The 59,271-nt window shown below is 43.9% G+C and overlaps 1 protein-coding gene, 1 non-coding gene and 1 pseudogene across 3 annotated transcripts; all 3 read left to right on the top strand.

The window, feature by feature from the left end:
• The first annotated feature begins 17,794 nt into the window (after window positions 1-17,794).
• LOC148091618 (U6 spliceosomal RNA) lies at window positions 17,795-17,901 on the top strand. Its single transcript, XR_015715583.1, has one exon. It is a non-coding gene; the product is annotated as a U6 spliceosomal RNA (small nuclear RNA).
• Window positions 17,902-19,505: 1,604 nt separating this feature from the next.
• Window positions 19,506-19,816, top strand: LOC107539757 (ATP synthase F(0) complex subunit g, mitochondrial pseudogene; annotated as a pseudogene).
• A 10,791-nt stretch (window positions 19,817-30,607) lies between these two features.
• Window positions 30,608-58,746, top strand: KCNG3 (potassium voltage-gated channel modifier subfamily G member 3). 2 transcript variants are annotated; one of them, XM_087823834.1, is made up of 2 exons: window positions 30,608-31,233; window positions 57,379-58,746. In XM_087823834.1, the coding sequence occupies exons 1-2, from the start codon at window positions 30,608-30,610 to the stop codon at window positions 58,022-58,024; spliced, it is 1,272 nt and encodes a 423-aa protein (XP_087679960.1). In that variant the 3' UTR covers window positions 58,025-58,746. The 2 variants fall into 2 exon arrangements, with proteins under 2 accessions (XP_087679960.1, XP_087679959.1); XM_087823833.1 differs by having other exon boundaries at window positions 30,608-31,266.
• Window positions 58,747-59,271: the final 525 nt, after the last annotated feature.

The raw sequence follows: 59,271 nt of genomic DNA, 5'->3' as shown, positions 1-59,271 counted from the left end.
GCAAGTCTAGGAGCTTTGTGACATACTAAACTCACTACAGGAGCATGGGGGTTTAGAATGTAATTACAGTGATCTTAAACTCGATGCCGGGCTTTAGATAAAGGGACTATATCTTGCTTGTGTGTTCTATGATTTCTCTTTTTTTTTCTTTCACTAACTTATTTTGTCATTTAGTAAAATTCCTTTGGAAAAAAGCCTGTTGCAGCTATTCTAAGGAGGACCTGATTTTTAAAGGAGGATTTTGTCCCAGGAGGAAGGTATGTGACAGCAAGAATCAAAGCAAGGGAGCCCCTAATGGAAAGGAAACTGGAGTCTGGAGAAGCTTCTCCAATCATGGAGCTGCTTCTTCCATTGATCTCTGTGCTAAAAACAGGAAACCCAGGACCAATCCCAGAATTTCCTGCTTTTTAGAAATGTGTGTTTTAGGGTTCCATGGTTCCTTCATGCCCTCAAAGGGGAGCAAGCTCAGCTTTTTGGTTACATCCACAAGGATGTTCCTTCTTCAGTGACAACATTGTCTCTAGATAGTGGAGAAGGAACTGAAAGTCATAATGGTGCCATGGATGAGCGCCTAGAAGGTTATCCTAACTGACCTTAGCTCTTCCCTTTTTTAGCTTATGGAGAGCTGTGGATTTAAGTGAGAGATGGCTGGGCAGTATAGGGTGTGGGACAGGAAAAATAATCCTAATGGGCAATGGGAAGCATTGAAGCTATCAGGGAGCGTTTATAGAAATAACTCAGGCTGCAGCAAAGAGAGTGAGTGGAGATGAGGCAGGATAGGAAGAAGTAGGAAAATTCCTTGGCAAGTGGAAGGGGAAACAGACAGAGAGCTGGTTCAAACTGACCTCATCCAGCACTCTTGACTCACGGCCTCCTTCGCCCTTGCACGACCACTCCCTTAATCATTAAGCCCTCAGGACAATGAGGTTCTGATGAGCATCAAATAACCTTAGGAACAAAGCCTCGGGTCTGTTGACCACGGAGGCAGAGGGTTTTTTTGTTTCTTTTTTAAATATGTCTTTATTGATTTCAGAGAGAGGAAGGGAGAGGGAGAGAGATAGAAACATTAATGATGAGTCATTGATTGGCTTCCTCCTCCACACCCCCTAAAGGGGATTGAGCCCACAACCCAGGCATGTGCCCTGACTGGGAATTGAACCTCGATCTCCTGAATCCTAGGTCAATGCTCAACGGCTGAGCCACGCTGACTGGCCAAGGCAGAGTTTTGATCAAATTAGAGATAATATGTGGGCCTCAGTTGTGTTTCAGCTCCACGCCCAGAAAAGCAGCAAAAGCAGACAAAGCAATGTTACTGCTAGCATTAGGGCCAGATGCAATAACCAATGACTGCCGACCAACCAGTATAGATGACCCTGACCCCGTACGCTCATTTTGATGAATCAGCGTATTCAAGAATACACCTGGGAAAATGATGAGTATTCTATTGAGATCCTCCCCTGAGAACTCCCCTAAAATTTCTGACTTTAGAAAAGTTAAAAACCTTTAAAACAAAGGACCCAGTGGAGGCGCGCTCTCTCTCTAGAGCGCACCTCACACCTTCTTTCTTCGGGCATGTATCTTTGCTTTCTTTCTCCTAAGCTATAAGGGTCCCCACAAACCTTGCAACCAGGGGAGCAGCAGGCAGCAACAGCTCATTCTGGGCTAACCCCCTGAACCTGTTTCCAAGGGCCCTTCTTCTGCTTCTGTAACTTGTTTCCTGAGTCTATGCAGCCCAGCTGGCTCACTTCTCCTGCCTCTGTGACTTTTCTTTCTAAAAGGCCAAGGCAGCTTTCTGAGCAGCACCTCTTGAATCTTCTCTTCCAGTGTATTTTCACTTTATTGCTAAATAAACTTCTTCCTGTGCTAGAGTTCTTGGCTCTGAATTCTTTCTTTGCTGAACTCAAGAACTGAGAACCGACATCCCTGATAACAGAGAGCAGAGTCCAGGCCAGATCAGTTGGGAGGTTGATGAGAAGGGATGATGGCTTGACCTAGGATAGAGTCAGTGGGATGTGAGAGAAGTAAATGAGTTTGACAGAGATTTAAGAGGTAGGAGCTACAGAATCAGGTGACTTCTGGGAGGCATGGAATGAAAGGTTAATACCAAGTTATAAGCAACTGGGTGGCAAGAGGTGCAATTCAGTGAGTAGAGAATACAGGAAGGGAGGCAAGTTGGGGGAGAAGAAATAGTTGACAGGTTCAATGTTAAATTAGTTGTGTTCAAGATGTCTTTGAAAACATCCAGGTATATGTTTCCTCTTTAGGAAAGAGATGGGTGAACAGTCCTGAAGTTTAAGAGAGAGATCTGGGCTGGAAATATCCTCTTCTGTGTTACCATCAGCAAAGAGACCAGCCTATCTTGTCGAAGGAGTAAGCCAAACCCTGGCCCCAGGGAAAGAAGCAGGTTCCCTGAGTCCTTCAGCTTGGGTGAAAACAGGTTTAGCAGGTCCAGGTTCAAAAGATCAGAGTCCAGGCCCAAATGTGCAAACACGCAGGGCATGGACAGAGAGTCACACAAGTCACTGACCAAGACAGATGGTGAAGACAAGGGAGACTGCCCCAGGCTGACCATCCCACAAGGGCCAGCAGATTTCTCAGATAAAGAAGAGAATTCTGCTCCCAGCTCTAGAAAAGCAATGAGGGTAGGTTGGAGGAGGGAAGACAAAAAGAACAGGAGGAGCCCAGCTGGCATGGCTCAGGGATTGAACATTGACCTATGATCCAGGAGATCGAGGTTCGATTCCTGAAGGCACATGCCCGAGATGTAAACTCAATCCCCGGCAGGGGGCATGCAAGAGGAGGCCGATCAATGACTCTCTCATCATTGATGTTTCTCTCTCTCTCCTTTCCTTCCTCTCTCTGAAAAAAAATCAATAAAGACATAAAAAAAAAACAAAAAAACAACAGGAAGACAACAGAAGGGACACAGCCTAAAAAAGAAAAAAATATATATTTTCTACCTCTTTCTTTTGCCTCTAAGATTGTTAGTGGGTTGAATTGTGCCGCCCCACCCCCCCCAAAAGACATCCCACCTGGAGCCTGTGAATGTGACCTTATTTAGAAAAAAGGTATTTGCAGACAAAATTAAGGATCTAGATATAATCTCATCCTGGATTAGGGTAAGTCCTGAATCCAATGAGAAGTGTCCTTATAAGAGACAGAAAAAAAGATGCAGAGTGAAGAGGAGAAGGCCATGTGAAGGTGGAGGCAGAGATTGAAGTTATGAAGCAATAAGTCAAGGGCAGACAAAGGTCACAGCAAGCACCAGATATGGCAGAGAGGCATAGCATCCTCAGGGCTCCTCAGAAGGAACAACCCTGATTTCTGACACATTGATTTTTTACTTCTAGCCTTCAAAACTGTGACAGGCCCTAGCCAGTTTCGCTCAGTGATTGGAGTGTCAGCCCATGGACTAAAGGGTCCCAGGTTTTATTCCAGCCAAGGGCACCAACCTTGGTTGTAGGCTCAATCCTTGGCCCCTGGGGGGGGGGGGCATGGGAGGCAACCAATCAATGTGCCTCTCTCACACTGATGTTTCTCTCTCTCTCTCCTTTCCACTCTCTCTGAAAAAGCAATGGGAAAAATATTCTCAGGTGATTAAAACAACAACGACGAAAAAGTGTGACACAATAAATTTCTGTTGTTTGAAGTGACCTAATTTGTGATAATTTGTTACAGCAGCCCTAAGAAACTAATACAGATGGTATCTTCCACTCAATTTTAAGTAGACAGATTCAGCCAGAAAACTGAGCACTCTAGCAGAGACTAAGGGACACTGAAACAGAATAAGAGAGAGGCCCTGGCTGGGTAGCTCTCAGTTGATTAGAGCATCTGCCTAATACATAAGGTTGTAAGTTTTGATCCCCAGTCAGGGTACATACAGGAATCAACTGATGAATGCATAAATAAGTGGAACAACAAAAATTGATGTTTTTCCCCTCTCTCTCTTTCTCCCTTTCTCTCAAATCAATAAATTTAGAAAAAGTTTTTTTAACAAGGAAAAAAAAGAGATACACACAGGTAAAGATGGGGGCTCAGCACCACTCCATTCTCCATTTAAGTCTCACTCAAGCCCTGAGACAGATCTCATCTTAATTTGTCTCTCCTTCTGACATGGTTCACTTAGTGCTAACAAAAAGAACACCCAGATATTATCCCTCTGATGCTATGTCCCTCAGCCAAGGGCCAAAAGCAGCATGCTAAAGGATATCACACATCCCCATGAACAATAGATTATCAAATGTTGATGCACCAATTAACCCCTTAGTTTTTTTCCCCTCTGGAAGCACTATGGCTCCTCAGATCCCAATCCATGTTTCTATGGTGGGGGGGGTGGAGAGGGAGCTACCAAGAATATAAGGCTTGTCTTCAAAAATGCCCTTTTCATTCAACAAATATATATTGAGCACTGTCGAGGGCGTTGCGGATACACCAGTGAACAAGATAGCCAAAGTACCTGTCCTGGTGGAACTTGTATTCTGGTGGGGAAGACAGACTATGAGCAAGTAGATAAATTGATAGACAATCTAGGATAGAACGATAAATGTTCTAGAGAAAGTAAATCAGAATAAGGGAACAAAAAGTGACGATGATGGTCAGGGAAGACCTCTTGGTAAAACTAAGAACTTAAAAGAGACCTAAATGATGGGATGGAGTGAGTCACTGGAACATCTGGGGAGCAACATCACAGGAAAAGAAATAAGCTAGTATAAATTCCACAAACCAAGACTCAGCTTGACCTGATGATGACCTAGGACGGCCAGTGTGGGTAGGAAATGAGGTCAGGGAGGTGAGGCGGATCCGGATCATGTAGGGTCTGCTATGCCATGGAAGAGTTTAGATTTTATTCTAAGTATAATGAGTAGCATTTGGAAGGGTTTAGACATGGGAGTGGTAGTAATCTATGTTTTTGTTGTTGTTGTTTTTTAATTTTTACTTATTGATTTTAGAAAGAGGAAGGGAGGGAGGAACATCGATTTGTTGCTGCACTTATTTATGCACTCATTGATTCTTGTATGGGCCCTAAGCGGGGATTGAACCCACAATCTTGGTTTAGGGGGAAGATGCTCAGAAGCTTCCCCCTGAGCTATCTGGCCAGGGCAAGGTCTATGTTTTTAAAAGATCACTTGGAACATGGAGAACACAATATAGAAAGGGACCAGTCCTGACTTTCAGTTCAAAAACGCATGATTGTGTTCTCGGTGGCATCAAACACCCTTAGGACACTAGGAATTCAAAACTCACCAATCTGAAGTTTATGGTGATGGAAAACCCAACCTCCTGTGTTTCCTTTGCTATAATAGTGAAAGAGACCACTTCCAAATCCATCTGTGGTTCTGAGACCTGCATATAATGGCAATGAGAAAAATGGCAACATATAGGGTGGGGCAACAGTAGGTTTACAGTCGTGAGTACATGAAACGCAGAGTTCATTCTTGTATTATTTATTAATTATTGTATTATTTTCCATACTCACAACTGTAAACCTGTTTTTACCCCATCCTATATACTGGCCACCTTTTTAAGCCTTATAACAAATAGTATATGTAACACCTAATTATGTAGACCATTTTTCCCCCTCACCCCTAGTATTGTAATAGCTTTTCATGGCCCATTCACCTTTCTTTCAGGTAAACTGCATCTTGGTAATGGGGCACATGGTAAGACCAGTGAATTCCATGGGTATGAGCACTTTATTGCATTTTTTCATCTTAAGAAATGTTTCTTGGTTGTAAGTGATGCTATGTGTAATATCATGGCCTGAAATAAAGCCTTCTGAAAGTTAAAAACAACAACAACAATAAAAATCACAGGCTGCTGTGCAGAGGATGGAAACAGGGAGACTAGTTAGGAGGCTAACGTAGCTCAAGGAAGAGAGAAGTGACAAAGGTGTGAGTAGAATGGTAGCTGGCGTGGCCAGTGGAGACATATGTTGAAGAGAGAGCCAATAGCTCTGGCTGAAGAATTGGATGTAGGCGATGAGAGGGCAAATTCAGATGCTTCTAAATATCTCTTTGGAGACTGACCGTTGTCAGAGGGGAGGGGTATTCAGGGCTGGGTGAAAAAGGTAAAGAGATTAAGCAAAACAACAAAAAACTAATAGACACAGACAACAGTATGGAGATTCCCAGAGGGAAACGGGGTGCGTGGAGGGAGAAGGGGGAAAGGGGGGTAAATGGTGATGGAAGGAGACTTGACTTGGGGTGGGGAACACAATACAATATATGGATGATGAATTGTACAATTGTACATCTGAGACCTATATAATTTTATTAACCAATGTCACCAAAATAAGTTCAATAAAAAATTAAAATAAATAAATAAAGTTAAAAATAAATAAATGTCTGGCCCAGCCAGTGTGGCTTGGTTGGTTGAGAGTTGACCCATGAACCAGGAGTTCACTGGTTCGATTCCCAGTGGGACACATGCCCCAGTTGCGGGTTCAACAGCTGGTCCATGATGTTTCTCTCTATCCCTCTCCCTCCCTCCCTCTCTAAAGTCAATAAAAACGTATAAATAAGTAAATATCTGTTTGGAGGTGTTAAACAGGATCTGGGTTCTGGAGCTCAGTACAGAGGCCCAGGCTTAAAAAAAAAAATTGCAAATTTTGGAGTCAGCATTGTGTAAGCAGTCCATGAAGCTGGGGACTTATCAGATCACCAGGGAGATAGTATAGATGGAGAGAGAGCCAAAGCCTAAACCCTGAGACAAGCCGGCGTTGAGAGAAAAGGTTGGTTCTGCACCCTGACTGCACCAGAAGTGTTACAATACTGAGCCCCACCCTCAGAGATCCTGATTTAATTAGTGTGGAGTGGAAACTGATTCTCAGTTTTAAAAGAAAATCCTCAGGCGATTCTAATGTGCAGCCAAGATAAATAACTACTCATGTAGCCCGGCTGGGCATGGCTCAGCGGTTGAGCATCAACCTAGGATCCAGGCGATCAGGGTTCGATTCCCAGTCAGGGCACATGCCCGGGTTGTGGGCTCAATCCTTAGTGAGGGGCATGCAGGAGGTGGCTGATCAATGATTCTCTCTCATCATTGATGTTTCTCTCTCTCTCTCCTTTCCTCTCTCTGAAATCAATAAAGATATATTTAAAAAGAAAAGAACGACTCATGTAGTGACCAGAAAGAAGAGAGCCACAAAGGGGAAATGAGGGAACAATGAGAGAGAGAGGAGAAAAGCCGGAGGAATACAGGTCTCCGAAGCAAGCAAAACTGAGTGGTCCAGCTGTGACATACCAGAGCAACAATTCGACCAGGGGATTTGTCAAGGTGCCAGGCATTGGAGACCAACTCCCGTCATCTTTCCTTTGGGGGTTCCTGACTGCCCAGGTCCTAGGCAGCTCGAAACGAATTAATAGGGTTTTGGTGCTAGATATTCTATTGTGTAGACAACTCCAAGAGCAGGCAGGTGGGCTCATGACACCTCCGGAAGGAGGGCTGGAGACCAGAATTTGCTCCTTTCATCAGCTCCTTTTATCTCTATCTGTAGGTTTATAGCAGCTGTCCTTTCTAAAAGAGACTGAGAGGGAAGTTTATTTGCACTCTTGATTTCAAAAAGGACAGAAAATGTTGGAGGGCTCAAAGATAAACTTTGAACTCCTGGATAAATTTATTGTTGTTTCTGTTTCCTTTTATCTCTGCAAAGTTTTGGAAGAAAAAAGCATGAGTATTACAGAGCTGCCCCAAGGAGCTTCTTTTACAAAGCCAGGCCAGGCCCATATCATTAGTGGCAACCAACACAGTGTTTTCCATTTAATTGCACAGATCAGGGCGCTGAGGAACTTGCTCCAAGGAGAGAGCACCTGGAGGCAGTTTAACCTTTGCGAGGTTTTGGCAAAGGATACCCAGGACCTGTCCAGTCAAATCCCGTCACTGTTTCTCTTCTGTAAGAGGAGACAAAGTGTCCACCCCCTGGAAGCCCCAACTTTCCCCCCACCCCCCAGGCTTCTGGTGTAATGGGGTAAAATCTGAACGATGTTCTCATGCTAGGAGCTAGAATTCTGGGGGCAGAGTGAGACGAGAAGGTTCCAGCATTTCTTGGAGTCACCTTATTTCTCTGCCCTTGAACTCAGCTGCCTCCTATCTGGTGTCCTTGTCCTCTGCTCCACATTCACACAGAGTCTAGGTCAGACCTCTCTAGGTGCCCTATAGTCTCTCCACCAGGTCAGAGCAACTTTGAAGCCAGGGCTTAAACATTCTACGGCCTTGCTGTTCCTGCCTCTTCCCACTCTTCCCCAGCTACACATCCACCCCCCCCCCCCCAAGGCCCCTCAGATTTGGCTGGAGCGGGGACTGTTTGCCTATCACAGTGACTCCATCCAGGAGTGGCTTTGAGCAAAGCCTTCAAGGCTCAAGACTGACTTCTCTGTTTTAGTCCAGCTTCTCCCAGCGCAGCTGCAGCAGAGGGCAGGCCCCGAGACTTGAGGGATGGAGTGACTCCCAGCCGGTGGCATGTTGCTGAAATCGGATGCATTATTTATGATGCTGGTGTCAGCATGGCCCCCAGGCACCAGGGGAAATGGGAAAGGCACTTGGGCCTGTGCTGATTAAACTAAATATTTAAACAGGAATCAGGAATTGAGGCAAAATCCATTTTTCTTCAGTAAGGCAGAGAGCGCCACAAATGACTTCAAGGCTGGGAACTTGGTAAACACCATGCAGATCATAAGGAAAGGCTGGGAGCCTTGGCCTATGGCTCTCCTTCACCGTCAGGACCCACCCAGCTCCCTCTCAGGAGCAGATCGGAAAGGTTTGCAGGGGACTTGGGAGTCAGAATCAGGGAGGGGAGATGAGGAAGCAGAGGAAGCAGAGGTCTGAGCCACTGTGGGAATGAGATCAGGAGATACCAGAGCAAAGTCAGGTTGGGTTCATGCCTCTGGCTGTTTTTTCTTTTTCCAGTGACCTCCATTCCATTTCCTTGTCTTACAAGATCTGTTCTATTGCATTTGCCCACATAACCACCCTTACTTTTATTTTTTATTATTATTATTTTTTAAATATGTCTTTATTGACTTTAGAGAGAGGAAGGGAGAGGGAGAGAGACATAGAAACATCAGTGATGAGAGCGTCATTGATCGGCTGCACGCCCTCCACTGGGAATTGAGCCCACTACCCGGGCAATCGAACCTGGGCAATTGAACCCCGAATCGATCAGGAATCGAACCCTGATCTCCTGGGTCCTAGGTCAATGCTCAACCACTGAGCCACGCCTGGCCGGGCCTATTTGTTTTTTCAAAAAATATATGTTTTTATTGGTTTTATTGGTTTTAGAGAGAGAGGAAGGAAGGGGGAGAGAGAGAAAAACATCGATGAGAGGTAGAAACATCTACCAGCTGCCTGCCTTCTGCACGTCCCCTACTGGGGATCAAGCCCACAACTGAGCATGTGCCCTGACTGAGTCGAACTGGGGAACCCTCAGCGCATGGCTCGACGCTCAGCCAACTGAGCCACACCGGCCAGGGCTGTCTTGATTTTTCCTATTCCACCTGAGACAGGTCTCAATGAGGAATATAACCTCCACCCACTGCACACAAGCACAGAGAAGACCCTACACAGAGAGGACACAACAGAGCCCGGCCCTCCATTTACAGAGTCCAGAAATCCCCAGATTTGAGGGAAAATGAGATCTCAAAAGGAAATTTCCTGGTGGAAACAGTTGTCATTTGGTCTGGGTTTTCCAGCTGCATTTTTTCCCTCCCTGTGGGGTCCCTCACTTGTATTTCCACAGCAGTCACCTTCCCGGGCCCCCCAAGATGTGCTTTTTCTCAGTCCCAGCATGAACAAGAGCCCTTTCCCTCCTTTCCTCTAAAGACAGCTGAGACAGGCTGACATTTTCAAAATAATACAAATGGATAAGTTCAGTTCTACATTTGTGAGATTCTTGTACTTAGTCAATGTGCTGTACTCTGGGTTACCTTGATGGATGAAATAGTGTTCTTGTTCTCAAGGGATTCACTATCCAATGGAAGAGGTAGGCATGAGGATATATGACTTATAATCTAATAAGATAAGGGCCATAATGGCCTTGAATTGGGAGCAATTAATATAACCTGTTCTAGGGGCAGGGTTAGTCAGAGAAGGATTTGAGAAAAGGTAATATTTGATCTGGACCTTCAATTAAAATAAGGACTTTTTCTGGTAAAGAGTCATAAAGGACATTCCAAACAAAGGGAACAACATATAGGTAGTATATGCATGACATATGAGAACCAACAGCAAAGTTGGTTCAAGGACAGACTGTAAAGGCCTTGAATGCCAAGCTAAGGAGTTTGACCTAAACCTATAGTGCCTATAGGCAACGGGAGCCAAGATGATTATACAGGGTGTTCCCAAAAAATGTATACACACTTTGAATAATTATTAATTCCAAAGGGTTAAATCTGAAAAGAAAGTAACATCAGTTGAACTATCAGCTGTTCAAGTGTGAATACATTTTTTTGGGACACTCTTTTTGTATTTAAGAAATATAGTAGTGCCCTGGCTGGGTAGCTCAGTTGGTTAGAGTGTTGTCCAAATACGCCAAGGTTGTGGATTCGCTCTTCAGTCAGGGCACATACAAGAAGCAACCAATAAATGCATAAATAAGTGGAACAACAAAATGATGTTTCTCTCTCTGAAAATCAATCAATAAGTAAAAATTTTAAAAGTATAGTTGCCCTGGTTGGTGTGGCTCAGTTGGTTGAGTGTCATCCCATGTACCGAGAGGTCGAGGGCTTGATTCCCGGTCATAGCACATGCCTGGGGTTTGGACTCAATTCCCCCAGTAAGGGGCATACAGGAGGCAGCAGATTGATGTTTATCTCTCACTGATGTTTCTCTCCCTCTCCCTTTTTCTCTCTCTAAAATCAATACTAAAAAAAAGTAGTGGCTAAAGTGTAGTACATTGGCATTTTAATTTACGTAACAGTTTCCTGTGAGTTAGGTTGGCATAAATATATCATGTTTCTAGACCTGCAGAGCTGACAATATTGCATAGTTATTTGTCTACACGTCCCACCCAGCTTTCTGTCTCCACGTGTCCTCTCCTATCCAAATGTGAGCCCCTGAGTGCAGGAACTCCATCAGGTACCACCACAGATACCATGAACATGGATGCTTGGGGAAGATTTGCAACATGCTTAGGCATAAAAGCAGAAAAACTTAGGAACGTTACACTCTATTTAGAGGCTTTTAGTTCCTTGTTAGTTTGACTATGCAAAAAGATGATCTATGATCTGGTTGCCGAGTTGGATGGTAGGCGGCAGCCACCCCTAGATTTGATTATACACATTTTACTAAAAAACACAGAGCTCCCAGGGAGCGCAGGGTCTTGCTCCAGGTCACAAAGTCAAGTAGGGCAGAGGAAGACATCCTAATTCTGGGTCCAGGGCTGCCAGCGTCTGCACTGACATCTCACCCTACCAGGGACCGGCAACAAGCTCCTCTAATCCCCCTTCGGCCTTTGTTTGAGAGCAGCCGTTTCATTAGCATGTAACAAAGGACGCCCAAGGTGCCCTCCTGTTTTCCATTTACAATTTAAGTGTCCACAATCACCAGGGTTCTCCATTGTCATTGCTATTAGCTGAAGTTAATGGTTTTTTATTCAACTGTAAGGCCCTCCTTCCCCCACCCCACCAGGCTACCGACCGAATGAATTCCCTAATAGCTAATCACAGTTTCAGGATTGGCGTGATGTACCATTAAAATTGTGATTACCTTTCTTTCATTTCTGGGAATCTTTCTGGGGAGAAAAATTCAAGATTCCCAGTTTAAAAGAATTTCAACAACCAGAATTTCAAGCTGGAAGTTCTTACAACTGCCTCGAGGCATTGTGGAAGGCTACCCTCTCAGGTCAAAGGCCTGGTCTGGAATCTCAACTCCACCTCCCACTGACTTGAAGAGCTGGAACCCCTGGGCCTTGATTTTCACATCTGTAAGCTGTCTGCCCATGTATCCCACACTTCTGAGTATCATATTATGCAATATATTGAAAATGGTTTGTAAGCTTTAAACCCTCTTAAAAACCTGCCTTGCACCAGGCATAAAACTAGAGGCATCACACATTTTTTCTGGTGGGGTAGGCATTTTATTGTTAAAGAGAATATCGAGAATATCGCAGGCCCAAAATGGTGTTACTTACGCCTATGATACCAAACCTAGACTTAATGCTTCACTTAAATGCAGTTTCAACCCTCATCAGAAATGTAATCTTTTTTTTTATGTACCCAGTATTTATTAACACACTTGTTTTTCTCAACATTATATTGTAGCTAAGAAATGTAATCTTAATCAACCAGTCTGGAATTTTCTAGTCAACACTGATGAGGTAAGCCGTCATGTGGGCCCTGCCACCGCCCCCCATCCCACCCTCCTTTATGTGGAAGAGGCAATCTGCATAATAAAACCCGAGCTGTTGGCCCCACCACCACCTGGACTGAGAAATAATCTTCTGTTAACCCGACCTTGCCCCACCCTTCTGCCTAGAAAAACCTTCCAATTTGTACAGCCCCTTGAAGTGCCCATTTAGTTGCCTGAAGGGATGCTGCCCGATTCATGAACCGATTAACAAAATCAACTGGATCTTCAAATTTACTTGGTTGAATTTTGTTTTTTAAAATAAAGTCAGTGGCATGGATACATTGAACAGACTAACAAATGTCAGAGGGGAGAGGGGTGGGGGGAACTGGATAAAGAAAGGTGAAGGGATTAGCTAAATAAGATATGCATAGCCCGTGAACACAGACTACAGTGTGGAGGGGGCCAAGGGGGAAGGGAGAGGGAGCTGGGTGGAGGTGGGCAAAGGGGAGGGGGGAGACTAGGGGACATCTGCAATAGTGTCATTAAAAAAATTAAATAAAAAACAATATTCTATTCTTCTCTCACATATAGGTAACCAGATTCCCCTTTGACACCTCTCCCTGTGCAAGAGTACCCCTCCCCTCGTTTTGTATTAAATCCAACTCATTGATTCTCATTGATACTTTCCCCTCCACCCGGGTGTCCCAGGATCATGACCTTCATTGCCTTAGTGCATGTTCTCACCCAGAGCATTTCTCTCCTGAATTACTGATAAAGCTTTGCATTTTATTAGGTTCTCTCTACACTCCAGAAGGACCTCTTTGTCCTGCAAATCCCTTGAAGCAGCTCCCCTAATATCCTGCACTACCTCCTCTACAGTTCAGCGGGGCTGGAACTGCCAGTCCCCTGCCTCCCTCCCGCACCAGACTCCCTCTGCTACACCACAATAAATGCTAAACACTCTGAAAGCTGCTGCTGTGCTCCTTCCATCTCCTCACCTTTGTATCTGATGAGCCTTTCCCCTTTGATTCCACCTGGCAATTCCTGCTCAGGGCTTAGAAGTACCTCTTCCCCAAGCACTAGGTCGATGGGTGCTCCTCCTCTGGGCTCCCTTAGCACTTGCAGTAGCTCCATTAGGGAACATTACATTTCTGTTCATTGCCCTGGAATATACATTCTGGCATCTAGGTTGGAAAATGCTTGTTTCAGGAAGGGTGAGAAATTGACATTAATAGGGTGTAAAGAGGAGGTGAGGTGTAATGCCTGGCACATAATGGGGGATGCAGCTGGACAAGCAAAAGCTAGAAAAATCTTAAGAGCCTTGATTGCTAAGAAGCTTTGGGTTTTACTTTGTAGGTGATCAGGAGCTTTTTATGCAGAGAGCAACACTGGACGTATGTTTTTTAAAAATATGTTTTTATTGCTTTTAGAGAGAGAGAGGAAGGGAGAGGGAGAGAGAAACATCGATGGCATGCCCTCTACTGGGGATCAAGCTCAAAACTCAGCCATGTGCCCTGATCAGGAATCAAAACAGCGACCTTTTGGTGCACGGGATGATTCTCAACCAACTGAGCCACATCGGCCAGGGCCTGGACTTATGTTTTTTAATAAGATAATCTGATTCTAGAACAGAAAATTTATTGGAGGACAGAGAAAAAGTAAGAAAGTTAGGAGTCCATTGCAATTGTCCAGATAAGACATAAGAGTGCTTACCCAAAAGGGACAGATGGAGAGGAGGCAGGGAGGCGTCTAGCTTGGCAGTAGTTAGAAGGAAATGCCATTGAGCGCTTGTTTGGTAATGTGGTAAGAGCAAATTTGTGGGGAAAGATAGTTTTGTTTTGGTCGTAATGAATTTGGAATATTTATAGTAATACCCAGTGCAGTTGGAAATACATACGGAGCTGAGTGCAGAGGGGAGGCTACAGTGTAGACTTATGAGCCTGTTCTATAGGGATGGCAGTTAAAACCACAGACGTGGATAGGATCACTGAAGGGACAATTAGAGAGTGAGATAAGAATCTAGAATTTTTTTCACGTTTTTTCTTGTTATAATGTCACAAATCCATAAATCAAGTGACATTCGTTCATCTACTTGAGAATGCACTTTGAGGACAGCATTTTTGGGGATTAAAAATCTTGATGGTCTCATTCCCAAGCTGTTTTCTGCTTCTATCATCACCTGGATGCCAGTGCTAGAGGCTTCAATTCTCAGTGGGACCTAAACAAACCATTATGTTTATCTGTCAAAGAATGGGCTGTTCAAGGTCAGATTTAGTTGATTGTAAACTGCCAGCTGTTGCCAAGTAGGCAGGCAAGAAATAATACAGTGTGGTCCTTGCTGTTCAGTACCATGCTCTTCACATTTGGAGATCTGTAACAGGAAGTTCTCAGAAAGATTCTAACAACATAAACCCATGACCTACATTCTCTGAGAACTCAATGCCCTCCCCCTGCATAGAGCAGAGTCTAGGAGCATGTTTATCGTTTGGGACCCTGTTCCCCTAACCATAGCTGACTGGAATAGAAGAGCCCTTAGAAAAAAATGTTTTTAATAATAAAAAATAAACATTTTATGATTTTAAAAATATATTTAGTGAACCTAAAAAAACCAAACAAATAGGGGAAGACCCTTGACTCAAGTGGGTCAGTTACTCAAGCACCTGGGGATGGGACAGGCACCCGGGAGCCTGCGTACCTGACCTGGGAGTACTGCATGTACCCATTTCTGAATGGTGGGGGTGGAAGGCTGCTATCTTCCCCAGGAGCACAAAGAAAGCTACGCTGCAGAGAAAGTAGATTAAAGGAGGGAACATCAGAGTAGCCCCAGGCGGGGGGCGGGGGTGGGAGGGTGGGGGCGAGGAACACTGAAAAACTGAGAAAATGGCCACCTTGGTACTGTACAGTCTTTCATTTCCAGATTTCAATCTCTCCAGCACCTGTTTTTTTTGGACCCTATAGGTTCCGTCCTTCTTTTTGCCTAAACTGATCTAAGCAAACTTCTATTACTTACAAGCAAGGAGCCCTAACTAATTGGGAGTAACCATCTGGGTAAGGGCCCCAAGCGGAGGAGCGGTTAGGATAATATTACTGAGAGGACTCAGGAGACACCTAAATCCTAAGGACAGGCTGAAGTGTATCTTTAGGACTGAAACGGATTTAGCGAAAATTGTAACTTAATCAACTGTTACCATGACTGAAGGATACTGAAGGGCACCGGAGTCTAGTACAAAATGAGTGCTTTGCAGTGTTTCCTGAATGGCGAAAACTAAAATGCAAACATTAAATTGGGGGGAGTTCATGACAAAGTGAAAAACTTTTTCTACATATTTCCTTTTTTCTTTTCTTTTTTTAAAATATATCTTTATTGACTTCAGACAGAGGAAGGGAGAGGGAGAGAGAGAGAAACATCCATGATGAGAGTCATTGATCGGCTGCCTCCTGCACGCCCCCCACTGAGGATCGAGCCCGAAACCCAGGCATGTGCCCTGACCAGGAATCAAATCGTGGTCTCCTGGATCCTAGGTCGATGCCCAACCACTGAGCCACGCTGGCCAGGCTTTCTATGTATTTTCACCTCTCATTTTAGTAAAGGTTTCTACAAAGCTAACACCCACTATTAATTATAACAAGCATTATTTTGTCCATCCACAGTCAGGCCTCTCCTCCCCCTTAACCCCACTCTACCCGAGTGTCTGGACGGGATATGCGATGCACGCTGGACCAATCGGAGCCCCCCCTCCCCAGGCATTTTTAATTTCCAGCCAGAGAGAGGGAGGAAGGTGCAGCTCCTTTTTGGTGGTAGATGTGAGGCTGATTTGGCAAACAAATTCTCAGCTGAGCAGACGCCAGTCTGCAGCAGGAAGGAAAGTTACAGATGATTCAGGGAGATGGTGGCATTTGAGTGACTCCGTCCCTGAAGCCAGCTGCACCTGCATGAAAGGCAGTTTGGTTATATGAGCCAGTAAAGCCACCGATTGGAACACCTGTGAAATGTGGGGCACAAGGGATTACTACACACTCCTAATCACCCAATTGATAGAGAGGCAAGATTGCCTTAGAGATGGTCTTCAACCTGCCCCTGAGCACAGACTTGATTTGCTCTAGGCTCCCTTCATTTGTATGAGAGCCTGGGGGAGATCTTTGGAGGGTTAGTGCTCTAAGGCTTATCTTTTATCCACATGCCCATGCTGGAAGCTACAGAACCACTCTGTGGGTCCTTTCAGAGTGATATAGGTCACCAACATGTACCCAAGGGGTACAAATGTGTTGCTTACTGCAACATTCATTTTCCTCTTCCTTCTCAGGGAGAGAACTTTGATTTTATTCGAGGGATCAATTCATCTACCTAAAAGCCATTTTCCATTCTCTCTTGAAGCCAGGTGTACCATGGAACCAAGCTCTGGCCAATGAAATGCAAGTGGAGTGTTGTATGGTACTTCCAGGAGTCTCCTTAAAAGGAAGGGAAAGGTCTCATTCCCTCCTTTTCACTTTTATTCTGCCTGGAAAGTGGAACCAGGAGACAATAAATGAACGATAGCTCCTCTGTAATCCAGGACCCTAGCTCCTTCTATCTTGCGTCTCTGTCCTCATTAGCTCCTTTCTCATGGTCCAGGTTGGCTGTTAGAAATCCACGCATCACTTCTCATCAGGTTCAGCTGCATGTAATAGACTAAGTCTAAAAACCAGTAGCAAAGCAAGACCGAAGTTTATTTCCCTCAAATTTTTTTCTCCTTAGGAGAGAAGTAAAGTTCTGTCTTGTTTTATGCTACTGTTATTTTTGGGCTGTTGACCTTAAACAGACTGCCATATATTTCCCCAGGAAAATGTGTTTATTCTGAAACAACAGAGAATTACAATACTTGACATACAGGTCTAATGGCAAACCACACACAAGTCCAGAGAAACTGCTCTTTGGTGCGCTTGGGAGGAGTGAAACTGCTCTTTGCCAGGTACCTCTCTTCCTGCTGGGGTCAGTAGTGTGCGAGTCGCAGGTGCCTGAAAATTCTCTTCTAGAGGCCCTTCTCCCCCCCCCCCCCCCCCACCGCATTTAAATTGAGGGTTCTGTTCATTAGCTGTCACAGGGTTTTGTCTGTTAGGTGTAACTGAACCTGGTCATCCATCGGGTAACCTAGGGGAGGCACTGGAGTCTGCTGCAGTCGGTGATGGGGCCGGTTTCGGGCCCACTGCGGGTAAAGGGTTCTGCCCCCGGGAATCTGCCCCCACCTTCAGCATCCTCCCAAACTTGTTTGCACCTTCCGCCCAGCAAACTGGGTAGAGCGACTTCATCTGAGCTACTTCTGAGGGGAGGAAGGCTGAGAGGTCTGCTGCTCTTAACCGTTGCCTCTTTATCGAGGGTAAGGCTTCAGGTTCCAGCATGTCCCTGCTTCTTTGTTTCCTTGCCTCAGGACTTCTCTCTAGAGCCTAGCTGAGTCTAGACCACCACTGCCCAATAATGTGAGCCACACGTGCAATTTAACATTTTCTAGTAGCCACATTAAAAAAAGTAAAAAGAGTGCTCACTTAGGCAGCACATATACTAAAATTGGAAGGATACAGAGAAGATTAGCATGGCCCCTGTGCAAAGATGACATGCAAATCTGTGACGCATTCCATATTTTAAAATAAAAATAAATAAAAAGATAGGTGAAATTAATTTTAATAATACAGTTTACTTAACCCAAATATATAGAAAATATTGTCATTTTCAACATAATCAATACAAACTGAATCATTATAAATTAGATTGGATCAGACATAATCAATATAAAAATTATAAATGAGGTATTTTACATTCTTTTTTTGTTCCAAGTCTTTGACATCCAGTATATATTTTACACTCACAGTGTATCTCAGTAGGGCTGGCCACATTTGAAGTGTTCAATAGTTCCATGTGGCCAGAGGCATATTGGACCGAGCAAGTCTAGACTCTGCTGCTTTTCTCCTCCCAAGTCAGCCCGTCCATCTTCCTGTCTCTCACTGTAATCTCATTGTAAGGTTTTTGCCTCTCAGCCTGACTCTTGGATTGATGCATTTTTTTGGAGTGCTCTTCAATCTTTCAGATCTTTCTCTCCTGGTCAGCAGAGTCATGGACCAGCCCATCTCCATTCTCCGCCCAGCCTTGAGGAATCTAGTTGTCCGAAAGGAAAGTTCAGATGGGTGAAGCTCGTCTGGTGCTTCTCAAACACACGAATAATCCTTCACATAGGCAGTTTCATGCCACTGCTTCCCAGATGCAAAGAGTTAAGGTCTTGCGAAGGAAACAGAGAGTGGGAGGGACAATCACTTAATGAGTAAGGTTATTCTTGATTGCCAATCACTTGGGAAACTGGCAAGTCTTCAGGTTGGAAATGAAAACTGGGGTGCAGGGCAAAGGCAGGTACAGAAGGGCTTTCTCTGTTTTGGTTCTCAGTTTCCCAAACGGTAGGAGCTTGTCATATGCCATTGGCATCTAAAGAAATGTGAGGATCTGGAGCGTGAGGGATCAAGACTAGGGGCTGGTAAAGTTGTGCCAATTCCTGTGGGTAGAGAACAGTGATCTTCAAACAGTGCCCTGTGAAATTCCTAGCTTGTGGAGATCCTCTGGGGGCTGCCTGGAATACGATGCTGGGGGAGCAAAAGAGAGGCTAGTGGTAAAGCCAGGATTCAAGTGACCAGATATACTTCCTGAAGCTAAGCTCCTTTTACAAGAGAAATAGGTAATTCCCTTGGCTCCTGCAAAGACATGTGCTGCCTAGAGAGTCATGAGACCAAGGAGAGAGCTCATGGTATCTGATGGAAGGATGAATCTTTAAGGTGTAGTGATAATATCTGGGCGTAACGAACGCTCACTGAGAATGTGGCCCCAACAAGCAGAGGAAGTCTTAGGACTCCACAAAAGATTTTTGACATTTTTATTTATTAAGAAACAGCTCTTTGCCCTAGCTGGTTTTGCTCAGTGGTTAGAGCATCGGCCCAAGGACTGAAGGGTCTCGGGTTCTATTTTGGTCAAGGGCATGTACTTCAGTTGCAGGCTCAATCCCTGAGCTGGTGGCCGGGCGGAGGGTAGGGTGGGAGGCAACTAATCGATGTGTCTCTTTCACATCGATGTTTCTCTCTTTCCCCCTTCCACTCTTTCTGAAAAGCAATGGGGGAAAAAAATATCCTCAGGTGAGGATTAAAAAACCAAACAGCTCTTTGGACATTCATCTGGCCATCCAAGGCCACAGACTTTCCATCCTAGAACCATGGCCCAATTTGTCCATAACCTCATGGAGAAGGCACCCGCGCTGGTATATGCTGCTGTGACTTACTCAAAGCCTAGGTTAGCCACATTTGGCACTGTATCCCGGTTGAGCTGGTTCCTCCAGCCCCTGCTGAGATCCCTACAGCTATTCAGAGCTTGAAAAAAAAAGTCAGTAGTGCTCAAACTGGTAGCTTCCAACAGCTCACAGTTAAGGAAGCTCTGCAGAATGGTTTGGTGGCCACTGAGGTGTGGATGTGGTTTTATGTTCACAAGATCATAGGCAAGTGTGGCATCATTGGCCATAATGTTTGAAGACCAATCTTTTTTTTAAAATCTTTTTATTGATTTTAGAGAGAGAGGAAGGGAGAGGGAGAGAGAGAGAGAGAGAGAGAAACATCGATCAGCTGCCTCCTGCATGCCCTCTACTGGGGATCAAGTCTGAAACCCTGGGCATGTGCCCTGACTAGGAATCGAAACAGCAACTTTTTGGTGCATTGGATGATACCCAACCAACTGAGCCACACTGGCCAGGGTATATTTATGTTTTTTGTTTGTTTTTACCCTCACCCGAGGATATTTTTTTCATTGATTTTTCAGAGGGTGGAAGGGAGAAAGACAAACATTGATGTGCGAGAGACTCATCGATTAGTTGCCTCCTGCATGTGCCCCAACCAGGGCCGGGGATTGAGCCTGCAACCGAGATACATGCCCTTGGCCAGAATCAAACCTGGGACCCTTCAGTCCGTGGACCGACCCTAACCACTGAGCCAAACCGGCTAGGGCTATTTATGGTTTTTAAATAATTTATATCTGCTGCTGCCACACTGAAATCCAAGTATGGCCCCAAATTCCTCTCCTTTCAGTTTAACAAACACAGACTGACTTTCCATATAAAAAGCTTTTAAAATAAACACAAACATACACATGAAACTGTAAAACTATAGATTTTTTTTTACAAACAGCATAGAAATGGTGAGCTAATGAAGCAGCTTTCTTGTCCTAAAATAACCATGACTTGCCCAATTGTCATTATTGCAGACATGGGATTCTTCCTGCTCTCATTTCCATCTCTCACCCTGAGATAGAGGAGGGTCACCAGCATTGCTAGGTCTGATGGGATCCTTCCAGGGCCTTCCTGCGCATGAGGCCCCATTTGCTCCTCAAATTAGCCTGGAATGTGTAGCCACCCTTGTGGTTCTCTGGCCATCTCAGGTTGTCCTCAATTTCCACCTCACTGACTCCAGCACTCACCGTCTGGGCTTCAAGCCAGGTGTGTCTAATTTTCCAAACGTCCCTCCTGGTGTCCCTTTTTCTCTGCCCTGGAAGTCCTACCCTTTTCTCTGTCTTATCTATCCAAAGGAGATTTTTGAAGGTCTTGAAAAGCTTGGCTATACTCTTCCATGGAGCTGGACCTCTTGCTAGCTTTTGGTGTAGTGTCACCACTGAATGCCAGGTGGCCTCTGGAGGCCACTATCTTCTTAGCTTGGAGTCCATCACTTTTCTTGGGTACAGTCACTGCTCTTTCCTTCACATGCCTCCTAGTGGATCTCTCAGGAAGTTGTTTGGTTTTTTTTAGCCCCTGAAATGGTCACTTCTAAGGGTATTTGTTAAACCAAGAAGACTGACCAACTCAAGCTCAATGATGGCAAGATCCTTTCTCAGTCAAATTCTGAATAGGGACCAGTTATTCCAAGTAGTTCTCATTTTATCCCTTAAAATCCCTCTGACCCCAATTGGGTTTTGCACTATAAGTCACTAAAGTTTAACATCCAAAAAATACTTTGAACAAGGTGCTTGCTAAGGCAGAGATGAAATGGGGTAACAAATGCCAGCCTCTCCTACGGGTCTATTTGGTTATTTATAAAGTTAGAAGGGCAGAGTGAACATTCTTCTAGGAGGTCCCATGGTGACAAAATCAAATGAATTGGCACTATTATTTGTATATCTCACATCTTCACAGTATGAGAAAATTGATGGTTTTAAAATCGGAGTTTCCTTAATGGTCCTATAAGTAAAGGGAAGTCTCAGCAATGTTTAATTTATATAGACTACAAACATCACTCTTGAGGTGGTTACTATTGTGAAATCACAATAACTATAAACTGAAAGTCTTTACTAATGCTGATTCAATGGAAATTATATTCACCATGTCTCCCTTTCTGTAAGTATCTGTTGCTATTGAGATAGACCACTGGTATAGTCATTGAGTGTCTGCAAGCCCTTGACACTGTCTAAGTTAAATACATGCTGTATCTAGAGAAGAGAATGATTTGGCATCTTCAAAGGAAACTTGGTAAGCCTATTTTCTTTCTTTGGAGATTTACACTGACATTTGCTCTAAATTGTTCTTGCAGTTTCATCCATCACTATAGAAGCTAGTGAAAGGATCAGAAACTTCTCAGAGTTATTTTCTACAAAGATTTTTATTTGTGATTACTTTCCTCTGGAAAGGAAAATAAAATCCTACTTGGAAGACCTAAAGTACTAGCAAATGTGAAGCAAAGGGCAAGGTTCCATGAAGGCATTGGAAGGTCCTACCTGTGGACAGGATCTTATGTTTCTGGGTCACACAGCCACATGGAGTTACAATGGACACTCATTTCAGCATTTTTGTTGAGCCATTGGCTCTGTTCTTTGACCCAGGCCTGAGAAGACTTTTCACCAAACTAACGGCATCTGCTTCAAACCTTTAAAAACTGCAAATCTTCCAAATTGCTGTACCTCTCAGTTTTCTACTGAAAGAGTATTTTTTATTTTATTTTTTTCTAATCTGTAAGAACATGCGTCTCAGGAAAAACTGAGACAAATGCCTGGGGTTTTTGCCATAGAAGGGTAATGGGATCACACACACCACAATTAGATTATTTTATCTCCAGTTAAGGATGGGGGAAAAATGGTCTGTTTTAAATCCTGTACACCTTGGAGAAAAATGCAATTGCTGTTGAAGAGTGTATCAATTATTAAGTGTGGAGCCAGTGCTATTTTGGTTGTATCTACAACGAGAAGACCATTTCCAGGAATACCTAATGCTTCATTTCAGTCAACCCCAGCCCCAATCTTTCCTCAGGCAGAAATAACAGCTCTGGGCCTGGAGGAAGGGGGTGAGGGGGTGGGACTGTGGGTCAGGGAGATTGATTGTTATTGGGACAGAAGGGTGAGAACAGCAGGTGTTTTTGAAAGCTGACTCCTAAAGTAGTTAATTTTGGTTCACTGTATTGATAAAGGCAGCTGTCCTCTTTGCAGAATGGACAGAACAGAGTTGAAGCTTTCATCATTTAGAAAATGTCTTTGATTTTTCTTGTGAGTAGAGCTCTCTCTCAGGCTGTTTGAACATGCCCTGGACGTGACGAGGAGCAGAGTGGGGAATCCCTCTCTCTCTGCTCGGCTCTCCCACTGCCTTCCTGTTTGGGCTCAAGGCTTGCTCTGCTGGGAAGTTTCTCTCCTTGAGCTTGAGTACCCACTTAGGCAGTTGGGTCTCTGAGATGTCAATCTACCACCAGGACAACAGCCTTCTACATTTCTTTCCATATTTCCTGTAGTTCCTAAGATGCACAGAACCTCCTGGATCCACATCCAATCCTTTCTGGACAGTTTTATTCACTGTTATGGAAACAATTTTGAAGTGTTAGATTTAACGGTGGACAGTTCTTTCCTCGCAACTCCTGGTCTGTTCCCACGGTATCTCCTTCTTTCAGGGACAAGTAGGAGAGGATGATGGGACTCAGACACCACTGGAGCCGGTTCTAAAAACTCTTCTAACTAAAGCACCTGCTAGATAAGGAATAGAGGGGTACTCACTGATCCAGGGACGGGGTCCGCTATGTGAGCAGGGCTTCTGCAGTGCCTTTAAGTGCCAGGAGGCTGGCATATACTGCAGGTACAGAGGGAAAGCAGTGCCAAGGTCTCCTCTGCCACTATGCGAATCATTTAACAAAATCGAAGTGGTTTTCCAGAGAGAGCCTGGATTTCCCGAGCTGGTCAATTCCGGCCTCACTATACATATACAGTGACACTGTCGGTTCAGCACAGAGAACTTTGTTTCTTTTAAATCCTCACCTGAGGATATTTTTTTCTATTGCTCTTTCAGAGAGAGCAGAAGGGGGAGAGAGAAACATCGATGTGAGAGACAGACACATCCATTGGTTGCTTCCCACATGCACCCCCCCCAGGGCTGGGGATTGAGCCTGCAGCCGAGGTACGTGGCCTTGGCCGGAATCGAACCTGGGACCCTTTCATCCTCAGGCCGACGCTCTCACCGCTAAGCGAAACTGGCTAGGGCCAGAGAACTTTATTTTAATCAACAGCAATAGTCACTCATTCCTTAAGAAACAGTTATTGAGCTTCCCCAAGGAGCCTGGCACTGTTCCAGGAGCTGGGGACCCCACTGTGACCTAGACCCAGGGTCCCTGCTCTCAAATGGAGTGAGCAGAGTCTGGTGGGGAGAGAGGTGGTAAACAAGAAACAGGTGGATGAGTGAGATGATTTTTTTTATAGTGACAAGGGAATAAAAAAATATAGGTTATTATGCTAGGAGGAATGATCGGGGAAGGCCTCTCTGAGGAAGTGACATTTGAATTGAGACTTGACAGACAAGGAGTCAGCCACAAAATGCTCTGGGTCAGAGTGTTCCAGGCCGAGGGAGCAGCAGGTGCACAGCCCCGGATGTAACTGAGCCGAGAAGGAGGCAGGACATAGCAGGGATGGGCCAGAGGAAAGAGAGAAAGAGAACCTGGTAGGAGGATATGTGCTGCAAATTTCTTTTCTTTTTTTTTTAAACTATTTTTTTCTAAACTGAAAACATAATTCTTACATTTGGTAAAAAAAAAGTTTACAATAACCAGTAACAAATAGGCCTCGTATCTACTCCAACCTTCCCAGTCCAATGAGGAAACAACCACCCATAACTGTATTTTATGTATCCTTTCAGAAATCTTACATTTCTATATTTATGTTTATATTTATATATCTTTACTATGAAGGAATAATTTAGCCCACAGCTCAGGACCTAGGCTTTTTTTGTTATGTAGATTGGCTTAGAAATGGTTCTATATGAGGCTATGTGAACAATAGCACTAAGCCCGTGATATGCTATTATTTAAATAACCAGTCTCCTAATTATGGACATTTAGGTTGTTTGTAGACTTTTGCTATTGAAAACAATGCAATGATCCTTAAATGTACATCTTTGTGGAATATATATCTGTAGGGTAAATCCCTGGTGTTAAAATTGCTGGATCACTATTTAATATGTGCATACTATTAAATTTTAATAGCCATGGTCAAATGTGTGCTGACGGCCCTGATTGGGCGGCTTGATTGGTTGGAGTGTTGTCCTGTACACCAAACGGTGGCGGGTTCGATCCCCAGTCGGGGTGCATACCGGAGGCAGTTGATAGATGTCTCTCTCTCACATCGATGTTTTCTTTCTCTCTTCTTTTGTCTCTCTCTAAAGATCAGTAAATGTAGTTGGGTGAGGATTTTTTAAAAAATGTGCTGCTCTGTTTATACTCTGGAGGAACTCTGGAGGGACTCCTCATTACAGATATGGTAAAAGAGTGCATTTTGGTCTCGTCTGGAGGAGTAACTGTCAGCATTCAGAAACAGGCTTAAATGAAGCTCAAGGTTTGACATTTTAATTTTTGCCCTTTTATTATGGACAGTTTAAAGTAAATAAAAAGGGGAGGGATGACTGAGAATAATAAACCCTCATCACCCAGCTTCAACAATGTTCAACTCATGGCCAATTTTGTTTCTTCTATGTCTTCATTTGAAGCAAGTATCAGATATTATATCATCTCCTCAAATACTTCAGGATAGGACAGTGGCTCTTTGAAGTGTAGTTACAGTATTTTGTAGGGTGACGCACATTCGAGATTCGCCAGATTGCTTCCTCTGGTCTCTGGTATGACCTGACTCGTTCCTCCCCCGCCAGGGGTAGAGAGGAGAGTTGGCAGTGAGCCAGCATGGGAGGCGAGGGAGCCAGTGTGGACTTGGGGTGTGTTACTGGGTCCAACACTTACCAGGTGGCTGCGGGGCCTGGAGCAGGTCTAATCTCCTGAAGCCTCATTTCCTCATCCGGAAAATGGGGGTTATAACAAGATTGCTCTTGTGGAAAGCTGAGCTCATGCTACACATAGAAGGGGCTGTTAGTCACTGTAAGGAGCAAGGGACATGCAGTGGTGGAAAGAAGGGCCTTCTCAATCCAACAGAGCAGCAACACAGGAGTGAGGTTTGGGTAAAGATGACAAAGAGGGGCCACTCTGTAATGGCACCAAAAATGTTTGTGCTCTTAATGAGTGATGAAGGGCAGCAGAAGATGCCACCCCAAAACATGCCAATTTGGCAGGAGGAATTATTTGAGCTACAATCACTTACAAAAATTCCATCAGGTACCAGAAAGGTGTTCTGGTCCTTCCCTTTTTCTTCCTGAAAGCAGGAGGTAAAACCCTCATATGGAGGATGCCCTCCCTATGCCAGGAGGAAGTGGCATTCTCATCATCAAGGCCGGGAAGTTGAAGCAGAGAGCAAACCATACAAACACACCTTGTTAAAATATTTATCTTCCTTTAGCCTCCCCATCTATCATACTTTTCTACAATTGCCTCTCTTTCACCAACTTAGTATAAAAACATTTAGGTTTTGTCAGTTCTTTGGGTCTTCATTTCCTTAGGAGGGCTCCCATGTCACATAAAACTTATATTAAATAAATATTTTTGCTTTTCTTCTGCCACTTTGTTTTATTTCAACCTAATTGTTAGGCCCAGTAGAAAACCCTAAGAGGGTAGAAGTAAGATTTTGCCTCCCCTATAAGGAGTACACAGTGACCCTCTCAAAGCTGGAAATGTAAAGAAGACAGTGCTCCTTTTGCTTGAGTAGGAGCATAAAGTGTCCTGGAGTGGGATGGGGTGCCATGACCCTTTGGTGGTTTCTCACTTTTAAGAATGGGGTGCAGCTTGGCCAGGTGTGGCTCAGCGGTTGAGCATTGACCTAGGATCCAGGAGATCGAGGTTTGATTTCCAGTCAGGGCACATGCCTGGGTTGTGGGCTCCATCCCCAGTTGGGGCATGCAGGAAGCAGCTGATCAATGACTCTCTCATCATTGATGTCTCTCTCTCTCTTTCCCTCTCCTTTCCTCTCTCCGAAATCAATAAAGATATATTTATATATATATAAAAAGAATGGGGTCCATGTGATGGGGTGGTTCTAAGGGCAGTTTATTGAAAGTTACAAGTTTACCTTCTACAGGGGTAATTGTGGGTGATGTCAACAGTTTCATTTACATGAAAATAGAGATGTGTGAAGGCTACGTTTCCATTTAAAAAGCCAACTTTTTAAAGCATCCACTGGTTCTGCAGATGCTGAAAAATACACTGGTGTAAACGCGAAGACTTGGAAATATGAATTAACAGCAGAGTGAGGGTTTTCTAAAGCAGAGTTGGTAAGTAAGCTGCAATGAGCAGCAGTGCCCACAGGGTATTTAAATCTATAAAGCTTCCGGGCAGGGTGTTCAGAGTTTCTGACCACATCTAGTTGTGCAAAGCAAAGTGATGGAGGAATCTGTTTAATTCAGAGATCAGCAGTATAAGGGTCACCGCTTTACACTGAATTTTTGACGTTTCAGGTTACTTCTCTGCAGTTGGTCACATTTCTAGATGAATCAATTCACTTGTTCAATCTGTATTTATTTAGAACACAGTAATGGGAATGAGCATGGCCTATTTGGGCTTGTGGAAGCTACATGAAGTGAGATTTTTTCCTGTGTCAGGCACTGAGCTATAGCCCAGCCTCACATCATCTCACAGCTAGCGTTATGTCTGTTATATGGAGGAGAAAACAGAGGCTTAAGGAGGTTAAGGACTTCGATCCAGGTCACTTAGCAAGTAAGTTGTGCAGCCAGGATTTCAATCTAAGGAGGGCCCTAATAACCAGTTTGGACTTTATTGTACAGACAATAATGTTGTAATATTGTAATTCTGTAGATCTATAGACTTCTTTGGTTCTCGAACTAGGGAATGACTTGATTAAAATGGACAGAAGGAAGGGCTCTCTGGTGGCATAATACAGGATTCACAGAGGGAGGAAAGAACTGGAGGGCAGAGAGATCAGATAGAAGGTTGTGGCAGCAATGCAGGCCCTGGAGATGGAGTCACTAGAGCTTGGAACTAGAAAACCTGGTTCCAGCTTGTCTTTACCATGCTGCTGCTGACTGGGGAACCTCAGGCAAGTTACAGCCCTATCTCTGAAGCCTCCTCCCTCTTCCCTAATGGGTTGATAAATTGAGATGACAAAATCTCTTGGTTCTTTCAAATTCTAAAATTCTGCCTGATGCCTTTAAATTTTAATGCATTCTAAAGATTTATATATGAATAAATATCATCCAGAACCCAGAAAAGAATTTAGATGTCATAATTGTTAACACAGTCTTCTTTTCAAAGTACAAAAGGGTAGACTTGCTTTTAAGAATGCTTTGTAAACCAGACAAGCCAATTGTTTCTGCATCTTACTGTTTTCTTTGTTTAAGAAAATGGTTTGGGTATTGCTACTATAGCAATAGTTGATGAATCAAATAGGAGTATTACTCTTGAAACAAATGAAATGATTTAAACCCATCTCTAAGAAATTTTATGAAAATATACCTAGGAGGCACAAATTGTATTGCCATCATATTAATTTGTTTTCTGAACTCAAATTTAATTTAAAAGGTGATATTTCTTTAACTGGTTCAATCAACAGACTTCAAAGGGATTTTAGATAGAGAACACAGGAAATAAATACAGTAATATTGGAGCAAATAATCAACAAAATAGTTGGTCTGTGTTCTGTGGCTTGTGATGCTTCTAGAAAGTATTTTTAACAACTCTCTGAGGAATTGGCTCTTGTGGAGCCAGGCTCTTCTCTCAATTCACATCTGCAAACTTTTCTCCATTCTCATATCCTATAACAAATTAACTTCCAAGCTCTGCTGAGCCTTTGGCCTGTTTCCTTTCTCATCTACAAAGACTTGGGGGTGAGGTTCTCATTCCTGGGTTGCAGAAATGGACTTCTTAGAATAACCCAAAAGGCAAAGGCGGCTTTCTGAAAGAAAGCTTTCATCAAGCCATTTCTATTATTAAAACCTTCTGGGATCCCATTGCTTACAGGATGAAATCTAAATTCTGCAGTTGAGATCCCCATCCTTTCAGCCAAGTAAATGCGCTCATTCACTTTCCTTAGACGTTAATCCTTCACATCTGAGAGTTTTCACCTTGGAATGCTCTTTCTGTCGGCCAGTTCACGACCATCACCTCCTTCGATTCTATCCTGAAGCTCACTTCCTTCAGGATTTGGTAGCTACTTAGCAAATAAACAACTCCTGCTTTTGAGCTTTTAATCACATTAAATACTTTCAAGATAAATTTTTCAAGTCTAGGAGTAAACAACTTATAGATTTTCATTTTTTAAGAAACCACCCGCCAATAAACTCAAAAAGAAAAAAAAAAGAAAAAGAAAGAAACCACCCAATCAAACAAAATATAAATAGAATCATAGATACATAGAACAGGCTGACAGCTTTCAGAGGGGAGAAGTGTTGGAGGACTGGGTGAAAAAGGTGAGGAATTAAGAGGAAAACCCCCCAAAAAAGCCCCCAGACGCAAACAGTACGGTGGCTGCCGGAGGGAAAGGGGCACAGAGGGCCGTGGAAGCGGGCGACGGGGAGGGATGCACGGTGGTGGACAGAGACTTGACTTGATGGCGAGTGCAGGACGCAGCAGGCGGATGTGTTTGTTGAGTTGTGCACTTGAAACCTGTATGGTTTTATTAACCAATGTCATCCCAATTCAGCCAGTTTTTAAAAGAAAAAGGAAAGGACAGAAACCCCCCGGTGATTTTTTTTTACTTGGTGAGCGAGCCCTCCGATTTTCAGGCGTCTGCGTTTTCGCCGGGGATCCACACTCGACCTGCAGCAACACGGCCCTTTCTGGCGACCTCTAGTGGGCAGGAGGCAACCCTGCAACACCAGGAAGAGCGAGGGCGGAGGAGCAGCCCCCCAGGGCCCGGCCGGCTGCCGGGGGCCCGGGCCCCCCCGCCCCGCCCGCGGCTCTCCCCGCGGCGGGCGTCGCACGGGACCCCGCGGGCCCGGGACCCGCCGTTTCGCCTCCGGCCGCCCGGCCGCGGTGTCGGAGGTCGTGGCGCCGCCGGGGGCAGTTTAGCGCAGCCCCTGCCCCGCGGGGCCCGCTCGCCGCCCGGGCAGCGGCCAGCAGGGCCCGGGCCGTTCGCTGCGGAGCCTCGGGGCGCTTCCCGCGCCGCAGGCCGGCGCCGCGGGGGGCGCGGGGCGGTCGGGACTCTGGAAGGGTGCGGGCGAGCGGGCCGTCCCGCAGGCGGCGCGGGGCCCCACCCGGCCGGGGGCTCCTCCGCGGGGCCCCGAGCCGGGCCCGGGCGCGGTCTCCGCGCCGGGAGAGGAGGGGCGCGGCCGGCACGGAGGCAGCCGCGGGGCGTCCCCCCTGCGGGTCCGCGCGGCTCCGGAGTTTCTGGGAAAGGCTCCCGACCGCCGCCGCGTCTGCCCCTCACGTCCCGCACCCCGGTCCCCACCCCCAGCACGCTGCCGCCCCTTTGGGGCTATTGAGGCGCCCCAGTGGCCTGGCGCCCCACTCCCCCGGGCGCCGCGCTCCCCGCCTCCCGCCCCCTCCCGGCCGCCGCGGGAGCGGAGCGCGAGGGCGCGTCCCGGGGGGCGCCCGGGGCCGGGGCGGGGCGCCGGGGAATCCCCGCCCGAGGCCCGGAGGTGCGGGCGCGGCGGGCGGCGCGCTCGGCGGGCGGGGGGGCGCGCGGGAGGCCCCGCCCCGAGCCCGCTCCTCGCCGCCTCCCGGCCGCTCGCTGCGCTCCTCGCCTCTGGACGGCGGCGGCGGCTGCACACCCGGCCGGCGGGAGCGGGGGCCCGGAGCCACGCCGCCGCCCGTCCCGCCCGCGCCGCCGCGAGGAGGACGCCGGCCCGCGGCAGCCCCGGCTCGGCCCGAGGGCCCGGGCCCGGCGGGCGCGGCCGCGGAGGGAGGGTGCCGGAGCGACGCCGGGCGGCGGCCGGCTGAGGGGAGCCCGCCCGCGGCCCCGACGGCGCGCCCGGGCGGCAGCATGACCTTGGCGCGCGGCGCGGCCCGGGTGGTGCTGAACGTGGGCGGCGCCCGGTACTCGCTGTCGCGGGAGCGGCTGAAGGACTTCCCGCTGCGCCGCGTGAGCCGGCTGCACGCCTGCCGCTCGGAGCGCGACGTGCTCGAGGTGTGCGACGACTACGACCGCGAGCGCAACGAGTACTTCTTCGACCGGCACTCGGAGGCCTTCGGCTTCATCCTGCTGTACGCGCGCGGCCACGGCAAGCTGCGCTTCGCGCCGCGGATGTGCGAGCTCTCCTTCTACCACGAGATGCTCTACTGGGGCCTGGAGGGCGCGCACCTCGAGTTCTGCTGCCAGCGCCGCCTGGACGACCGCCTGGCCGACTCGCACCCCCGCGCGCCCGGCGAGCCCCAGCCCGAGCCCGAGCCCGGCCCGCGCGGCGAGCGGCGCGCGGCCGCCCCCCCGGGGCGCTGGCTGGAGCGCATGCGGCGCACCTTCGAGGAGCCCGCGTCGTCGCCCGCCGCGCAGGTGCTGGCCGGCGTGTCCGTGGCCTTCGTGATCGTGTCCATGGTGGTGCTGTGCGCCAGCACGCTGCCCGACTGGCGCGCCGCCGCGGCCGACAACCGCAGCCTGGAGGCCCGGAGCAGGTACCCCGCCGGCCCCGGGAGGGAGCCCTCCGGGTAGGACGCGCTGCCGCCTCGCCCGTCCGTCCCGTCCCGTCTGTCCGTCCCGTCCGCGGTCGCGTCTCTGTCCTGTCCGCGTCCGGGGTGGCCCTCGGCGCCCAGCCTGCGTCCCGGGCCGCGCGCCGGGCGCCCCTCGCTCGGGCGAACTGCGGGCAGGGCGGGCGCGGGGGCGGGCGCGGGGGCAGACAAGCCTCCCCGTGTGGTCTACTTTTGAGCAGTTAGCAGCCGGTTAATTAGGGTTCCTTAAACTTCCACTGGTAGTATTCAACAATCTAAAATTCAGCTAACAGCAGTTGAATTTATTTGCCAATTTTTGCTGGTGCTTGAAAAGATGAATTCTCGTTATCGTGAATGTGGCCTGCGCTACGCTGCCCACACATTCTATATGCTCTGCATAATATGTACTGGAATGGAATTTTTATACTATGAAGGCGATTAACTTAGCGATAGACCCTAAATAATGGGTGTCTGCGCTCTTTTCTCTCCTTCTTTCTTACAAAGTATGAAGTGAACAAAGCGCCTGCCGGCCTTTTGGTACCAAAGATTCACACTGTGACATTCAGGGGGATCTTTAGCATGGGGAGGGGAAAAAAAACACATTGCCTTGGGAGAGGAGGAAACTCTAAACTGCCCTAAATCCAGAAACAGTATTTGAGTAATTTCTTTTTCACTTTACTAGGCTGAAAGGGAAAGATTTAAGTCTTTCCTTAGATCATTCTTATCTAAGTAGAGTCGGACTTTCACAGGAGACTGCCTGTTTGGGCACAAATACAAAATTACATATTTTGTTTTACCTTTGACACTTGTTATTTATCTTTAATACTTGTTTTAAGAATCCCCTTCATTCATTATTAAAATTAGGTTGCACCAGTTAATCTTTTCCTGGTAGGCATGTGCATGTTTCTAATGGTGTTATTTATCTGCTTTGATGTTACAGTGGGTGTCTTCCACACAATATTCTTCCTTTGGAGAGTAAAGATTTTTAAAATAAATCTAAGAAGTAAATAAAATTGTCTAGTACCATGGAGTCCATTACTGATATGCCATCTTGGCATGAAATCCAAGATACTTGCTTTGGAAGGAAATTCATTAGAAAGCTAATTTTGTTTAATGTATTAGGTTCTGAGTTTCAATTTACCAATAAGAATTACTTACTTGGTACTATAACAGTACAATGAAATTAATTTAGATACCTAAATACGTAAGTGCCCTTGATTCTTTTAGAGGGCCATAGAAAAATGATTGGCCTTGAAATGATTCACTAGTAATTGTGGAATTCTAAGGTTGGTGAAGGTTTAATTAGCAAAGGAAGCAGGAGAATTGAGTTATTAGTGCAAATATTTAGGGAAGTTGGCTGAATCATTATATAAGCAAAATAGTCACATAGGCTGAATAATAATTTTGGGGGGATGGGGGAGTTTGGGGCAAAGGGGAGGGCAGTCTGGAGGTCCTTAATGTAAAGCATTTGGAAAGAAATAGGAGACAAGAATAATAATGAGAGAGAGGAAGAGGGGGAGAGACCAACGGAAAAGGGGAGAGACATGGAAAAGAGGAAGACTGCAGAAGAAGTGAAGGAGAAGAGAGTAATGCTTAATTTGTGTATGTGTATTTTATGTATGTATATAATTATTCAAGTCAGAACTGTTTCCTAGATACGCAGATATTTCAGGCAAAAGCATCCTTTCCTTGGCTTAATGGCCCAGTTTTAAGCTCCACTCTGATGGTAGGTATGTGAAAATTAATATCTGTAATCCCAAACAGATAAACTGAAGGATGACTGAGTGACTGAGGAGGCTGCACATTACAGAGGGAGCCTCCCATAGCTTCCTCCAACAGAGAGGGTCCTAAACTGGCACTCTGAGAATAACCTCTCAACCCTTACTTGATTATGGTTGCTGAAATTAGTCTTTCTAAAACATCGTTCTGATCATTGATTATATGTGGCATCTACCAAATAAAATGAAATCTTCTGTCTTAGCCTTCAAGGCTCTTTATGCCACAGTTTGCCTTTTTTTACTTAGCCTGTTGTAATTTGGAAGCATCTTTTGAATATCTGCTGTGTTCAAGGCACTGTTGGTGTTTCAAATACTGTAACTTTTTTTTTTTTTAAAGAAAAGGTGTCAGGTTGGTGATGTAGGAATCAGAGAACTAGTCAACAGTTGAGCTGAGTTGTTCTGAGAAGGCCTTCATGGTGTGAGGATGGAAACAAGTCATCTTTGGAAGGTTGTAGAGGTTGTACACTGCCCAACACTGGCAGGGGCTATTATTTATATAAACTACAGTGTTCGCAACCTGTACAACCATGTGTGTCCCACCTGGGAACAAAATAAGAATTTTACAGGTAAAAGAAACGGCATGAGCATGGGCTTGAAATTTGTGTATTATGTTTAGCTGCTGGGAATCCAGTGAGGGAATGAGAGGCGAATAGAGAGCAGATGTTATAAGGCCTGGAATGAGAGGGAGAATAGTTTTATTTTGCAAGCAATGGTTAGCCATTGATGGGCTTGGGGTGACTTGGTTATGAATATAAAGTAATGTCGTGAGTTTTGCACTGTGGATTGGAGATAGGGAAGATTGGAGGTGGGAAGATGAGTTTGGAGATCTGCCCAGAGGGAGGGAGAGCTTGAATTGCTTTGAGGTGGTGAGAATGCAGAAGAAATGAAAACTCGGGGAGATATTAGAAAGAATAAAAATTAATTGAAGGCATTGGAAGGATACAGGCTCAGGGACTGATTAAATAGACTTACAGGAGCTAGGAGCACTTCCGCCACCTGCAGGCTCCATTTGTCCAGACCAGCCTGCTCCCTTGTTCCCAAACCACCTCTTCCTGTGCATTCCCTTGCCTATTGAAACTGATTCATACATCAAGCCCAACTCAGATTCTATTTCTCTTTTGAAGCCTTTTCTGATTACCCTAGTAAATGTGATTTTCCTCCTGAATTTCTTGAGGGATTGCTTACTTGTGCTACTTATTTGGCATCTATAATATCCTCCCTGCCATGGTCATTATTTTTTCATATAAACATGTCCTAGCTCCTAAACTAGATGAGTTGAAGAGCCCTAGAAGGCAGCTAAATTCTCTTATACTATTTATTATGATAGCATCTTCTAGGAAAAAATGATTATTCCGGCACAATAAATATCTACTGTTTATATTACATTTCAGAATATAACCTTCCAGGAATATATCTTCTCTTGCAGAGATTGAAGATCTGTGTGGGGTAGGGCTGTGGTCTTCAGGTGGCTGAACTCTTAGTTGAGGAGGATGGGATCCTGTGCTAGAATGAGAAAAAGTCTGTTAAAATAATCAAGGAACAGTTATTTATGAAGTACTTATTGTGCAAAAGGAATAAATATAAGAATATGATTTCTCTTTAGTGACCTCTGAAATTTTGTAATGGCACACAATCTGGAATTTGGAAGAAATCTTGAGAGGTTTTTCAAATCAATAATTAAACATTTTTGTGTGTATGGATGGATATGATCTTTTAAATTGATTTGTTTTAGCCTGAGCCAGTTTGGTTCAGTGGTGAGAGCGTTGGCCCACAGACTGAAGGGTGCTGGGTTCGATTCCAGCCAAGGGCACATACCTCGGTTGCAGGCTTGCTCCTGGGCCCCGGTTGGGGTACTGGCAGGAGGCAACCAATTGATGTGTCTCTCTCACATTGATGTTTCTCTCTCCCCCCTCTTCCACATTCTCTGAAAAAGCAATGGAAAAATATCCTTGGGTGAGGATTAAAAAAATAAAAAATAAATAAAAACACTTCTTAAAAAAAAAAAAATTTCAGATAGTAAAAGAAAATGAGTCTAGAATGATAGGGTGTGAGGAGGTGACATGAGTTGAGAGTAGGATGCTGAGAAAGACCGGCCTTGGAAGAAGAAGGGAAGGATGTTCTAGACAGAGGGAACAGCAAATGCACAGGCTCTGAGATGGCAGTAAGCTCGGCTTCTCTACAGAACAGAAAAGCAGGGCCCATGTGGGCTAGCATTTAGTTCAAGGTCAGGAGAGGGGTAGGTGAGATTTGAAGGAGACAGGGACCTATCAGGCAGGGCCTACAAGCCCTGGGAAGGAGTTTGGATTCCCCCCCCAAGTGTGACAGCTAAGCCTTTGGAAGGTTTTAAAGCAGAAGGAAGATAGGATCTGATGTGTTTTAAAAACACCAGTGACCCCTGGGTAGATAATGCACTGAGGGGGCAAGACCTGGCAGGTGAGAGAATGCAGGACTTGATACGGGGGAGTAGCAGTGAAGATGGTGAGAAGTGATTTGATTTAGGTAAAAATGTGGATGTTACTAATGATGACTCATCTGCAAGTGCTGGGATAGTGTGTGAGGTATCATTTACTGACTGAAGTGGTGTTAGGACCCGCAGACATTGAGGTCCCTCTTGCTTGACTGCCTTGGCCCACATGTAGTGAGCTGGGAATCCAGTTCTTTTCTGTGTAGGGTCTGCTTCCCATTTGGGGTATTGTGAGGAGAAGGCACTAGAAGAGGGGTCTCCTGAGCATGGGTGGGAGAGAGGTCATGGACCATTTTTCTTCCTGTACAACCAAAAGCATCTCATTAAAAGGACTGCCCCTTCTGTTAAAGATCTTTGGTGAAGACATTCACGACTTCCCCTAATGAACAATTCTGGTAACTAATCTTAGAATGAAGATGCTGTTAATGTTATATCTGATTGATAAGGCAAACTAAAGATTTTTCAGGCAGTTTGCTTTCTAGTAACATTTGAGGATCATTTCAACACTGCCAAGGAGATTAGTGTTCTTTTGGTATTTGAACATATATAGTCATCTTTTAAAGTTACTAAGCATTGCTGCCTGCATCATAAAAAGATACTCTCTGCTAGTCGGAACTTTGAGAAAGAGGGTGAGATGTCAAGTAGTTGTCCTTTTTATTTTTTGGTCTTTTTTGTCCCTGAAATTCTGTCCCCTTAGTCAGTCTTAGCAGTGGTGTTTTCTTTTGAGTATTAAATCTCTGTAGCATGCAGGGTCTTGCTGTAATTTTAACCTGTTTTTTTAGAAATTATTTCCAACAGTTGGAACGTTGATCTTTAATTTGTATTGCTTTGTGTTGTGGTGAGAATGTGAAGAGATATAAAGATGTTAAAATTTCTTGTAGTGTTATTTTAAGCCCAAGTTTAAAAAATGAAATTATCACAATGAAAAGCCAGGTGATGGAAATTTAAAAACCGATTATATTATTTCTGTTGCCTTGTAGGCCAGAATTACATAAATCCAATAGGTTTTTAAGTACTTTAAAAATAAAAAGCAATACTTGAAACTGAAGATGGCAGTCTTAGTGATTTTACTTTGCCGATAAGGTGGATGTTTTCAGAAGCCAGTAATTAATAGATCTCTGATAGTATTGAACATAGCCCAGACCTCAGTTAAATTCTGTTCTTTCACAGTGGACTGTTTCTTTTACTAAGTGTATAGGGTTTTTCTATCTGCTGCTAATTTTAGAATTCAGTGGAAATTTTCTTTTGTCAATACCTTTTCTTTGATCAAGGTGCTTTTCTCCTCCCTTTTAGTAAGCAAGTCATTGTCAACATTTTTCTCTTAATTTTTTAAAAATGAAAACGTTGCCCAGCTAGGTGTGGCTCAGCGGTTGAGCATCGACTAGGATCCAGGAGACCGCAGTTTGATTCCTGGTCAGGGCACATGCCCAGTCAGGGTGTGCAGGAGGCAGCCAGTCAATGACTCTCTCATCATTGATGTTTTTATCCCTCTCTCCCTCTCCCTTCCTCTTTCTGAAATCAATAAAGATATATTAAAAAAAAAAAAAGGAAACTTTGCTCGTTGGAAAAAAGTCTGGTTCTCAGGATTATGAAGTGAAGAGTAAAAGTGCCCCTTTCTTCTCAATCCCATTATCCAGTTTCTGAATATTCTTCCAGAAATTTTCTGTGCACATAAAAACACACACTTTTTCACACATATATGCATATATAATTATATATACACATTATATAGATTTTAAAAAATTTATAACTGAGATGGTTCTATAATCTTGCTTAGCAATTTTCTTTTTTTCAATTAACATCTTGGAACTCTTTCTATATAAATTTGCATAAATCTTCCTCATTCTTTTAAAATCTGTATAGTATTCCATTGTGTGGATAGGTTACAACTCATTTAACAAATGTCTGTCCAGTCAATAATAGTAATGGCTTAATAGATACTACTTAACGAATACTTAACATATGCTAGTCAGTTGTTAACTTTCTACATGTATTTTGTCACCTAAGTCTCATAATAATCCTATAGAGTAGTACTGTTGTTATCCCCATTTTATGACTGAATTTAGATAGGTTAAGTAATATGTCCAAATTCACATAGTAAGTGGCAACCTGGTATTTGACACCCACGTTCCTGCTCTACTCTGCTGTGGAATGGTTAGTCTGACTCTGGTTTTTCAAAAATGCAAACAGTGGTGCACAACACAATTTTTTGAATAGATCTCTGCAAATTGATGTGTGTGTAAATGTTGGATAAATTCTAAAGGGGAAAAATGGCTGGGTCAAAAGGATGAATGAAATCCAGCACTACTCTTTATAATAATAGTAGCCATATAATAATGCAATGAATACTGAATAGAATACTAATATTACTCATATTTTTAAATATGTTTTTATTGATTTTTAGAGAGAGAAGAAGGGAGAGGAGATAGAAATAGAAACATCGATGAGAGAGAGACATTGATTGGCTGTCTCCTGCACGCCCCCTGCTGGGGATGGAGCCCGAAACCTAGGCATGTGCCCTGGCTGGGAATCCAACTGTGACCTCTTGGTTCCTGGGTTGATGCTCAACCACTTGGCCACACAGGCCAGGTTATTGCTAATATTTTTATAGCAAACATTTGGAAATAACCTCCTTTTAAAAATGTAACAGCTTTTTTGGGATATAGTTCACATATCATCGAACTCACCTTTTAAAGTGTACAATTCAGTGGCTCTTAGTATATTCATGGAGTTGTACAACCATTACCATCCATACTGTTTTAAGCATTATGGCTTGGTGGTGTATTTGAAGGAGTATAAAATGTGTATAAGGCTGGAGCCCGTGAATGGCTAAGAAAGGGATGCAGGCGTTTTGGCTGGGCAGATGTATCAGACAAAGCAACAAGCAAAACATTTGTGTTTGAATTCATCCATTCATTCATTCATTCATGAACCGGTTGGTTTTGTTGGAGTGTTTGGAATTGTTATGTGTATTTAATGATTTTCTTAGCTTGAGAGTAGCAAGGACTCCTCAACTTTTTCTTTACTGGCAAAGGGAAGTATGTAATCGAGGCAACCGTCTGACTTTATGAGGCAAAAGAAATGTCAAAAGGAAAAGGCTCTGGTGGAAAGAATCCAGAAATCGAAGTTAGGAGACTTCCCTGGACAGTTAATTCACTGCTCTGCTCTGGGCCTGTACCGTCACCTGTTAAGTGGGGATAGCACACAGAGGGTCAAATGAGAGAATGGGAAGCTAAACGTCCTTAGCTCTTTGTCTTTCCCTGTCATAGACCCCTTCTCACTCTATCTTTTCTTGAGGTTGCATGCGAGTATGTCTAGCTCCCTTTTAGTGTAGAAGTTTTTTGCGAACAGAAATTCTGTGCTTCACAACATGTAGTGCGATACCTTGCACATGGGCAGGCACTCAGTTTATATTTTTAAATAAATTATACATGTGAAAGACCCATGCAAATACAGCAGCATTTTCATTTTCTATAGGAGACAACTCATAAATTGTCTTCAACCTATGAGCAGGATATATTTTAAGAAATCAATTGCAAATTGGTTTTATGTCTCCTCAGTCATTTATTCATTAATTTCAACAAACATTTATTGAGTAACTAACTAAGTATCTGAGACTGTTTTAGGTGCTGGGGATCTGGCAGTGAACAAAATAGAATCCCTGCCCTCAAGAACCATCTCTTTTAATAAATATATCACAGGTGAAAATAAGTACCATGAAGAAATAAAGCAGAATAAGAGGTTTACAGAGTATGAGCCATGGTTAGGCAAGGCCTGTCCGATAAGATGATGGATGTTTGAATGAGGACCAGGAGGGATGCTGGAGGTACCCAGGAAGATATGTGGGCAAGAGAGTTACAAGCACAGAGCACAGTAAGTGCAATCCCCTGAGATTGGTGTGCCGTTGATGTATTGGAAGAATAGTAAAGAATTAGAGTGGTAGGGAATTGGGGGCCGAGGTGCAGGAAAGTAGATCTTATACAGCCTTAGAGGTGCACCAACTAAAAGGATTTATTTTTGATAGTCGTCTTTTTTAAAAGAGAAACGGTAAGGACTTCTGATTTGCATGTGAATGTGGGTTTTAAACAGAAGACATAATTTTACCTAATTTTAAAACATCACTGTGGCCCTAGCCAGTTTGGCTCAGTGGTTAGAGCATTGGCCCTCAGACCAAAGGGTCCTGGGTTCGATTCCAGCCAAAGGCTTGTACCTCAGTTGCAGGGTTAGAGCAGGAGGCAACCACTTGATGTGTCTCCTCATGTCAATATTTCTTTCTGTCTGTCTCTCCCTTCCACTCTCTCTGAAAAAGCAATGGGGGAAAAAATCCTCGGGTGAGGGGTAAAAAAAAAGATCACTGTGGCCCAGTGTGGAAGCAAGGGTGGAACCAGTGAGGCCGTTAGGACCACTGGTTCACTTTGACACTCTCAGGGCTGCCTCGAGTCCTGGGGGCAGGCAGCTAATGGCCACGTTGGTCCAGGTTGTGGTGGCAGCTTTTTTTTCTTTCCTTTTCTGGGTAAAGATACTGTTGTAATCGGCCAAGTTTGCCTCTGACGTCACTCTTTTTTTTCCTTTTTTTTCTGACATCATTCTATGACAAGGGTCCCTACTTGTCCCTCACACCTTGTTGCAGGACTGGTGGGTAGTCTGGAGACTATGGCCTGCAGGTGATCAGGTGCACTGCCTGTTTTGGTACAGCCCCTGAGCTAAGAATGTAAAAACCACTTTCAAATGGTGAAAAGAAAAAACCAAAACAAAAGAAGAATCCTGTTTTATGACTTGTGAAAATTATCTGACATTCAAATTTTAGTGTCCATAAATAGTTTTATTGGAGCATAGCCACGATAATTTATTTACATACTGTCTATGGCAGCTTTCCTGCTACTTCAACAGAGTTGAATAGTTGCAACAGAGACTGAATGGCCTGCATAGCTTAAAACATCTGGTTCTTTATAGGATAAATTTGTCACTCCCCTGGTCTAGAATGGCCTGTCACAAGACCTAGGCCTTCCCAGCTGTGCTGCCTCAGGCACATTCCTTTCTAAGCCTGAGTTTCCTCACTTGTAAAAGAAGGATGTCCATAGTACCTATGTTTTGGGAATTGAGGATCTAGGATTTGGTTACTGATTCTTTTTTTTTAAATGTTTTCAGAGAGAGGAAGGGAGGGGGAGAGAGAGAAACATCTACTGGTTGCTTCCTGCATGTCCCCTACTGGGAATCAAGACAGTAACCCTGTCATATGCCCTGACAGGGAATCAAACTGGCGACCTCCTGGTGCATGGGATGCCGATCAGCCAGCTGAGCCACCCCGGCTGGGCTGATTACTGATTCTTGTCTTCTAATCAGCCTGATGCCAAACTCTGCCCTTGGGTCTCAGTGAGGCCCATCCTGACCCACAGATTATTCTATTTTCCCAAAGAACTTACCTTAACCAGAGCATGCTGTTCAACCATGGGAGTTCTGGTGAGTGGGGGCTTCTTTAGTATTACTGGTTGGTGTGGGAATTCAAGTACTTGTAAGTTAGTGAGTGTATTGATTTCAGATTACAGATGTAGACTCACCAGTTTACTCTGAATTGGTAAATGTGGGAGGTGGTGGGAAGGGCTGGATGATCAAAACTGGGATCCACGAGATGGGTCTATTAAATCGGGGACTGTGCCTTTGTAACATGTCAAACGTTTATGATTTTATAGGAAATAAAATGGGAAGTACATTTCAGAAAAGGAAGTGAGTCGTATTTATTAATACACGGAATAACTCCGTTTCCCTGAGGCTTAACCAAGACAGCCCGTGCCCTCCTTGTCCAGCAGCTTCCTGTACGCGGGGGGAACAGGCAGAGTCATGAAGGAGAAGGCGAGACGGCGAGGCTGTAGGAGGGAGCACGGGTGGGGCAGAGCGGGGGCAGCCCTGGGCGTCATGAAGGGCTTACCGTGTAGCCTCATTGAAGTCTGCGCTGCATTCCCGCGTGCCAGGCACAAGAACACAGTGGCAGTGGCACCAAGCTGTGTTAGGAGTTGTCTTCTCCACCACCACATACAGTTAAAAAAAAAAAAAATCGCCTAAGAATGCCCTTGACAAAGCAATCAAAACTATTAATTGTATTACATCCTGACTTTTAAATATATATTTTAAAATCTTCTGTGTGATGAAATGGGAAGTTGCAGAAAGCACTTCTGCAGACTGATATTTCATGGCTGTCTCGAGGGAAAGTGCTGGTACAGTCGGGTGAGTTGCAAGCTGAACTAGCAGCTTGTTCAGGAAACACAATTTTTATTCTGAAGAATGACTGACAAACTGTGGTTATTTAGACCTGAGTATATAGCAGACATTTTCTCATAAGTGAAATAGGTGAGTCTGTCACTTCAAGGGAAACAACGGACAGTATTTGTTGCCAATGATAAAATTAGAGATTTCAAGTAAAAAACAGACATTCAGGAAACTTGAATCTGCCATTGCATGCTTGCCAGCTTCCCAATACTTAACAACTTTTCTGATGTGATTGGAGATGGTATTAATCAATGTGATTTGTAAAATATCATAGAATGAAATGTGTTAACATTGGGAGGTTTGCATCCATCATTCAGTAACCCATACATCCTGAATGACTAATACCTGATGTTACAAAACTATGTGAGGGCAAAAGATCCACTCTGAGTGTCAGAGGGACCCATGGATTTGAATGAAACCGAATACCAAAAGTTCAGTGACGTGATTTCAGTTTCCGCATTGCTGCTGACCTTTAAGAAACTACCACTTTATGAGTTTTGGTGTAGTATCAAAAAGTATATCCACATTTATCAGTAAAGGCTATTAAAGTGCTCCTCCCTTTTTCAACTGCCTGTTTTTGTGAGGCTAAATTCTGTTTCTATTCTTTAAAACATCATAGCAGAACATTTAATGTGGAAACAGGATAATTCAGCTGTCCTATATGAAACCAGACAGTAATGAGATTTGCAGGAAGGTTAAAAAGAAGACTCACTTTGCTCACTTTTTTTTTTTTGGTTTTGGAAAATATGCTTATTTTTCATAAAAATATGTCATGTGTATGTAATAGATCTGTTGTTTTAATGTGAATAAATATTTAAAAAAATTCCTAGTTTTACTATCTAGCATGGCAAATATTGCTAGAGATATATTGCTACATAAAACAAAAGCTCTTTGGGGACCTCAGTAATTTTTAAGTGTAAAGGCATCATCTTGAGAGCAAAAATTTTGAGAACCATGATTTTAGAGGCACAAGTTTCCAAACCCTCAACATCAGTACGTACACTTTCATTAAACAGTTGGCTTGAGAAACACGTCTGTGGTGAAAGCAATGTTCTTTGACAATTCCTTCTTCCATTTAAAAAAGCACTCCTCTTACCATCTTGAGTCGTCTTAAACAAGGTGCATTGTCTCAGGGTATAAACACCTATGGATTCTAGCCACTCAAAATATTTTTTCTTTGGCCTGGCCGGGCGTGGCTCAGTGGTTGAGTGTCGACCTAGGATCCAGGTGATCGGGGTTCGATTCCTGGTCAGGGCACATGCCAGGGTTGCGGGCTCGATCCCCAGTCGGAGGTGTGCAGGAGGCAGCCGATCAATGACTCTCTCATCATGGATGTTTCTCTCTCTCTCTGTCTCCTTTCTTCTCTCTGACATCAGTAAAGATCAGAGAGAGGAAAGGGGAGAGAGAGAGAGAGAGAGAGAGAGAGAGAGAGAGAGAGAAACATCCATGATGAGAGAGTCATTGATGGAGCCCACAACCCAGGCACGTGCCCTGATGGGGAATCGAACCCCGATCGCCTGGATCCTAGGTTGACGCCCAACGGCTGAGCCATGCCCAGCCGGGCTAAAAAAAATTTTTTTCCTTTGAATAATCCTGCCTTTGCCATTCCCTGAGAGTCATTTGACAGCAGAACAAAGAGGACATTGGTAAAAAACACCCAGAGAATCAGTGGCATCCGTGAGAAAGTTTCTAGAAGTACCTTATTCATCCAGGCTGCCGACTCGCGACAGTGCTCAGTCCGCTTGTCTTTCTTTCTAAAAGGATAAGTCAGTGCTACCTTCTTTTACTTTTCTTTTTTTGTATCAGTCATCTTTTCTTTTTTCAGTTCTTCCTCTCTTCCGCCACCCCTCTCTCCCATTCTTTCCCTCTCCGTGGTACAATTCAAAAGTGAGGAGGTTGTCATAGGGAAATGTACTATTTACACATCATTTGTATTGAAAAAAAAATCAGCCTGTCCCTTAAGGAAAATACATCTGATTTGAATGATTGGTTTGACAGTAAGGACTGACTTTCAATTACATGGTAAGCATTTTCCACAAACTGAATAAGTTCCAAGGTTTTGATGAAAATGTATTGAAAGCACATGATAAGATACACATTTAATTAAAAATGTGTTGACAAAGATGTACTGAAGTATTTTAATATCCCAACCCTCTCGAATACTCTCAGATTTAGAACTGGTGCCTGAAAGTAGAAGAGTAACTAGTATATTTAGCAGTCACTGGATAAGTCTTGGTCTGAGTGTTGTTTTTTTATGCACTACCTCCTAGGAAGTGAGAAAATGAATGACTCTAATTATGGGCAATAAATCTGATTGCAAGTTAGGTGATTGTCAATTTGTGCTTTTAACAAATTTGAAGAGCATAATTGATTTCACAGCAAACAAATCATTAAAAATAATTTTCCCCCCAATTTTTAATTTTATAAATATCAAACCTATAGGAAAGTTGCAAGAAAAATACAATGAATAGCCTTATATCTTAGACCCAGATTCACCAGTTGTGAAGATTTTGCCTCATTTGTTCTGTCATCTATCTGTCATAATATATTCATAATAATTATTCATCTGTTCTATTTGTCTATCTACAATTATTATTACACTGCTGAAAAATTTAGGAGTTGGTTACAAACATCTTGACACTTCATCCCTAAATACTTAAACACTTCTAAAAATCAGGATATTTTCCCATCGAACAATACAGTGATCACATTCAGGGGTCGCCTGAGCCCAAAGTTTTGGGACCACTGTGTTAAGTGGGCTAGAGGCAGAAAGAACTGCCCGGATGGCTTTGGGGACCGCATTGCTATAGTGTTATGAAGTGTCAGGAGATGGTCAGGGCGGGGGTGGGGGGCATCAGATGGGGCAGCAACTCTCTGAGTGACACAGTAAGTAACTTTACCTTTCTTTTCTTTTCTTTTCAAATATATCTTTATTAATTTCAGAGAGAGGAAAGGAGAGAGAGAGAGAGAAACATCAATGATGAGAGAGTCATTGATCGGCTGCCAACAACTGGGGATTGAGCCCACAACCCGGGCATGTGCCCTGACTGGGAATCGAACCCTGATCGCCTGGATCCTAGGTCGATGCTCAACCGCTGAGCCAGGGCCAGCTGGGAAACTTTACCTTTCCTTACAGGAAGGGAACAGGAAGCCAAGGGAGCATTTAAACCCGGAATAACAATACCAAAATGCCTGGGAGACCACACAAAGTTTTTGGCTTTGATAAAATGCCTCTTTGTAGAACACTTAGTGACAGGATGTTATCCACCCATTTATTTACTTACTAATAATGTGGATTAATTTATGATCACTAAGAATATGGTTGTATGAAATGATGTAAGACGTTTTGAAGAAAAACAGAAACATTTTCGTTCGTGTCACTTAAAGGAGACTCTTTAAAGCAGTGTGACTAATCTGCGTGTCATCCTGTGAGCACCTTTGCATATGTGTGTATTTCCGTTTGTGCAGGAGATGGGGGGAGGTGAAATAAATATTACAGAGCTCCCCACCATATACCAAGCAACACATGCATTGCCTTATTTAGACAAAGCACTCTGAGGTTATTCGGATGTCAGGTCACAGGCAAGGCAATGGAGAAGTCAAGTGACTTACTGTGGGCCACAGAGCAGGAGCGAGCTGGGAATCGGCCTGGGTTGGTTCCAGAGCACGTGCGCTTGGCTGAAACTCCATAGCTTTCTGTGCGGCAGTAACTTTGCCTTTGGGCGTGTAGATGGTGTGTGGGGGACTTTGACTCGCATCCCAAGAACTAAATTAAGGACCACGTTGGATTTAATTGATAGTTATTTTTACACATGTCATTGAAGAACAAGTAAATGAAAGAGCAGAATTTTTCAGTCTCTTTGAAGATAAAAATAAAGGCTTTTAAGATAAATTGTCCCTATTTCTCAATTAATCTGTATAATTTATTTAAATGTTGGTGTTTTAAGGCATTCCAGAAAATGCCTGGAGAATTTTCTTAACTATGAGTCTATTAAAAATAAAGCAAAACTTAAAACATTAAAAATGCAGAATTCCTTATGCCAATCAAAATGTGTTTTCCTTGACTACAGCTACCAAAAACTTAAGAAGCAGAACAAATCAGTCTGTGAAGTAAAAGAAACACATGTCCCACAAAGGTAGGAGAGGAAATGATGCATAAGACCATCACAAAGTCTTTCAGGCATGGAAGAAATATAGATTATAGTACCACGAACACCTGTGCACCTACTACCCAACTTTAGAGAGAGAAAAAAATACAGTTGAGTCCACTGGGTGCTGCTTTCCCGTTAAAATCTTTTTCTTTTCCACAGAAATAGCCACTTTCCTGACTTCAATGTATATCCACACATTTAAAAATACTTTTTATGCATGCTTGCATATACGTGTATGTATCTACATCAACTGTAGGGTTGTTTTGTATAGTTAAAGCCATGTTTTGTTAAACGGTATCATCAATGAAATCTACAGCTTGCCTTTTTAGCTCAACTTTATGTTTTTGAGACTTGTGCCTGTTGGTATCTGTAGCTATAACCCTTTTATTTGAACTACAATGTAGTAAGCATTGATATATTTGTTCTTCTGTCAGTGGGAATTTTGCTATTGCTGTAGTACTGCAACGAATAGTTTTGTTCATGTCTCAGTGCACATATAGGGAAGTTTCTTTAATGTATCTCCTAGGACTGGAGGTACTCTATTGAAAGGAATGTGCATCTCTCTCAGATGTTGTTAACAGCCCTGCAGAGTAGTTGTCCTGATTTCTTCTTTTACCGGTAGTGAATGAGTCCTGTTGCTACATCCTTGCCCTTCCTTCCTTCCTTCCTTCCTTCCTTCCTTCCTTCCTTCCTTCCTTCCTTCCTTCCTTCCTTCCTTCCTTCCTTCCTTCCTTCCTTCCTTCCATCCATCCATCCATCCATCCATCCATCCATCCATCCATCTGTTCTTAAAATATGTTTTTACCGATTTTAGAGAGAGGAAGGGAGAGGGAGAAAGAGAGAGAAACATTGATCGAGAGAGAAACATTGATCCGTTGCCTCTCACATGCACCCCCACCGGGGATGGAGCCTGCAAGGTGGGCAGTGCCCTGACCAGGAATCCAACTGGCAACCTTTCAGTGCATGGACTATGCTCCATCAGCCAGGGCTGGAAGATGGCCTCTTGATATTCCTCTGTTCTTAATTCTCTTACTAATGAATTGCTAACTAAATAAACGGAGTAGAATCCATCTGATAGTTATACATGGAGTGGGAACAGATTAATTCTCATGAAGAGATTGATTTTCTTGCAGCATTATTTACATGAATTTGTGTCTATGTGGGGCAATGGCGAAGGTGCGGGGGGGGGGGGAGATTACTGCACCTGCAGGATGAAGGGGGGCTCACCTGGACTGGAGATTGCAGGTGGATTGGGCAGGCAGGTGCTGATGGGTCTGGGTTTCTGTTGCTCTCATCTCTGGGAAGGTTTTTAGAAGTGACAGAGCCACAGATTTTGGGACTCTCCACTCATATGTTCGTGTCCACCTATAACATGGTCGTCTTCTAAAAACACGTTCCTTAGCGTCTGGTGAAGAGAAGCTACCCTGATGGCTCTGACTTCGAGAGCCTCAGGTGAGTCACACACAGAACCACCGATGGTTTCTTTACAGTCGGCCTGGAGCCACAGTCCTCGATTAGAGGAGGGTAATGGACACGAACACTGAAGTATGGTGCTGATGAAATTCTTTATGTAATTTCGCTCTGAAAAGATGCCGTTACACAAAGAGAATGGTTCAGAGTGGCCATCTCTTGTAACAAGATTTTTTGTGGGTGGTTTTCCGTTCCTCACTTGCCTTTTGGTTTAGGGACAGCCTCAGGGGCTCTGCCTGGTTCCCTAGGACCCTCACGTCTCTCCAGGGGGTTCAGGTGGTGAGAAATGTCTGCTCACATCCTTGTACCTGTGATTCTCTGTACTTCTCACAGGTCAATGGCAGGGTCTTGTTGAGGGCTCCTGTCATCTCTGCCTCACCATTTCATTTCATTGCATTGCATTGCGTTGCATTTCATATTTCATTTCATTTCATTATTTCATTTCGTTCCACCAGTTTGGACCTTCCATTTTTGTTGCCTGTGTCATGCTTCCTGACTGTGCACACCTTCCAGTCACCCCATAAACTCCTGCCTGATGGCTGTTACCACAGTACATTTGGCCTCTTCCCACTCGCTGGCCTGGCCGTATGCCTGGCACGCAGTAACCTCTTAAGAAATGCTTATTGAGTGAATGAATCCACCTGTCACCAAATTTAATGGGTTCCCTTTGCCTTTAAAGCTATAACTTGACTTTCGGAACCCATCAGCTTTGCCGTAAGGCTTCAGTGTACACACCCAGCCATCATTCCTGTAATCACCCCCTCTTCCCACAGCACGCCTCTGCAGCCAGGCGAGGCGCCGTGTTCTCTGAGCACCACGATGCTTTTCTGCCTGTGTCCCTTTTCCCACCTGGCCGCTCCTCTCCTTTTCCCAGCATCACTGCTTGGTGTGTGGCCTTTATTTTTGTGTTTGAATATTTTAGTTGTCCCCTAACCAGACCTGTCTGCAGTCTCTCCCCCAGCAGAAATGTTCCCGCTGCTGACCCGACCCCCGGGCAAGGCCACTCACTTTACCTGGAGCTTGTTTACAAAATAGGGATATAAATAGTGATGACCAACTTGTGGGCCCTAAAGAAAAATAATATATACTTAAAAGTTATTTTAAAAATCACATAGTTAATACTTGAATACATTCCAATTGTGAAAAAATCAACTATTCATAGATGCTTATAGTTAAAAAAAAAAAAAGTTTCCTACCGTTACAATCCTCTACCTGCTAAGCTCCCTCTGTCTCCTTGAACATCCACTGTTAACAATAGCCTGGCTTCTCTTCCAGGTACATGTGCCTATAAATATGACACGGTATATTTAAAGCATCAGCCTCAGAGCAGTTATTTCGATACATGGCACCCATCATTATTGCCATCAAATTGACTTCAGGCTCCAGTTTACCTTTCCATCTTTGTTATCTTTATCACCTGCTACCTCCCTTAGGCTTTTTACAGAAAATCTTTAAAATGTAATTGCAGATTTACCCAGCACTTTCCTGACTTTGCTTGTGCTGGCCTTCCCAGAATGCAGGGTGAAGCAAAGTAGGATTACAGTTGTGAGTCCATGAAACACAGAGTTTATTCTTGTATTGTTATTTATTAATGTATTATTTTCCATATGAACAACTGTAAGCCTACTTTTGTCCCACCTGTGATTAAATTGCCACTTTATCATCCCCCAGGTGAAGGAAGGCTAACCTTCTTTTGAACTTCATGTACATTGATGACAGCTATCACTACCTACGTTTTATAGTTGAGATTATATGGATAAGGTTGTTGTAGAGGAGGGGATATCCTACCTTTCATTAAGTTGTAAACTTTTAAAAGCCAAATTGTAACTTTTGTTGTTACTTTAAAGCTTTTATTTTGAAATAACTTTATACTCACAAGAAATCGAAAAAATGGTAGAGAGAGTTCAGTGTATCCTCCATGCACCTTCCCCCCAGTAATAGCATCTTATGTAACTGTAGTTCTATCTTTAATTCATCTTCCCAGGCCTCTTGGTGGCTCTGTGGAGCCTGGCATACAGTGAGGCACTGGTAAGCTTTATTGCTTGATGAATGAATGAGTGTGCTCCACCAGCTTGAACACATCCAGATTAATGGGTTGTCATCCCATCCTTACTCCAGGACTGGCTAGAACTGGCCTGTCTCTCATGAGGCCCAGACTGAAGGCGGGGATCTTTCATGCCCCCCTTTGTGAAGAGTTGACCTACCAGGCAGGAAAGATAAGAAAGGGTTCTGGAATATATGCCCACATCTGAGATTTATTTCAAAATGATACCTGAGGAGGGAAGTGGATGTGGGTGTGGAATTGGCTGTAGGCTGATGGTTGATGGGGCTGCCTACTTGTTGGTTTATAATGTCATTCTGTCTTCTTTTGTATGCGGAATAGTCTCAATTCACCATCTTAAAAGTTAAAAAAAAATAGTGCCACATTAATAAAGCATCATAACCATTTCTTTCTCAGGTTTTAGAATTCATCTCTCCTAAGTCACACTAGCAAGGCAGAGTTCCCAGCAAAATAGATGCTGTGGGCACACCTCATTTTAGTGTGCTTCGCAGGTGCTGCATTTAAAAAAAAAAGTTTTAATTGAATTTTTTAGAGAGAGAGGAAAAGAGAGGGAGAGAGAAACATCAATTAGTTGCCTCCCACACCCTGACCTAGGGATCGAACCCCCAACCTGGGGAATGTGCCCTGGCCGGGAATCAAACCGGCAACCTTTTGGTGCACAGGAGGACACTCAACCCACGAACCCACACCGGCCAGGGTGGTGGTGCATTTTTTTGCAAACTGGAGGCAAGACCCTTCACCAGCAAAAAATTACCATTGGCTTTGTTGCAAAACTTGCTTTGTTTTGGTGGTATGGGACCACGCCTGCAGTAGCTCTAAGGTACGCCTGTTCCTCAGGTTCGACCAAAGTGCACGTAATTCATGTTTTAGGGTTTAATATGGAATTGATTATGCCAGGAAGAGTCAGAGAGGGTAAGGATTATTTGTAGTGATTGCCTGTGAGTTTCACAGAAACACACTCTGATCTTTGGTGGAGATTGATATGCAATAGGTAGCCCCCTGCCTTAGCAGAGCAAGTGTTGTGGTCCTTGGATAGATAGCCAAGAATGTGGTGGTCTCTTTGTAGAGGGTCTTTGGTCCCTGTTTATTAAGAAAGTATATGGATCTGGTACCTGTGTTGCTGAAACAGAGGTCAGAGGAACAGCAAAGGATAAACTGCTGTGCAGTTAGGAGGCAAAGCCCCAGCTTACTCAGGCGAGGGAGGGAGCCGCATGTTCCTGTCTGCAAAGGAAAAAGTGAAAAAACCAAGGGCAGCCAAGTGGAGGTGGTTATAGGGAGGAGAGATCCTGTAGAATAGCAGCCCCTTAAAAACTCGGAGGAGGGGATCCCAGTCCTCTGCAGCCAATCCCCAACAGTGGAAGAGTGTATTCCTCTGTATACCTATCCACGTATCCTAAAGAATTGGCCATCCAGTACCAAATACATCAAGCAAGGAGCATAAAATAAGTATACATTGATTACAACTACAAGGGAAGACATGAATCCCAGCCAGGGTTCAATGTATTACATAATCAATGAGTATATATTATTAATCTGCCGTATATTTATTAGCTGTGTGGCATGAGCAGGTGACTTCTCTTTGCTTCAGTTTTCTCATGTGAAAGTGGGAGAAGTTACAAAACCTAATGCTTTCAGTTGTTATGAGAGTTGATAATACATGTAAATTTATAGGAAGATGCTTGGTACTTGAGTAAATGCTTATTGTGTGTTTTTCTCATTATTGATCTAGATTGGAAGATGAAAAGATATGAGTGGTACGACTTTTTTTTCTGTAAGGTATTTAAAGTGCATGAGGAAAAAAATCAACTTTTAAAACAAAATTTGCTTTTCCCCCCTATTTAACTTACAGTTGTGGAGAAAACACATGTAAGGACATGAAAGAGACTGTAGGTAATGTGGTGGTCATTGATGTGCAGTTCGTTGGATATTTTTATTGCACACTGTACGTGCCTGTTAGAAATGTGATTGGAAGTGCCTCCTCGCACATTTAAGTCAGAAAGCTTGGGGTCGGAAGGGTGTACCCTTTCCCACTGTGGCATTCCTCAGGTTGTTCTGGTGATTCAAGCTGCTGACAGCTCCATCATGGCGATTGCTCTTCTAGTTGGGCATGCTTTTTACTTTTTTTCAAAACAATTTTTTAAATTAGAAAAATAATATGTAACATGGTGAAGCATTTAACAATACAAAAGGGAATAAAGTAAAAAGTGAGGGGTTTTTTTTGGTCTAATTACATTTTAAAAAATCTTTATTGTTGAGAGTATTACAGATGGCCCCTTTTTCCCCCCATTGCCCCTCTCCACTGGTTCCCACCTTGCCCCAGTCCTTTACCACCCTGCTGTCTCTGTCCATCTTCCATCCGCAATGCATATATGCATATAAGTTCTTTGGTTAATCTCTTCCTGCCTCCGCCCACCCGCCCTCCTTCCCTCTGCTTTTGGTGTCATAGTCAAGAAATCATTGAGGGGGAGTGGGGAAGAAATCATTGCCAAACCAATGTCATGAAGCTTTCCCCTATGTTTTCTTCTAGGAGTTTTATAGTTTTTAGGTCTTCCATTTAGGTCTTCAATCCATTTTGAGTTAATTTTTGAATTCCAACTGAATTCAAACCATTTTTGATGGCAGGTTTCAATTATCCCTTAAAGGTCCTAGAAGAACAAAGAGGCTGCTTGTGGCTGTGGAGTGCTTATCCCAGGCCTTTGGGTTCTATCAAAGACACTTACGGTGTGCTGGACAAACACCTATTAAGCACTTGCTGAGTATCTGATGGGTTTGGAAAGTAAGGGCAGGAGATACAAAGATGAATAAGGCAGGGAACTCTCTGGGGTGATGTGAATGCTTTACATCTTGATAGGAATTTGGATTATAGAGGTTTTGCATTTGTCAGACTCTGTGAATGTACACTAAGGTGTGTGCATTTCATTGCATGTAAGGTTTACATCAAAAGAAAAAGAAAAAACAAATATTGAATTCTAGTTAATGATATGTACTCTGAAGTTTTTAGAGGGAAGTAAACTGATATTTGCAATTTACTTTAAAATGTATTAAAAAATAGATTAATAGATGGAGAGAGATGAATAGGTGATAAGCAAGTATATTTAGAATATTAATGAATTTGCTCCATGTTTGAAAAATTTTATAATAAAATGTTGATGGAGAAAGATGAAAAGATAGCACCTAGAGGGAGACTGATCCTTACCTCACACAGCACAGTTAATGGCCTCTATATCCTGTCCCAGCCTTTTTTGCGGAGGGGAGGTTGTGGGGGTAGATCTGGTTAGCACTAAAGCATTTACTCCCGTTTGGAACCTGTTTTTAAACTCCTGAGTCATTCCCAGATGTACCTTCAGTCATGAGGGATCAGAGTAATTCGAATGACTGATGATTGCCATTGTTGAGGTCCTCCAGTACCTACAGAAAGGAATACATTACATCATAACTTAGTGTGCAGTTACATCTAACTGAAACAAAGTTTCATGAAACTGTACTTTGATACACTCTGATTTTTTTTTTAATTTCTGAAAAAAATGTCAGTTTTGATTCATTGATGGATTAAGAACCGACAGTTTGAAAAATGCTGCTGTTTGTCATATATCATTTAGTATTAACAGGGAACACTGTCATAAAATTATTAGCATTTTCAAAATCATTAGCATGTTCCTTAGAACTTCAAAGCTCAATAGGTCCAAGTTTCATTACATGTGCCACTATAATTTCTTAGTTGTGTGACCTTGGAAAAGATGTTTAGCTTCTCAGCCTCAGTTTTATTGTCTGTAAAATGGAAATAGTAGGGGAAAGACACACTTCATAGAATTCTTGAAAAAGATTAAACAAGATGATACCTGTAAAGTACTCAGCACAGTGGCCCACAAGGCCTCAGTAAGTGGTAAATATTTTTATTGGCCATGAATTCATGAACTTCCTTATGCTTGGGCCTCAAAGGAATCAGAATGGGCCTCAAGAAATATGTTGTTCCCTATTACCTTCTTTAGTTCCTTTTTCCTATTTGTTTTTTATGGAAGTAACCTCTGGGAGGACCCAGTTGTTGGCCCTAGTGCTCAGTAAAACAGCACTCATTTTTCCAGCAGTTGCTGGTGGTAGCATTGGCAAGAGTGTCGTTTGGAAGCATGGGGAATGTTGGCAGGCTTAGTGGTGTTTGCTGTTGGAGACCGCCTCGGCATAATCCCAGGTGAGAGAGGGGCGGGGGTTTCTCACTGTTTCATCCCTTTAGCTTGGAATTCTGGCTAAGCTGCATCTGGCTTGGGGTGGGTGGGCAGGAGGAGCCTGGAGAGCCTCATTGTGGAAGAGCTTACCTCTTTGAAATTCTCTTTACCGAAGGATTATTCTGCACCAGTTGAATTTCTTCCTTTTTCATCTGAACAACCTTGGCTGCTGGTGGAAATAATTAAACAGAAAATGTTCTGGTATTTCTGGCACAATTTAAATTTTTACTCTTCTTAATTTAATAGAATCTTAGGATTTTAGGATTTTATTGCTGGGAGAGCCCTTAGGAGATCAGCGCGACTCTGCCACTTGCTAGGGGAGGGTCCTCCAGAGCTGGAGCAGGTCCGGCACTTTTGCTCATGTTAACTGCAGGACTGGAGACGTTTTAACCATAGCCACTCCAAGAAACCATTACTGTTACTACTCTGTGCGGGTCTGACTGACTGTACCAGTTTATTAGCTAGGATAGCAGCCCGTTTAGAGTTCTCAGTGGCTTAACACAACAAAGATTTATGTGTTGGTCGCATATCATGTCCAATCCCAGTCAGTTTCTTCTCTGCACAGACACTCAGGGACTTGGGCTAATAGGGGCCCCACCATCTCGTAGCCATTTAGGACACACGCCTTCCTGGTTGCCATGGCCGGGGGGTGGAATCAGCACTCACTCTCCTGTGCTTCTGCCCAGAGGTGATAGAGTCATTTTGCTCACAGCTCATCTGTCAGAACTGGTCACACTACCCTGCCTAACTGCAAAGGGGCTGGAAATATAGGGAACATATGGAATATTTGGTGAGCATTACCAGGGAGAAGTGATATATAGTAAATATATTTGTTAAACTTGTATATTGAAAAAATGTAGCTGCTGCTTCTCTAGATCTACCAAGTTTCATTGCTCCCCCAGTTTTCTAAGCCTCCAGGTTCATTCATAAAGGCTATGCTGGCAGCAGCTGTTACTGATGGCCTGGTGGGGACAGGGAAGCTGCTGCCAGCCACAAGGTAATGGGGTCCATGAGCAGAGCAGCAGATAATGCAGAAGAGAAATAGTGAGGGCAGCTCTGACTTCCTCTGCTGACTGTGTGGTAGGCTGAAAAATACCCCCCCCTTGCCCCCAAAGATACCAGGTCCTGATCCCTGGAACCAGTGGATGTTATCATACATGGCAAAAGGGCTTATACAGATGGGATTAAATTAAGGATCTTGAGATAGTGGGGTTATCCTGGATTATCCCAGCGGGCTCTAAGTGCTCACCAGCATCTCCAGAAGAAAGATGCAGAGGGAGATTTGACTCTGTGACAGAAGGGGAGAAGGCAGTAGAACCACCACAGAGGCAGAGACTGAAATGACGTGGCTGAAAGCCAAGGAGTGCTGGCAGCCCCGGAAGCTGGAAGAGGCAAGGAGTGGATTCTCCCCTAAAGCCTCCCAAGGGAGTGTGGCCCTCCCAACACTTCGTTTGGGCCCAGTGATACTGATTTTGCATGTTGGCCTCCAGAACTAGGGGATGATGATTTTCTAGTGTTTTAAGCCACCAAGTTTGTGGTAATTTTTTAAATCATCACCTGAGGATGGATGGATATATATATATATATATATATATATACACACATTTGATTTTAGAGAGAGGAAGGGAGAGAGAGAGAGAGAAACCGATTGGTTGTCTCCCATACACGGCCTGACCAGGGATGGAACCCGCAACCTAGGTATGCACCCTGACTGGAAATGGAACCTGCAACCTTTTGATGTACAGAACTACGCTCAACCAACCGAGCCACCTGGCCAGGGCTGTGGTAATTTTTTATAGCAGCCACAGGAAACTACTGTACTTGGGTTCCTACTTGCTTGGTGGTCAGTGGCTATTATTGCTCTTGTACCCAGTGCCCCGAGGATTTGGTGACTAGAGTGAAGACTGGGATACTGGGTGCCTGGGGAATGGGGTGGGAGTGAGAATTTTCCTTATATGCTCTGTTTTTACCTTTTTTTTTAAAGATATATCTTTATTGATTTCAGAGAGAGGAAAGGAGAGGGAGAGAGAAACAGAAACATCAATAATGAGAGCGTCATTGGGGATCAAGCCCACAGCCCAGGCATGTGCCCTGACCTGACCGGGAATCGCACCTCGATCTCCTGGATCCTAGGTCAATGCTCAACTGCTGAGCCACGCCCGGCCGGGCTGTTTTTACCTTTTAAATGTGAATTATGTGAATGTACTGCCTATTCAAGTAATAAGTAAAATTAATCTTTACAGCCCTGCGAATCCTACAGTAGGGAAACGTGGTTGATTTTGTGTGTCCATTTCCCTGAGTAGCATCCAGTACAACTTGTATTCTTTGACATGCATTTGAGGAATTCTTTTCAAATTGTTGCCCCGCAGGCCTTGACACCTCGCCTACTCCAATTTCTTCTCTTTCTCTTGTACTTCTGATGTTTGGGTCTAGGTCAACGATGGGAAAGAATTATGTGGAGAAAAATGAATGATGGTGTAATAATTATAACTTTTAATTTGAATCTAAAAATGTAATTTAATTAAAAATTACCTCAGAATCACCTCTCATTCTGGATCAAGGCTTCCTGACCGGTGTGGTGAAATTTCATTTTCTCAGCCTTGGGGACAGTGGGGAGGGGCTAGAGTGGCCAGAGAGGCCGCAGGCTAGTGGCTTCCTTCAAGACTAGAACCCCTTGATGCCAGGATGTTATGTAAACGTTATCTTCAGTTTCAGTGTGTGCGGTGATGTGGAAGGGTTGGGAAATACTGCTCTGGTAGGATGTGGCCTTATATTTTTAAAATGTATGTTGCACATAAATAGCTATGGAAAACAAACAAACTAGTTGGGTCTTTGGGAAAACCCCAGTGAGTGTTTGGCTCCAGTGCAGGAGTCCTCAGCCTTTTTTCCTCCGTGACACCCGTGGGATGGTGGCACTCTGCTGGTGACGGCACTGGCACTGCTTCCTGCAAAGCCCAGAAAGCTGGCTCAGCTTCAGTGTCTCCCACACAAAGCCAGAAAAGAAGCCAGAGTAACATTTTAGGAAATGATCATGAGTTCACTCTAATTTTTTTAAAAATTGATTTTAGAGAGAGAGGAAGGGAGAGGGAGAGAGAAACATCAATTGGTTGCCTTGTGCACATGCCCCTAATGGGGCTTGAACCTGCATCCTGGGTAGGTGCCCTGACCAGAAATCAAACCTGCAACCCTTCAATGCACAGGACGATGCTCCAACCAGCTGAGCCACACCAGGCAGGGGGAGTTTACTCTAATTTACCAAGAAATACATCATTGAGAGCTTGGCTCTGTCTGCTGTATAGGAACAGTGTCCTCTGACCTGTCTCATAACTGATACCACAGTTGAGAATCACTGTCCTCACAGAGTAAGTGACATTTCATATTGTGACAAGCTGAGTGTAAGTTCATTGCAATTCACCTAATAAGAGCTAGATGTTAAGTATCAGTGACAAGCAAAAAAAATTAATGGTATTACATGCAGTCTATAAGAACTTTATCAAGTTTAGTTTTCATTTGAACTGTAATATTTGTTGTTCTGTTGTGTCCTGGTGGGTCCAATGATGTTGGCAATGCTGTCTGTTCTTTATGTTTTCTGGAATAAGTAACTGAATTAATATGTCAGTGTAGTACTATCTGAAGAGCTCTAAGAGCTTTATTAAAATGCTTAAAAATAAAATGATCAATTCTGCTTTTGTTCTCTTGACAGGATAATTGAAGCTATCTGCATAGGTTGGTTCACTGCAGAGTGCATCGTGAGGTTCATCGTCTCCAAAAACAAGTGTGAGTTTGTCAAGAGACCCCTGAACATTATTGACTTACTGGCAATCACGCCATATTACATCTCCGTGTTAATGACAGTATTCACAGGCGAGAACTCTCAGCTCCAGAGGGCTGGAGTCACCTTGAGGGTGCTTAGAATGATGAGGATTTTTTGGGTGATTAAGCTTGCCCGTCACTTCATTGGTCTTCAGACACTTGGTTTGACTCTCAGACGATGTTACCGAGAGATGGTTATGTTACTTGTCTTCATTTGTGTTGCCATGGCAATCTTCAGTGCACTCTCTCAGCTTCTTGAACATGGCTTGGACCTGGAAGCATCCAACAAGGACTTCGCCAGCATCCCTGCTGCCTGCTGGTGGGTGATTATCTCTATGACTACAGTTGGCTACGGAGATATGTACCCTATCACAGTGCCCGGGAGAATCCTCGGAGGAGTTTGCGTTGTCAGTGGCATTGTTTTGCTGGCGTTACCTATCACTTTCATCTACCATAGCTTTGTGCAGTGTTACCATGAGCTCAAGTTTCGATCAGCTAGATATAGCAGGAGCCTCTCCGCGGAGTTCCTAAATTAATGCATTGCAAAGCAAGTCTTGCGCACACCTTGTTTGGCGGAAAGAACTGATGCTACTTCATATTCATGTGCTGCTTGCTCGGTGAGCACCCCAGTGTATTACTGTCATCATCGTCGTAGGATAAAAATTATCCTTCCCAGCTGAAGGGATACAACAATGTATTTATTGTGGAGTAAACAGGGTTGAGACTGCAAAGGAAAAGTAATGATTTCTGGAGTTAATTTTAGTATCTTATTTTATTTAGACTTATCTTCTCCTTGCCTTGAACAATTACACTTTTTTTTTAATCTTAAAGTATATTATTTGAGCATTTTAAAATGGAAAGCTGCTATTTTCCAAATGTTTTTCTATCTTATAAATGCAGAAGAAGCTTGGAAGTTATGGTGTTTTTTGTTGGAGAGTAACATTTTCTTCTCTAAATGTTTTATAATCTCCCATATCAATGTCAGAAGTATCCTGGAAACATATGCCACATGCAAGAACTGTTTAACAAATACTTTAAAAATTTGGCTGAATGTTAACTTTATAACGGAGCTACATACAAGCAGGAATAGCATTTGGAAAACTTTTCCAGCGTAGTTCTCAATTCTTGGATTTATTTTTGTTCCTCTTACTCACTTTATCATGCAGCTTCATGGAAGCTTGAGTATGTCCTCACTTTTTCATTTTGGATTTCTTTCATATCTTTGCTGAAATGAGTAAAAAGAGTATTTGAGAATGAAGAGAGCTTGTATTCTTTAGCATTTTATCGGAGTTCATTTCATTTGAATTCATGGCTGTTACTAGGTGATAATCTTCCTAACATTCAGATGTCCAAGCAAGAAGATTGCCACATAAGAGTAGAAGTAGTTTGACATTACAGCCCATATTTTTCTTCTGCTTTTTCTCTCTCACCTAAACAACATGGGTTTAAGTCTTACTAAGTGAAAGGATAATACCAAAGTCATATTTAGATGTTGTCACTGGATTACCATAAAAAAAGAAAGGAAATGAAATATTTTTTTACTCTTGGCTGCTGTGTCCTAAGCCATTCTAAGCCAGCTAAAAGCAACGAATACACAATTATTCAGTCTGTTCGCCACTATCGTGCATTATGGCTACACCAGCACTTCTTGCAACAATACTGAATCATATGCCACATGAACCTGGCTAGGTTATTAGGGCTAGATGTAAAACTGATGACTGTTTAGTGCTAAATTTAGCAAGGTGGATTAAGATTTTTGCTATGTTAATCAGCTGCCATAAAG

This window comes from Miniopterus natalensis, chromosome 13, assembly GCF_054644295.1.
Source record: "Miniopterus natalensis isolate mMinNat1 chromosome 13, mMinNat1.hap1, whole genome shotgun sequence".
In the NCBI taxonomy this organism is placed as follows: Eukaryota; Metazoa; Chordata; class Mammalia; order Chiroptera; family Miniopteridae; genus Miniopterus; species Miniopterus natalensis.
Note: the sequence above shows the minus strand (reverse complement) of the source record. Positions and strands in the feature narration are given on the sequence as shown.

Coding starts and splice junctions, on each gene's coding strand:
- KCNG3 (XM_087823833.1), top strand. CDS start 30,608: ATGACCTTGGCGCGCGGCGCGGCCCGGGTGGTGCTGAACGTGGGCGGC. Junction 31,267..57,378: donor CCCGGGAGGGAGCCCTCCGG/GTAGGACGCGCT, acceptor TTCTCTTGACAG/GATAATTGAAGCTATCTGCA.